Here is a 72089-nt window from a genome sequence, read left to right as displayed (position 1 = left end):
GAACACTTGACTGAGGACTTGAAATGTCTAAGTGATAAACTTGTAGAAGCAAACTTAACAAAAGTCAATCTTCAATTAAAACTTGATGAACTTCAAGCATCGGCAGTTGCTATGAAATATCAGGGGAACTGCCTTGAACCGGAAAAGGAATTGTTGGTCAATCAGAATTGGTTGAATGCAGAATTAAAAACCAAAACTAACGAACTGTCAGGATTTCGTCGTGAAAAGAATAATGAGATTCTTGAACTTTAAAGCCATCTGGGAAAGATGAAGGGGAAGATATGTGGTATGGAGTGTCAGAGTTCCAAAGTTGTTCCTGTGAATAAAAACACTGAATTGTGGCCCAGTTGAGCAGAGAACGGATCCAAGTAAAATTACTGATGTATCAACCTCAGTCATGGACAATGTGAAGATAGCTGAAGTGCTTGCAAAATTGGAAATCAAGAATTGCCAACAAAAAGAACAAAGTGCAAAATGGCCTGGCAAAGTCAATGACCAGAGACACTGATTTGAAAGTGCTTGCCAGTGCTAATATGCAAAATATAGCAGTTAGAATCCAGGCAAGTGGACAGTTTGCAAAAGACCGTTCTAAACCTGGAAAAGAGTGGAATGATATAGTTCATGGATTATGCAAAAGAATTGAAGTGTTGGAACAAACTATGAAACTCCACAGGGAGAATATAATTGGCTTTGTTCAAAAAGAAGTGGAAAATATATTTTGGACATGGGATTTGGAGAAACAGCAATATCACAAAGATTAAAGATCAAACCAAGCAGGATTATGAAATACTTTTGTGTGAACAAAAGAAGCATCTCAATAATATCCTTGAAACGGAAATAAGAGATTTTGGTCAGAGAAGAAATGAAATGTTAATGCACAAGTATTCAATTGTGACTTTGCTAAATCAAAATGAGAATTTACCACATTTGTGTTTGGAAAGTAAGCTTGAAGATGGAATTACACCTAGAGCGAACAAAAAGGACAATTGGGCTGTCGGCTTAAATGAAACATTTTTTGCTGAGTTCATGACGAGGGATAGAGGATAAAGAAACATACGAATTGAGTTATGATAATACAATGATGTGGAAACTCGACTAATATTACGTTGACTTTGTTTTGCTTAAATATTTGTAATTGTACGATAACATGTCTAACTGTGAAACGAAATGTGAAACTTCTTTTATATAGTATGTAATAAGCTATTGCTAGAGGTTTGCTATTGCTAGAGGCTTATGGTAAGTTTGTGTGAGGCAGACGTAAGGCCATTGTAAAGAAATCTTCACTGTTGTGAAGCTTTCTTCCCTCCAAAGGGGTGGGTTTCAGGAAATATAGTATTTGGAGGTGTTAGGAATGAGTGTTATCTTTAATGTTTTGTATTTTCATATCTGTGTGTTAAGAACGATCAAATGAAGTTTTAGTTTCACTTTAAAAAGGTGCTTGCATTTTGAATGAGAGTTTATGACTTAAGAAGTAAAGCAAACATAAGAGTAGAAGAATTGGGCTGTTGTCTAGCAACAGGAACGCAGAGAGGCAGATCCCTCCCACAGGCACACACAGAAAAGCAAGAAACAGCAGTTTGTTTTGGAAGCTGTTGGAGTTCAGCTGCTTTTGAAGATTGCTGCCAGGCAGGAGCAGCCTAGGAGGGGGCAGATAGCAAGTCCCAAGCTAAAGAAAAAACCCAAAAATCCAGGGGAGTGGAAAAGGGGAAAGTCCCAAGCAGACCTTCTCATCAAAGGAATGACAGGAATCTTAAGTGAAGAGTGTGGGCAGAGAGAAATGTTCCAAGCTTCAACGTGATAGTTTCAAGCTTAAAGAGGTAAAGGCTTCAGAAAAGGCAAGAAGGTCAAAAGAAACAATTGAAGGTCTGTAAATCTTTGCTATGGGCATGAAAAGCAGCGGCATGCTGTTGTCAGCTTAGTCGGTGAGATGGGTGCATGGAAGACAGCTTGAATGCATGTGGTGACCCATGGAAGAGGAACATCAGAAGGATAGCTCGAAACCCTGTAGGTGAACCCTTGCAGAAGGCGTCTGAGAGAAAGTGTCAGTTTGGGAGAAGATTCCAAATCGAGTCCTTGGAGAGTGGGGATTACAAACCCACGTGTGAAAAAGAGAGTGCAGTGAGACTGGTTGGCTCACGGTGTGACAAATATTTTGGGGTGGGGGCAGCGCAGGGCAGTTGAGGATATATCCAAAGCATCTGGTTGAGGTGGCGTCTGCCACTTGGTTTCAGAGTCTGGTGTGTCTGACCACAGGGTGCCTATTGGTAAATGGACTGTGTACTTACTGAGGACATGTCAGGATAAAATTGCTTTTGTAACTTGTGTTATTCTTACAAATCTGTATAAACCTGTAAAGGTATGGCTGTGGATGAAGGAGTATTGGAATATATTTCATCTTTTCTTATTGGATATATGTTTTATTCTTGTTAACATTTCATCAGCTGACTCCTGAGACTCTGTTCAGTAGCTATTCTCCACATATCTAAACAAACAAATTAAAAGTTAGGATCTATCAAGCTGGGTTCCACTCTGGGGTCAGGCTTGTCCAGGAGTAACCTCAGCTGGGGATCATAACAGTGAAGAAGATTCTCTCAAGTTTCCAACTGCATTTCTTCCAGGATCATGGAGCCTGGTGACCTAGCTCTATGTCTGATGGCCTACAGAGAGTGAAGACGTCGGATGAGAGAGTGACTGAGGCTCCTGGATGCTCAGAAGCAGGAGGAGCAATCTCAGGAAGAAGAAGCAGCTGGGTCTCCCACACACACAGTCGAAGAGCCACAGCGAGCTGTCACTGGTTGACGCCTAATGACACCCAGGGCCTATAGACGCCGCCTGTCACTCCTGCAGCTGACCAACAACCAGTGTCACTGAAGACTGCGATTATCTAGAGAACTGGTCGGTCACATCTGCCAGCTACTGCAGGAATTAGCGCCATGGGGGCATGGAGGGCATCCAGTGCTAGTGGCTGTGAAATTGACCGCGGCGCCCATTTTCTTCACCAGTGTCTCCTTTCAGGGCTCCACATGTGGGATCTCACAAGCCTCCACCCACAAATGCATCCATGAGGTCACGGATGCCATCTTTGCGAGGGCACACAACTTTGTGCATTTCACCTAGGACCAGGACAGCCAGGATGCAAGAGTGACTGGATTCGCCTAGATCTCCGGTTTCCAACAGGTTCAGGGTGCAATCGACTGCACTCATTTGGAGCTCAGGCCTCTATTGAAACACACGGTGAACCATATTAACTTCAAGGGGTTCCATTCGCTGAATGTGCCGCTGGTGTGCGACCACCCGAAACACGTTTTCAAGGCAGTGCGCATGACTCCTACATGCTCAGTGGGTCACAGACCCCTGTAGTCTTCCAGGGTCCGCAGAAGTTGTAGGGATTGTTTCTCGGAGACAGAGCTACCGACAGAGCCTGTGGCTGATAACACACTTGAGGCAGCCTCAGACTACAGCAGTGTGACGGTGTAATGAAGTTCATGCTGCAGCTCACAAACATTCACTCCCTTCTCCATTTACAAGATGCACTGCAGGAACTCACCAAGGCTCCTTAGGCAGCACCTTCCAAACCTACAACCACTACCATCTAAAAGGACAAGAGCAGCAGGTACATGGGAACACCACCCCTGCAAGCCACTCACCATCCTGACTTTGAAAAATATCACTGTTCCTTCACTGTCGCTGAGTCAAAATTCATGAACTCCCTCCTTAACAGCACTCTGTGTACCTACACCAAATGGGCTGCAGCAGCTCGAGAAGGCAGCTCACCAGCACCTTCTCAAGGGCAATTAGGAATGGGTAACAAATGCTGGCCTGGTCAGCGAAGCCCACATCCTGTAAATGAATAAAAATTAATTACTGAATTGCTACAGGAAAAGGGAGCAAACACATCCCAGGGTTCAGGAAGCAGCATGAGAGAAAACTCATCCATTTGAAATTTAATGACTAAAGAAATAGCAGATTGAAAGACATCCCTGAAACAATATGAGGTTTACAGATGATGCTGGTAGTGTTCGTAGGAAAGGACGATCACCCTAAGGCTAAAGTGTTCAATCTCCTTTAGTTAATGAATTGAACAGAATTGTACAATCTTTGAGGTTTTCTAATTCAATCTCAGCACTATCACAACTGGGATTTAGCACAACTGTCGTAATCTGTTTTTTTTTCAAATTTAAAAAACAACTGTTTTGGGAGACGTTGCAACCTCAGTGTCCCTGTGGAGATCCCACAGGATATAAATTACAGGCTCTGAGAATGTACGGCCTCTATTTTAAATCACAGGGATAACCTGTAGCACAAAGGGACAGATTTCTTCACATAGAAAATGCATTTACCAATTGATGGTGTTGAAGAAATATACTACACAGTCCTTGCCTTTATTGGTGTTCCTGGTAAGTAACGATAACGATTGAAGTTTTATAAATCTGAGCTGGTTCCTGATTTTGCCTGTGCCCGATAATGTTACACTCTGGTCTAATGATGATCGTTATGCAGATATGTGATTGGTAATAATCAATTCAGTAAATACGATACCCAAAGATTCGCTGTCATACTTACAAACATATAAACATAAGAGTTAAGAGCAGGAGCAGGCCACTCGGCCCCTCGAGCTTTCCCTGCCATTCAACAAGATCATGGCTAATCTGATTGTAACCCCAACTCCACATTTCCACCTACCCTTGATAACCTTTCACCCCCTTGTTAATCAAGAATCTATCCAGCTCTGCCTTAAAAATATTCTAAGACTCTGCCTCCACTGCCTTTTGAGGAGGAGAGTTTCAAATGTTATGACCATAGCTGATATTATTCAGCAAGCAAAAACCCAGAGGGAAACTTGTCTGACTGATCAAAACCTTTTTCTTTATATTTTGAAAATGAAGGAAAGAACTACTGATCCCAGAAAAATCGAATCCCAGGAACACTTTTTAGGATTTTAAAATTAAAAGATTTATTAGCAAGAAGGAAAAAATCTTAAGCACACAAGATTAACGTCACACAGTTAAAACAATCTTACAAAACATCCCCCCAAAAAGCCCCACTTGGTCAGAACACACAAGTAAATGACTTGGCAACAGCCCCCTTCTCAATTTTACACATAGAAATCCAGAAATATTACCCCATCCAAACACTGCCGTCAATTTAGTGAAGGTATACCACACAACTTCTCACCATCGCTGAATCCCCCACCATGAAGATCCTGGAGGTTACCATTGACCAGAAACTGGACCAGCCATATAAATACTGTGGCCACTGGAGCAGGTCAGAGGCTGGAAATTCTGAGGTGAGCTTCCCCTCCTCATAAATGGGGAGAAGTGGGGATGTTTGCTGATAACTGCAGTGTTCAGAACCATTCGCAACACCTCAGATAATGAAACAGATCCTGCCTACATGCAGCAAGACATGGGCAACATTCAGGCTTAAGCTGATAAGTGGAAAGCAACATTCACACCACACAAGTATGAGGCAATGAGCATATTTCCTTGACATTTAAAGGCATTGTCATCACTGAATCCCCACCATCCACATGCTGGATCCTGCCATTGACCAGAAACTGGACCAGCCATAAATACTGTGGCTACAAGAGCAGGTCAAAGGCTGGGAATTCTGAGGTGAGCTTCTCTCCATTCAAGCCCATCTAATCTTAACAGCATAACCTTCCATACCTTTCTCTCTCATGTACATATCCTTCTTCCCCTTAAATCCAGCTTTGTTTATCGCCTCGACTACTCCATGTTTTGACAAGTTCCACAATTTAACACGTTTTTGAGAAACAAAATCTCTCCAACATCCCTTATTGGATTTATTAGTGACCTTGATGAACATCCAGGTTTCTTTCATTTGTTCATGGGATGTGGGCATCACTGGCTAGGCCAGCAGTTATTGCCCATCCCTAATTGCCTTGAGAAGGTGGTGGTGAGCTGCCTTCTTCAAATGCTGCAGTCCAATTTGTACCCACTCAACTGGAAATACCTTCTTTATCTCAATCTCACAACAGACCTGGATCTTTTCGGAGATCTTAACTAGCTCACCCCTCAGCCTCCTCATACCTATAGAATAGAGCCCACCTTGTTCAGTTATTCCTGTGAGTTATAATCTCTCAATCTGGTGTCATCTTTGTAAAAATAACCTCTCTGTCTTGATACATGGAAATATGGAAACCAAAACTGTTCACACTGCACCCAGTGTCTGATAACCGAGGTTCCATTCGAGTCCAATGTCACATTTTAGCTTTTCATTTCCTTGCTCTAGAATGAACTCCAGTGTTTTATTGTTTATGGCCTTGTTAACATGTGCTGTTACTTTAGATTCATTCTGATCTTGCACATGTGAAAATCTTTGCCCATCTCTCCTATTCAAATTTTTCAGAGAATTTTTGGGAATTTCATTCTTCCTATCGAACACCTCACATTTGTATTGAAATAATTTTTTGCGTAAAACAACCAATCTGCAAGTTTATTAATAGCTGCAGGATTATTTTTTTCACACATTACTCTCTCTATTAACTGCATTTCCAATTACTATTTTGTCTACAGATTCTGCATTTCTGCTTCTGCTTCCTGACTCCTTTTCATTTAGCCCAATGGTTAACAGCCCTGGTCCTTGTGGAAATCACTTCTCATCTTCCACCAGTCTAAATTTGTTTTATTCATTCACGGGATTTAGGCTTCGCTGATTAGCCAGCATTTATTGCCATCCCTAGTTGCCCTTGAGAAGGTGGTGATGGGTTGCCTTTTTGAACTGCTGCACTCCCTGTGGTGAAGCTATGCCCACAGTGCTGTTAGAGAGGGAATTCCAGGATTTTGACCCTGCAACAGTGAAGGAACGGCGATATATTTCCAAGTCAGGCTAATGAGTGACTTGGAGGAAAACTTCCAGGTGGTGGTGTTCACATCTATATGCTGCCCTTGTCCTTCTAGATGGTAGTGGTCGTGGGGTTGGAAGGTACTGTCGAAGGAGCCTTGGTGAATTCCTGCAGTGCATCTTGTAGATGGTACACACTGCTGCCACTGTGCATTGGTGGTGGAGGGAGTGAGCGTTTGTGGATGTGGTGTCAATCAAGTGGGCTTCTTTGTCCTGGATGTTATCAAGCATCTTAAGTGTTGTGGAAGCTGCACTCATCCAGGCAATTGGGGAGTACTCCATCACATTCTTGGCTTGTGCCTTGTTGATGGTGGACAGACTTTGGAGAGTCAGGAGGTGGGTTGCTCGCACAATTCCTGGCCTCTGACCTGCCCTTGTAGCCACAGTATTTATATGGCTAGTCTACTTCAGTTTCAGGTCAATGGTAACCCCCCAGGATGTTGATAGTGGGGGATTCAATGATGGTAATACCATTGAATGTCAAGGGGTGATGGTTAGATTCTCTCTAAATAAAGACCTTTAACCCCTAGTCCTGCTTTTGTTGTAGCAATACATTTTAAAAATCATACAATCAAGTAGAGTCAACATGGTTTTAATGTCCTTTGATACAAGTACCAACGAATATAAAAGCGGGTATGTTTTCAGACAACTATACAGGGAGTTGCTGAGACCACGCTGAGAGTACTGCCTACAATTTTGGTCTAAAATTAAAGCAAAATACTGCAGATGCTGGAATTCTGAATTAAACCAGAAAATCCTGGAAGGACTCAGCAGGTCTGGCAGAATCTGTGGAGAGAGAAACAGAGTTAACGTTTCGAGTGTGTATTCAGAGCTCTGAAGAAGTGCCACACAACTCGTAACATTAACTCTGTTTCTCCCTCCACAGATGCTGACAGACCTGCTGAGTTTTTCCAGTATTTTCTATTTTGAGTTCAATACAACATTGGTTGTCTTATTTAAGTGGGGTTATTGCGTGGAGGCATTTCAGAGAAGGTTCAGTAGGATGATTCCTGGGATGAAGGAGTTGTAATTATGTGGAAAGGTTGAACACATTGAGGTTATACACATTGGAGTTTAGAGGAAAGAGAAATGACCTTATTGAAGCAGAGAAGATTCTGAAGGGCTTATCAGAGTAGATGCTGAGAGGATGTGGGGGAATATAAAACTAGGGGGACAGTTTCAGAATAAGGCGTCTTGCCTGATACCATAATGTTGTTGCCTGACTAGTTCACCCTCCCCCCATTCTGCCCACCCTCATGCTGTCCTGCTGGGGTATTCCTCATGTCCCATCTGGAATTGATCTGTTTTGTTCCATTCATGTGTCATTCCCACTGGAATTCCTCTCACATTCTGGGGTGGGAAATAAAACATTGACTCTGGTTTCTCGATCCTCTGCCTTCTAGAATGTTCTACTTTGAAGCTGAATAAGGAAGATCATCGTATTTTTCCATTTGACGTGTCATTGTCTGTCAGACTGAGTACTGGGATTAAAACCATCAGATCATAATCACCTCTCCAATGACACATGCTGGGAAATTAGGGTGGTTATTTCAGAGTTACTGGAAGTGGAGGAAGTTTGTGCTGGTGATCTGGGTGGGGCTTCAATAGTGGTCAGTGGGCTGGTGCACATCACTTTTTATTATTCTTTCACAGGGTGTGGGGCATCACTGGTTTGGCCAGGACTTATTGCCCATCCCTAATTGCCTTTGAGAAGGTAGCATTAAGTGGCCTTCTTAAACCACTGCAGGCCATGTTGTGTAGGTACAGCCACAGTTGTTATGGTATGATTCTGTGAGTATGACTATGTCAGGTTGTAGGTTGACTAGTCTGTGGGACAGATCTACCAATTTTTACACAATCCCCCAGATGTTAGTAAGGAGAACCTTACAGGGTGGACAGGGCTAGGTGAACCCTGGTCATTTACAGTGCCGGATGGTCCGTCCAGTTGCAAATTGATACAACTCAATGGCTTGCAAGGCCATTTCAGAGCCAACCACATTGCTGTTTGTCTGGGTTCACTTGTAGGTGAGACCAGGTAAGGATGGCAGATTTCCCTCAATGGCATTAATGATTGTTTTTGAAATCCCGATTTATTAATTGAATTGAAATTCCACCAGATGCCATTGGTGGGATTTGAATCCTTGCCCCCAGAGCATTAGTCTGTGCCTCTAAATTATTCACCCACTGACATTACCACAGCACCACTGCCTCCCCCACCTTTATTCCTGTGACATGGGAGCCTCTCCTCCCAGACATGTTTTCTTTGCTTCCTTTCCCTTTGGTTATTTTGCTACAGCCATGGACACTTCCTCTGGATCCATCTTTACTTTCTTCAATAACCCCATTCACCTTGTACCACCTTCCTGTTGGTCATTGAATCCCTCCCTCCTGCCCTTCAGCCAATCAGAGACTTTCCTCTCTGTGCTTTCCTCCTCCAACTCCACCATTATTTGCCACATTCATTCATTTTAAAAGTTAATCGCAAAGATCTTCCAGTTCTGCTGAAAGGCCATGGACATGAAACATTGACTCTGTTTCCCTCCCCACAGATGCTGCTGAGTGTTTTCTTTATTTTCTGTGTTTTATTTCATTTGGAGCATTTTCACTACTTTGGCTTTGCTGAAATACTTTGACCTGGATATTATTAGGATCAGGTAATGTAGGTGGGGAAGAGCTTCAGATAGTCCCATCTCTGCACATTGATCCCGAGAGGATCAGAATTTTGTCCTGGTTGGTTTCCAATTCCTCACCAACCCCCCAACCCCACAATTAGAGTCTTGGGAAACCAGACCATGACAGTGAAACCTGTGAAACAGGTCAAATCAGCTGCTGCCAGCCTCATTACAATATTTACATTATTAATGTGCCTCTTGGGAGGGGTTGGCTACCTGCCCCCTGTTGTACATCCATAAACCACATTAGGAAGCAGATTAGAGGCAGTCAGGGAGGAGATTTTCAAATTTTCACCTCTGACAACAGAATGGTTTGCTCCAGTTTTTGCATGCTAAAATCCAAGGTGAGGTGAGAGTGACTGCCCTTGACATCAAGGCAGCATTTGACCGAGTGTGGCATCATGGAGCCTGAGCAAAACTGGAGTCAATGGGGATCAGGGGGAAATCTCTCCGCTGGCTGGAGTCATACCGAGCACAAAGGAAGATGATTATGGTTGTTGGAAGTCAGTCATCTCAGCTCCAGGACATCACTTCAGGATTTCCTCAGGGTAGTGTCCCCGGCCGAACCATCTTCAGCTCCTTCATCAATGTCCTTCCCTCCATCATAAGGTCAGAAGTGGGGGTGCTCACTGACGATTGCACAATGTTCAACACCATTCATGACTCCCCAGATACTGAAGCAGTCCATGTCCAAGTGCAGCAAGACCTGGACAATATCCAAGCTTGGGTTGATAAGTGGCAAGTAACATTCACGCCACTCAAGTGTCAGTCAATGACTGTCTCCAACAAGAGAGAATCCAACCATCGCCCCTTGATGGTCAATGGCATTACCGTCACTGAATCCCCCACTACCAATATCCTGGGGGTTACCATTGACCTGAAACTGAACTGGACTAGCCAAATAAATACTATGAGTACAAGAGCAGGTCAGAGGCTCGGAATCGTGCAACGAGTAACTCACCTCCTGACTCCCAAAACCCTGTCCCACTATCTACAAGGCACAGGTCAGGAATGTGATGGAATACTCCCCACTTGCCTGGATGAGAGCAACTCCCACAACACTCAAGGAGCTTGACACCATCCAGGACAAAGCAGCCTGCTTGATTGGCACCACATCCACAAACGATGCACAGCAGCAGCAGTGTGTACCATCTACAGGATGCACTGTAGGAATTTATGAAGGCACCTTTGACAGCACCTTCCAAACCCGCTACCATCTAGAAGGACAAGGGCAACGGATAGATGGGAACACCACCACCTGAAAGTTCCCTCCAAGTCACTCATCACCCTGACTTGGAAATATATCACCGTTTCTTCACTGTCACTGGGTCAAAATCCTAGAACTACCTTCCTAACAGCACTGTGGGTGTACTTAAACCACATGGACTACAGCGGTTCAAGAAGGCAGCTTACCACCACCTTCTCAAGGGTAACTAGGGATGGACAAAAAATGCTGGCCTGGCCAGCGAAACCTACATCCCGTGAATACATTTTTAAAAATCTACTGTCTGAGCTCAGGCATGGAAAAAATTTGATTAATAATTTACTATCTCTTTCTGACATTTCTATTGTGATGGGGCCACTAGTTTGTTATATTCTGTCTGAGCTCATCCATCAGGAGTCAGTTAAACTATGTAGTGAGTTTCATGTTGGATTTATTAGTATCTTCGAAACATTTCTTGTATTTACGGCCCCTATGATTGAATTCTCCCACAAGTGGAAACATTCTCTCCACATCTACCCTTTACAACCCGTTCAGTTTTATACATCTCCCTCAGATCTCCTCTGAGTCTCCTGTTTCCTAAAGAAAAAACACCTGAGCTGTTTGATCTTTCCCAAGAGCTGCAATATCCCAGTTCTGGAAATTTTTTTTACACTTTTCCCAGTCATTCTATGGTTCCTTTTTCAGTCTGGAGACCAGAACTGTGCACAGCACTAAGTGCAACCTGAATAAAGTCCTGTCCAAGTTTAACATAACTTCACTACTTTTGAATTCTATAGCCCTAGAAATAATTCCAAGTTCCAAGTTAGCTTTTTTAACTTTTTTGCTGATCTGCAATTGTTTTTAAGAATTTGTGTAACGAAACACTGAGACACCTTTGTTATTTTACCCCTTGTTACGGTCACCATGGAGACCAATAATGTAAAGAAACCAGACTCCCAAAACAACCTCAAGAAGAAACCGATGGGCAAGATTTCACTTTTTAAAACTTTCACTGCAGCAACCAAACCAAAATCAATTTAAATTAAACATAAATTAACAGGCACATTGTGCTCAGTAGCGACCATGCACTTTAAACAGCTGATTTAAGAAAGGTAGATCTCACAGATTCACTGGTAGTTCTCCAGCACATATGGCACTATGTGCAGTCCCTCGAAACATTGTTCTTACCAGGTAGAGTTTCAGCTTCTTTATTCATGCAGGAATTAGACCCATCTGACAGCAGCTTTACTTCACCCGACTTCCACAGCTAGGCGTGGGTGGAGGTGGGTGACGCTTTCAGTGCCCATGATGATGTGCAGTGCACTGGCACCCAGTGCAGAAAAAGATTCAATGATTTGCTGCGCTCTGGACGGGTGAGTACCATGTCAGTCTTGGCCATTTGACCCAGAAGGTGGCCTTAGCCTTTGAACCCCCCCTCCCCATGTCTTGCTGTCGTTACTGCACAGGGCATCTGGTGCATGCTGGGTGGCCAAACGGGTACTAACCATGCTTACACCAGCCTTAGTGGTTGAGGAGAAGGAGAGTTTTCCCTGCAGCATATGTTGGTGTGTGTGGCATTTGAGTAGTCTGGGAGCAACCTGCAGGGGAGGCAGCTAGACACATACTCAGAACTCCAACACATGTCATATTGATGGTGGAAGAGATGGTGGAAGGGGAGCCTCAAGGTGTTTTGGCCAAGTGACATCTGCTGGCATCGGCGCCACACTTAGTTGCGCCTCCTTGCCATGGGCGCTAAGACCCATGTGTTATCAAAGTGATGGACGCCGAATGTGTCCAAGGTGGCCTTTGGGTGTGGGGGTTGGGACCAGCCGTACTCTCTTCTGGGGACTGATCACAAGTAGTGTGGACAGGAGCCGCTGGAGGCCTCAGATGGGCCACTGTGGTTGGGGTGCGGCGTGCGCGTGCAGAGTACATGAGTTATCAGCCCCAATAAATCCTCTTCTCTGTTTTGCCACTATGCCCGGGAGCGCCAGAGGACTGGAGGTGGGCACGCCCTCCTCCAGCACCTCACAACCTTTGAAGAGCAGGCCATGGAGCTGGGCAGGAGGCCAGGGCGGCTGGGGGCGGTGAGGCTGGGGTCCAGCTACCAGGTATTTGAGGTCCACAGTTCCATCCACTCTGTCTGCCCACCATCCAAACCACTGATGGTTGCTTCAATCGTTAATGCTGAAACAATGCTCATTCATAGAGTGAGACACTCTGATGTGTGGGTCATACAGAAGGGATGCTCATCCCCTTGAAGATTCGTGTCTCCACCACCTTCCAAAGTCACCCTATCCCATTTGTGACCATTATCACCATGGTCTAACATGCCATTGGATCGCTGCTGCACAGCCAAAGAGTTATTGCATCTTAGGGGGTTTGGGACCTCCACCACCCTTTCAGCCAGTGCGCCCCACATTACTCTGTCCAAAAGGTCCTCAGCACCTCAGCTGTGAACCTCATGGCACTCAACCTAAATAAATGCCACCATGTTACTCAGCAAATGCCGCAAGTGTTTGCGATGTTTCCTCAGCCCTGCAACTCTCCAGGCCAGAATGCATCCAGCTCAGGTACCTCTGCACTTTCCCCACTCCAATGGTACATAACATGCCATGAGGCATTCCTGAGGCCATCTGACCAGCCTGTCTGCATGTGCCTTTAATGGTTGGGGCTTTTCTTGACTCTTTTCCACCTCACCAATGTTCGTCTCCTGAGGGTCTTGAGGGGTGAGCGACATATGAGGCTGGGGGGGAAAGGGATGAAAGGTTGAACTGACTGTCCGCTAACTGAGGAACTGTCCTTGTTGTTAATTTCAGCATCACCACCACAGCGACCCACACCCCGACCCCGCAGCTCCCCCTCCACACCTGAGGGCCAACATGTGCAACTTGCAGCACATCTTTTCAGCCAGCCAGGCACCAGGGCAGTCACATACACCTCGGTGGGGTCTTTACCGTCGGCAAGTGTCCTGGGTTCCAGTGGAGAGGGCACACCACAATCGCTGGAGGAGATGGTAGGGGCAGAGAGTGCCGATGGCGCCAGCAGCTGGAGAGCTGCAGGGAATGAGGCACATGCTGAGTCTGGCACTGATGACATGCCTCTGGAGTTGTCCCCAATGCAGCAGTTGTAGGACAGGCGGCAGGAAGTGCGTTTGCATCTGGCAGGGTTGCATGAGGGAATGCTTCAGTTGGTCTCTGCGACGGAGGAGTCCAGGCAGAGTGCACGTGAAGGTTTGACCCTCAGGGCAGAGCTTCAGGCTTCCTCCAATGAGAGATCGGCGACTCTCATAGAGAGCGGGTTCGATCGAATGGAACATTTTATGATTGGGATACCCTCTGACCTGCAAGCCCTCACAGCGGTACTGGCCACGGGTGGTCATTCCCAATGTGGGAAATGTTGTGGGCACCAAGCGTCGGCACTCGGTGCCCATGCATCTGCGGTGAGCAGGGAGGTAGATTTGGACCTCATGTTGGCGCAGCAGTTGCCTGTCGTCGCTGCGAGCTCCTCTCAGGGCGCTCCGGATGAGGGCAGCAGCTCCTCCGCCTCTCTGCCAGTCAACGTTTCTTCCGTTGAGGCTGCAACAACTGGGGAGGTGCCAGTTCTGGAACTGGCCACTTCCTCCCAGGCGGAGCCGTCACAGGCTTCACGGGCCAGAGGACGCCCGCCAAGGTCATCGAGGCCACCAGGACAGCAGAGTCAGCAGGCAGTCTCTCAAGCCGCTCCGAGCGATGGGGCGGCACCTAGACGTAGCACCCGAAAACGTAAGCATAAGGCACCTTAGGCACTCCACGGATATGTCACTGGTGATTTTGTTTTGGCCTGAGAATAGGGACCCAAATTTTTCTCATTGCAATGGAGAATTGTTTGGTTTTCTTTTGAACAGAATAAAGTCTACTTTTGTTACCATGGCTGAGGGTGTTTTGTTTGTGGTGCATTTTTCTTTTTCACATATTTATCATGAGTGTTTGAGTGGACATTGATGTTTCTGTCCTAAGCCCTTAGTTGCAGCTGAACAGGTGGAAGATGTGGCACCTAAGTGCCACGTGTGGAAGTGCCAGGCAATGCTGTTCCTGCTGATCCATGTGTGTGGAGCTAGCTGAAGGTTCTTTGGGTTAAAGTGTCCTGGGTGTCCCTGCCTCCTTGGTGTAAACGCGGGTCGTCGTTGTGGCCCTCATCATCACCCTGTGCTTCCTCATCCTCTGAGCCACTGCTGGATTCATCATTTGCAGCCTCATCCACTGCGTCAAGGTCTTCATCGTCAACTGCATCCCCCCTTTGCAGCGCAAGATTGTGCAGAGCGCAGCATGCTACCACTATCAGAGAGACGGGTTCTGGGGGCTACTGGAGTGCGACCCCTGAGCGGTCCAGGCAACGGATGCGCATCTTGAGAAGACCGATGGTTCTCTCCACCACAGCCCTTGTGGTGCGCTGGCTCCTATTGTACCGCTGCTCAGCTTCTGTTCTTGGATGGCGAAGAGGCGTCATGAGCCACCTTCTGAGGGGACAGCCCTTGTCACCCAGCAGCCAACCATCCAGCCGAGCCGGAGCACTGAAGAGCCCCGGCACCTGGGAGTGTCTGAGGATGTAGGCATCGTGGAAGCTGCCTGGGTACCTTGCACAGGCTTGTAGAATCAGTGTCCTGTGGTCACGCACTATCTGCACGTTCATGGAGTGGAAGCCCTTTCTATTGATGAAAGCACCGGGTTCACCTGCTGGCACCTTGATGGCCACATGTGTACAGTCTATAGCACCCTGGATGCGGGGGAAGCCAGCAATGGCCGCGAAGCCTCTGGCTCACTGTGCCTGACTTGCCTGGTCGCAGTGGAAGTGGATGAAGGTGGATACCCGTCTGAACAGAGTGTCTGTAACCTGCTGACACAAGTGGGGACAGCTGATTGGGAGGCACCGCAAAGATCACCCACTGAGCCCTGGAAGGAACCAGTGGCATAGAAGTGGAGGGCAACTGTGACCTTCAGAGCCGCTGGCATGAGATGTCCACCCACACAGTTAGGGGAGATCTCAGGGCCAATCATCTGACAGATATAGTTGACTGCCTCCCTTGAGATTTGGAGCCTCCTTCGGCACTGCACCTCATATTGAGGTAGCTGCTTCACCGCCTGTATACCCTGGCAGCAGGATAGTGGCGTCTTCTCATGCCCCTTCCACCTTGGACAAGCTTTTGTCCCTGTGTCCCTTGTGCCTGCGCCTGTACTCCCAAAGGTGGCTCCCCTGGAGGCTGATTGTCCAGTCCTGGCCTCCTCCTTATTCTATCCCTCCCTTCCTCCTCAGGGGAGCTGCCTCAGTGGACAGGTCAGAACCCATACCCCCAGGTTAAATGGAGGCTTCCAGAAAGCTGCAGGCCCGAGGAAGATTACTGTCTGAGGACTGGTTTCAAAGTGCACAAAAAGCTCTTGGAAATCGATGAGAACTGCTAACAAGCACACAGGCAACTTTTAAACACTATCAGCAATTAAAACTTCATGTAACACATGAACAACCCCTCTGAGTCCACATATCCCGACATGCATGAGTTTTATTATAAAATGTCCTACCCGCCTTCCCATTGGGCTCGTGCGCCGACCTGAAGTTCGCACGGGCCCCTCAAAATCCAGCACAATTGGCAAGTTAAGGTCTTTAACGAGGCCTTCACTTAATGGCGGCCGAACGCCCCGCTGCTGAGCGCACCCGCCGACTGAAATATCACGATGCCTCGCGCTGAAGTCAGAAAATTCTGGCCCTTGTGTCTACTCTGACCAATGGCTGAAATTCCACCTCTCCGGTTTGTTTTCTTTACTTTCGAATCCGTTTCCATTTCACTGGCAATCTAAGCCACAGGCTGGGTTCTCAGAAGTCTGATGTTACAGACTGGAATTCTAATTTATACCGAACCCTCCCAGAAATCTGGGGATATGGGGTTGTACACAATGTCGGTTTATCATTAGAGGCTGGCAGCTATTATTTGCTCAGCAATGCCACCAGGAGACAGTGGCTGTTACTGGTACTACAACCACTTGGGCTCAGGATTGCTGAAGGACCTGGGCACAGGTGAGTGATGGCAGCGGAAGTGGGGTGGGAGATGTTTGCACGGTGGGGGTCAGAGTGAGACTCTCTGTACCTCCCTCCCACTGATACTGAGTCCCTCAATTGGGCACCAAGTAGCTTTGAAGGAGGGAAACTTCCTGGGAGCCTGCGAGCAACCTCAACAACAGCAGGATGAGGCCCTGTACTGGGCATTTATTGCCCACTTCAGGGCCTCAATTGGCATTGGGCGGGAAAGCCGTTCCTGGTTCCTTCTGTCCCGGACTAAATCAAGGCAGAGGCAGGAAGATGGCGGCATCCCCACCTGTTACCCTCCCATCCAATTAAATGCCCGTGCCACCAAACTCGCCAAGGGGCAGGTAATCAAATTCCACCCTTGGTTTCTGTTTCGGTTCGGGACTGTCTTAATAAAACATAGGCTTTGAAAGCACAGTCAGTGCAGACAACAACTTCCAAACTAGAGATTCCATCACACCATGAGTTTCTTTATTTTCAAATATATACTTTATATTTCTGTTTTTCTGACCAAACTGCCTCACCTTGAATTTATATCTATTAAAGTTTACTTGTGGGTAACTGTGCAGTCTGCAAGTTTTCAAACATCTAATGTGTGATGTTGTTTATTCAATTATTGAAATAAAGCATAATTTTGAAAATAAACAAATAACTATTTACAATGACAGCCATCTACAATTGTATGATATTGTGGGGGGTGTGGATTTTATTGGAAAATTTGATGCTAATTACACAATAAAACTCCTCACATTCACATCATACTACTGCCTTTCGAAGATGTCAAAGTTATTATTCATCTGAATGGAAGCATATGTTCTGGGAACTTAGGAAACAAATGTAATGAACAGAGAGTTTGAGAACCAAATTGAAATGCTGAGATGACATTTCACAAGATGAAAGAAAGGACAATTAAAATGGAAACTGTCATTAAAGCTTGTGGGAAATTCTGCCAACTTCCATCCAGTTAAAGTGAGACATGGGAATTACTGATTGAACAGAAATTGTAAAGGACGCTGGGGTTGCAATTTGTATAAAGTACTTGTGAAAGCGTGTTAAACAATGTTTAATAAGTGATTTCATACTTTGCTTAATAGTCTGCTTTTACAAAGTGTCTGTTATTGTCAGCACCACCCACTGTTCTCTGCATCGATCTTCTGGCATCATGTGAGACAATGGTCTGTGCCGTGGTGGTCATGTGATGCATGTTGTCCTCCAGGGTCCACTGGCTGGAGGGCTCCAGCACCTTCTCCTCCTCGGATGTCTGTGATCTAAGCAAGGCTCTAACACTAAGCCCTGACCCCTGCATGTCACACTCGTCCAGATGTGCTCTGGGCCGGTGTGTTTTCCCGCTGGTGTAACGGTAAATTGGGCCCCACTCTGACATGGCAGTCTCTGCTGCATTCCCTGCAGATGCACCATTCTCTGGCCTCTGTGTTCTCTGGGCCCTCTTCTCAGCCAGCTGAGCTTTCCCTTTCTGCTCACCTCTTCCAATGCCCTTCCAAACAGTCAGCCTCCAGAGCTCACAACCATTGGCAGCTGTCTCCCAGTTGTCAGTGTCAATGTCCATCATCTTCATATCTCACTTGCAGGTGATCTTGTGGCAGAGGTATGGACTTCACCTGCTGGAAGGTGACTCAGTGGCCAGTTCACTGTACGAGATCTTTGGGTTATGGTCATTGTCCATCTGATGAATATGGTTGAGCCAGCAAAGGCGTCATTGACTTAGTAATGAGTGTATCTTTATAGAGATAATAGAATTTTAAACATTTTATTCAATGGGAAGGATCGCCTGGTCCTGCTTGTGGTGGGTATCATGGCGGGTGTGGGGTGTGGGGAGAGGGGTGGGGACAAGTCAGTGTGAGGAGCAGAAATCAGTTTCATGTTGGTGTGAAATCAGAGTGGGATCATCCGATGGTGTCCGCCACGGCAGAATGTCCATCCCGCTGGAGGCCGGCGTGAACCCGGTTTGCATCCCAGTCATGAGATGCAAAGTGAGGCCCGACTGGAATTGTCTCCCCGCCCCGTGCCCGATTTACCGTTACGCCAGTGGGAAAACACACCGGCTCAGAACACATCTGGATCAGTGTGACGAGCAGGAGTCAGGGCTTAGTGTTAGAGCCTTGCTTAGATCACGGACATCCGAGGAGGAGAAGATGCTGGAACCCTACAGCCACCGGACCCTGGAGGAACACATGCATCACATGCTGGGTGGATCCACATAGACATGGCTCAGCCACGAAGCAGCTCTTGGAAGGTGGGAGGTCTCAGTTGATGCTTCAGGTCTGCTTCAGAACATCACAGACTTGGCCTTGGGCTGTTAAAGAAAATCAGCGAAGGGGGTGGGGTGGGGAGGAGAGAGGAAGGTCTAGGTGTGAGTGGGAGTGGGGGTGGCAGGGCGGTGGTGAGTTGGGAGGTGGGGGACGAAGATGTCGGGGGAGTGAGGTTGGGAGGGGGAAGAGGGAGTATTGGGGGGTGGGAGGGTGTAACGGGGCAGAATGCTGCAAGTGGGAAGGTAGGTATTGGGGGGACGGTGTAAGGGAGGGAGTTTGGAGGGAGAAAGATGTCCAGGGGAGGAGGGAGTTCGGAGGGGTGAAGGTGTCTGAGGGGAGGAGGGAGTTTGGAGAGGGGAAGTTGTGTGAGGGAGGAGGGAGTTTGGAGGAGGGAAGGTGTCCAGCGGGGAGGAGGGAGAAAGCACGGAGGAGGAATTAAGGGTCGAGGAGGGAATAAGGGGGTGAGGATGCCCAGGTGACTGTGCAAGGGAAGGGTCCATGGAGTCAGTGACTGCTTCCTGGGGAATGAACTGAGTGTGGGCATGATAGGAGGGAATGGTGAGTGAGAGAGGGGGCAGAGGGAGCCGGTAGGGTGGGAGGGTGGGGGTGCATTGGTAACAGAGAAGGGACAGCGGGGTGGTTGTTGGGGACTGGGAGGCAGACACGGACCCTGGGGGTGGGAAGGAGGAGGACACTGAGACCCTGTGGATCTGAGACCAGGGATCCGTCATTGGCCAGCAGCCCCAGGAGCTGCTTACGGACCCCCTGCCTGTTTTCCAGTGAGTAGAAGAAGGGGGAGCCACAGTCCAGGTCCTGAAGGAGCCGGATCTGTGACCTGACGAACACACCTCAGGTCCGGATAAGCTGCAGGTCCCTCAGCGCATCCTTCTTCATCTCATACACCTTCCACAGGGCCGGGTCCTCATCGGCCTGACCGAGATGGGACTCCAGGTCGAGCACCTCCTGTTCCAACCCCTCGAGCTGGCCTTCCACCTCCTCTGTGCTCCTGACAGAAGACATGAGCCCTCTGTGAGGCGGACCTGTCGAGCAGTGTCAGCTCCGACCAGCGGTCGAGGGCCAGTTGGACTTTGTTACGTTGACCCAAGCTGTCGGCTAGGAATTCCCAGAGTTCCCCGAGGGGGATGAGGGGAGACGTGGTGGTGACATGAGGGTGTCCACCAACTCACTCGTGATGGACTAAATCACGCCCACTGTCCACCAGCAGCTCCCTCATCCCCCCCACCCTCCTCCTCCCCCCATCCCCCTGCCCTCCTCCTTCCCCCCAATCCCCCTGCCCTCCTCCTCCCCTCCAATCCCCCTGTCCTCCTCCTCCCCCCCACAATCCCCCTGCCCTCCTCCCCCCCCCACAATCCCCCTGCCCTCCTCCCCCCCCCATCCCCCCGCCCTCCTCCCCCCCCCCAATCCCCCTGCCCTCCTCCCCCCCCATCCCCCCGCCCTCCTCCCCCCCATGCCCCTGCCCTCCTCCTCCCCCCCACAATCCCCCTGCCCTCCTCCCCCCCCCACAATCCCCCTGCCCTCCTCCCCCCCCCATCCCCCCGCCCTCCTCCCCCCCATGCCCCTGCCCTCCTCCTCCCCCCCAATCCCCCTGCCCTCCTCCTCCCCTCCAATCCCCTGGCCTCCTCCTCCCCCCCCATCCCCCTGCCCTCCTCCTCCCCTCCAATCCCCCTGCCCTCCTCCTCCCCTCCAATCCCCCTGCCCTCCTCCTCCCCCCCCATCCCCCTGCCCTCCTCCTCCCCTCCAATCCCCCTGCCCTCCTCCTCCCCTCCAATCCCCCTGCCCTCCTCCTACCCCGCATCCCCCTGCCCTCCTCCTCCCCCCCCACCCCGCTTTCCTCCTCCTCCCCGAATCCCCCTGCCCTCCTCCTCCCCCTCATCCCCCTGCCCTCCTCCACCCCCCCATCCCCCTGCCCTCCTCCTCCCCCCCACCCCGCTTTCCTCCTCCTCCCCCCATCCCCCTGCCCTCCTCCTCCCCCCCACCCCGCTTTCCTCCTCCTCCCCCTCATCCCCTGCCCTCCTCCTCCTCCTCCCCCCCCATTCCCCCCGCACTCCTCCTCCCCTCCATCCTCCTGCCCTCCTCCTCCCCCCATTCCCCTGCCCTCCTGCTCCGGGTTGTCACTGTCAGTGACCGAACCCCCTCCCCCCACCACACAGAGGGCAGCGGGTGGCCCAGCCACACTAGTCGGCCCTTCCTCTGTCACCATCCCACCCCCAGGATCGACGGCAAAGGGCTCCTCCCTGGGCTGCTCTGGAGGTTCTGGGTTGGAGGGTGACAGTGGTTCAGGGCCCCGCTCTGCCTCAGGCACCGGGTCACACGATGACTCAGGGAAAAGCTCCATCCCAGAACCAGTGACCCCGAAGCCAAAATCAGAGACAGAGAATGGGGAACTTCCCCTCCCCCACCACCGCCCAGTGACCCAGTGTGTGGGGCCTTCCCCTCCCCCACACAGTGACCCAGTGTGTGGGGCCTTCTCCTCCCTCACCACTGCCCAGTGACCCAGTGTGTGGGGCCTTCCCCTCCCCCACCATCGCCCAGTGCCTGTGTGGGGCCTTCCCCTCCCCCACACAGTGACCCAGTGTGTGGGAACTTCCCCTCCCCACCACCGCCCAGTGACCCAGTGTGTGGGGCCATCCCCTCCCCCACAGAGTGACCCAGTGTGTGGGGCCTTCCCCTCCCCCACCACCGCCCAGTGCCTGTGTGGGGCCTTCCCCACCCCCACACAGTGACCCAGTGTGTGGGACCTTCCCCTCCCCCACCACTGCCCAGTGTGTGGGGCCTTCTCCTCCTCTTCTCCCCCCAATGCCCAGTGACCCAGTGTGTGGGGCCTACTCCTCCCCCCAATACCCAGTGACCCCGTGTGTGGGGCCTTCTCCCCCCCAGTGCCCAGTGACCCAGTGTGTGGGGCCTTCTCCTCCCCCCAATGCCCAGTGACCCAGTGTGTGGGGCCTTCTCCTCCCCCACCACCGCCCAGTGACCCAGTGTGTGGGGCCTTTTTAATTGAATCCTCGACCAGGTCCTGGGGATATCAGCCCGTGGTTCCTGAGGAATCGACGACCCCCGCTGACAGTGTGTGATAATGGGAGGGGGGCAGGATCCGTGAAGGACACCAGCCCCTCATCGACAGAGGAACAAAACCCCCCTTCCCCACCCACAGTCTTTATTTGGATGAAGGGATAAAACCCTCATCCTCCTGGATTGTTACTGTCCGGGGACAGATTTTCAGTGGGTCTGTGTTTTTACCCCCATCAGTGCTACCTGGACTGAAGTAAGGATAGAGTTTCTCAGTGAATGTAGCAGTGAAAGTGTAGATATGGGACTTGTTATCTGAGTTATAAAAGGACACCTTCCCTCCCTCATAATCCAGACAGACTCGAATCTTTCTCGGTTTCACACTCAGCTCTAAGAGTTTCGATGGACCCTCACACACCCAGTATTCATTTCCCTCTCTCAGCGCCATTCCCCAGTATCCGTTACCTGGACTCAGGTAGATTTCCCCCTTCCTATTGCTGGATTCCTTGGCCACACCCACATCCCACTCAGTCTTGTTCCCCACCTCCACCTCCCAGGAATGTTTCCCTGATGTGAATCCCTCTGATCCCAGGACATCGACACAGGAATCAAATCTCTCCGGATTGTTGGGAAGGTGCTGCCGTTTCCCGGTGTTTCTCACGTTCCTCAGGTCCTCAGACAGGAGAAGGTTAGGATGGGCTGTATTAGGGTCGAAGGTCACTGGAGCTGGGAACAGATGGACACAAATAAAATGTTAGTCACACTCACTGTAACTTTCACAGCCGGTTAGTGATTGGGAAAATCAGCAATGAACCAGAATGAGAAATTCACCCCCCACCCGGGGAAGAGTTTAAACAGAGCACAGGGGAAACGGGAAGACACTGCCCGGGGGTTTTACCTGGTGCCCACACCCTGCAGTGAGGCTGAGGAAACCCCGTTACAGAGAGGGGGAGGGGGAGGGTGACAAGGCCCCAGGACTGCACTGAATCAGGGATCTGCAGTTTCTGGAATAGAGAGAGAGAGAGAGACAGAGAGAGAGAGAGACTGGAGGAGAGAGAGAGAGAGATGGACAGAGAGGTGGAGAGGGAGAGAGAGAGACACAGGGAGAGCGATGGAGAGAGAGAGAGAGAGACGCTTGCAGAAAGAGAGGGAGACTGGCAGAGAGAGAGAAAGAGACAGGCAGAGAGAAGGGGGCTGGTAAAGAGAGAGACAGACAGACAGGCAGAGAGAGAGAGAGAGGGGCTGGCAGAGATAGAGAGAGTGGCAGGCAGAGAGAGAGAGAGACAGGAAGAGAAAAAGAGAAGAGTGAGGGAGAGCGAGAGACAAGGAGAGACAAGATGAGAGCATGAGACAGGCAGAGAAAGAAAGGCACAGAGAAAGAGGGAGGGAGAGGGGCAGAGAGAAAGGGAGAGAGGGTGAGGGTGAGCAAGAGGGAGTGCGAGAGAGCAGGGTGAGCAAGAGAAGGTGAGCGAGAGAGAAAGGGTGAGTGAGAGAAAGTGAGCGAGAGAGAGGGTGAACGAGAGAAGTTGAGTGAGAGAGAGAGGGAGAGCGAGAGAGAAGGTGAGCGGGAGAGAGTGAGCGAGAGAGAGGATGAGTGAGAGAGATGGAGAGCAAGAGAGAGAGAGGGAGGGTGAGAGAGAGGGGGGTGAGAAAGTGAGAGAGGGAGGGTCAGGGAGATGTAGAGAGGTTGAGCAAAAGGGAGGGTCAGCGAGAGAGAGGGTGAGCGAGATGGAGGGTGAGTGAGAGGGAGTGTGAGAAAGAAGGTGAGGGAGAGTGAGATAGAGAGGGAGGGAGGGGAAGAGAGGGAGGGCAAGAGAGGGAGAACGAGTGAGAGGGTGAGTGAGAAAGAGGGTGAGCGAGAGAGAGGGAGTGTGAGAGAGGTGAGAGAGAAGGTGAATGAGAGAGTGGGTGAGCGAGAAAGAGAGGGTGAGCAAGAGAGAGAATGGTAGAGAGGGGCTGTGGTAGAGAGAAAGAGGCAGAGAGATTACGGAGGCAGACAAGAGAGAAAGAGAGACAAGCAGAGAGCGAGGAAGAGATAGTATCTGACAGTGAGAGAATGTGACAGGCAGGGAGAGAAAGAGAGTGAGGGAGAGGGTATAACAAGGCCACGACAGCCAGAGTGAGAGTGCATCAGACAGAGAAAGAGTGAGAGGCAGTGACAGGCAGAGAGGACAAGAGTGCGACAGGCAGAATGATCTCACAACAGGTGGTGAGCAAGAGAGGGCGTGATAGAGAGAGAGGGAGAGCGCAACAGGCACAGAGGGAGAGTGCAACATTCAGAATGAGGTTATGACAGGCAGAGAGGAAGAGATAACCTGATAGGCAGTCAGAGAGGTGACAGACAATGAGAGAGAGCGTGTGACAGGCAAAGAGAAAGATGGTGTGACAGGCAGAGACAGAGAGAGAGAGAGAGGGGTGGGACAGGCAATGAGAAAAGGAAAGAGAGGGCTTGATAGGCAGTGAGATAGTGAGGGTGACAGGCAGAGAAAGAGGGGTATGACAGGAAGAGAGAGATTGAGCGCAACAGGCAGAGAGCGAGGGGGTGCGATGGGCTGAGAGAAGATGCAACAGAGATAGAGGGCACAGGCTGAGAGTGAGGGGGTATGACAGGCAGAGAGTGAGAGCGTGCATGACAGATGGAGTGAGGTCATGCCAGGTAGGGAGGGAATGGATGTGACAGAGAGAGAGAGAAAGGCAGAGAGAGGAGGGGAGAGAGGGAGAGGAGGGGAGAGAGAGAGAGAGAAAGGGGGAAGAGGCAAATAGAGAGACAGACAGTTATATGTTGTTTTATCTGTAAATACCTCTAAATAGCTTCAGGGAACTACTTATCTCAAACTAATGTGTTATGTGCAAGTGGTCCAGGAGGCCAAATTTCACAGCTGCACCAGAGACTGAAGCGATGTGTATGTAACCAGTTCAATCTGCTTCTTTTTTTGAATCAGACAGGGTGGCAAAATTAAACACAGTTATTTATCTTTACATATATAAAGTGTGATTATTAACAACATCTAGAAACCAAAAGACAACAAGAACACATGGAAAAGAGGGAGAGAGAGAGACAGGCAGAGAGAGAGAGGGAAAGACGGGCAGAGAAAGTGGGGAGAGACAGGCAGAGAGAAAGAGGCAGAGAAAGAGGGAGAGAGACAGAGCGAGACGTGGAGAGAGAAAGACAGCCAGGCAGGGAGAGAGAGAGGGGAAGAGAGACAGGCAGAGAGAGAGAGAGAAAGACAGACAGGCAGGGAGAGAGAGAGGGGAAGAGAGACAGGCAGAGAGAGAGAAAGACAAGCAGGCAGAAAGACAGAAGGGGACAGAGGAAGAAATGGGGAGACAGATTGAGGGAGGCAGAGTGAGAGAAAGGCAGGCAGAAAGAGAGAAAAAGGTAGGAAGAGAGATAGAATGAGAGGAACAAAGAGCAGAGAGAGAGACGGAGAGAGGGTGAGAGGGGAAGAGAGTGGGAGAGAGAGAAAAACAGGCAGCGAGGGAGGAAGAGAGAGAGGCAGAAAGAGATGGGGAGAGACAGGTGGAGAGAGGGGGAGAAAGTGTGAAAGACAGAGGGAGACAAGCAGGGAGAGTGAGACTGGGAGAAAGGAGGGAAGAGAGGGACAGGCAGAGGGGGAGAGAAAGAGAGACACACAGGCAGATAGAAGGAGAGAGGAAGAGAGAAGGGGAAAGGGAGAAGCAAGAGAGAGCGAGGCAAAGGAGGGAGAGAGAAGGGTAGAGAAAGAGAGAGAGAAGTGTGGGAGAAGGGAAGTGAGACAGAAAGAGATAGGACCGGAAAGAGACAGAGACAGGCAGAGATGGAGGGCGCAACTGAGAGAGAGAGACCAAGAGGGCATGACTGATGGTGTGTGTGTGAGAGAGAGAGAGAGCAACAGATGGAACAAGGATATGCCAGTCAGAGAAAGAGAGAGAAGGGGCATGACAGGCAGAGACAGTGCAACAGACGGAACAAGGTCATGACAGGCAGAGAGCAAGAGGGAACGCAGCAGAGAGAGGGAGAAAGGAAGGGGGAGTGACAGGCAGAAAGCTAGAGAGTGTACAACAGGCAGAATTAGGTCATAACAGGCAGAGAGGGCAAGGGGCATGACCGAGATGGTGGCGTAGTGGTAATGTCACTGGAGCAGTAATCTAGTGGCCCAGGCTCATGCTCTGGGGACATGGGTTCAAATCCCATCATAGCAGCTGGTAGAGTTTAAATTCAATTAATAAAATCTAAAACTAAAAGCTGTTCTCAGTAATAATGACTTTGAAACCATTGTTGTAAAAACCCACCTGGTTCACTAATGTTGTTTAGGGGAAAGAAATCTGCCATCCTTACCTGGTCTGGCCTACCTGTGACTCCAGACCCACAGCAATGTGGTTGACTCTTAACTGCCCTCTGAAATGGCTGAGCAAGTCACTCAAATCAAGAGAAATTAGGGATGGGTAATAGATGCTGGCCTTACCAGTGATGCCCACATCCCATGAAAGAATAAATAAAATGAAAGTGAGAGGTTAACAGAGGGGGAGAGTGTGATAGGCAGAACGAGATTGTGATAGAGTGAGAGGGACAGGTGAGGAGGGAGAGAGAGCATGTGAGAGGGAGATGAGAGAGCATGAATGACACAGAGAGAGCACTGATTATAATATGCCTTTAAGTGATATCACTAGAAGGTAAGTATGCCACGTGATCCAGTCTTGGTTCATTTTGCTTTGAGCAGAGCACACACACACAGCTCTGATGCCTTCAAGCTTTATACCTATGTAGAACCATGTGCCTAGTCTTAATGATTGACCCACAACGTGTTTACCCAATCACCGATAAGAAATTGGTGCCTTGTCTCTTGTAGAGTAAATAAGCCCAAGGTATTATATCATTCTAATAACACGACATGGTGATCAGCAGTGGTAAGACAGGTGGCAGCAAGATTAAGGGAAGGTGACATACAAACAGAGAGCAGAGACTGTGACTTAAAGTGAGTGAGAGAGATAATGTGACAGGCAGAGAGAGGGAGAGACAACGTGACAGGTAGAGAGAGGGAGAGTGTTACAGGCAGAGATTGAGAGAGCATGTGGTGGGCAGAGAGAGAGAGAGAGGTGAGATCATGACTGACAAGAGATGGAGTGTGTATGACATGCACAGAGAGAGAGAGGGAGAGGGTTATAGAGTGACTGGCAGAGAGATTAAGGGTGGGAAGGGCAGAATTAGTTCATGAAGGCAGAGAGAGAGAGAGAGAGAGAGAGAGAGAGAGCGTAATAGGCAGTGAGAGGGAGAGGGAGAGGGTGAGAAAAATAAAGGAGAGAAATGTGCCAGACAGAGAGAGGGTATGACTGACAGTGAGAGAGAGAGACAAACAAAGAGAGACGGAGATAGAGAGAATGACAGGCGGAACGAGGTCGCGACAGGCAGAGCGAGAGAAGGGGCACAACTGAGAGAGTGAGAGCATGACAGACATAAGAACATAAGAAATAGGAACAGGAGTAGACCATTCGGCCCCTCCAGCCTGCTCCGCCATTCAATAAGATCATGGCTGATCTGCTTGTGTTTCGAATTCCACATTCCCATCTACCCCTGGTAACCTCTGATTCCCTTGCCTAACAAGGATCCATCTACCTCTGCCTTATAAATATTCAATGACCCTGCATCCACTGCCTTCTGAGGCAGAGAGTTACAAAGTCGCACAATCCTCTGACAGGAAAAAATTCTCCTCATCTCTGTCCTAAAATGGCGATCGCCAATTTTAAAACAGTGATCCCTAGTTTTGGACTCACCCACAAGGGAAATATCCTTTTCACGTCCACCTTGCCAAGACTGGTCAGGAACTTGTATACTTCAATCAAATCACCCTTCACCCTTCTAAACTCCAGTGGAAACAAGCCCAGCCTGTCCAAACTTTCCCCCTAAGACAACCCGCTCATTCCAGGTAAAAACCTAGTAAATCTCATTTGAACCATCTCCAAGGCTGAGAGAGAGAGAGAGCGAGTGTGTGCAACAGGCAGCGGGAGATCGTACGATAGGCAGAGAAAGAGAACGTATGACTGACAGAACAAAATCACAACAGGCAGAGAGACCGTAAGACCATAAGACATAGGAGCAGAAATTAGGCCATTCGGCCCATCGAGGCTGCTCCGCCATTCAATCATGGCTGATAAGTTTCTCAACCCCATTCTCCTGCCTTCTCCCCGTAACCTTTGATCCCCTTACCAATCAAGAACCTATCTATCTCGGTCTTAAATACACTCAATGACCTGGCCTCCACAGCCTTCTGTGGCAATGATTTCCATAGATTCACCACTCTCTGGCTAAAGAAGTTTCTCCTCATCTCTGTTCTAAAAGGTCTTCCCTTTACTCTGAGGCTGTGCCCTCGGGTCCTAGTCTCTCCTACTAATGGAAACATCTTCCCCACGTCCACTCTATCCAGGCCTTTCAGTATTCTGTAAGTTTCAATCAGATCCCCCCTCAACTTTCTAAACTCCATCGAGTATAGACCCAGAGTCCTCAAACGTTCCTTGTATGTTAAGCCTTTCATTCCTGGGATCGTTCTCATGAACCTCCTCTGGACCCTCTCCAAGGCCAGAACATCCTTCCTGAGATATGGGGCCCAAAATTGCTCACAATATTCTAAATGTGGTCTGACCAGTGCCTTATAAAGCCTCAGCAGCACATCCCTGCTTTTATATTCTAGTCCTCTCGAAATAAATGCCAACATTGCATTTGTTTTCCTAACTACCGACTCAACCTGCAAGTTAACCTTAAGAGAATCCTGGACTAGGACTCCCAAGTGCCTTTGCACTCCAGATTTCTGAATTCTCTCCCCATTTAGAAAATTGTCTATGCCTCTATTCTTCCTACCAAAGTGCATGACCTCACACTTCCCCACGTTGTATTCCATCTGCCACTTCTTTGCCCATTCTCCTAACCTGTCCAAATCCTTCTGCAGCCTCGCCGCCTCCTCAATACTACCTGTCCCTCCACCTATCTTTGTATCATCTGCAAACTTAGCCAGGATGCCCTCAGTTCCTTTCATCTAGATCATTAATGTATAAAGTGAAAAGTTGTGGTCCCAACACTGACCCCTGCGGAACACCACTAGTCACCAGCCGCCATCCTGAGAAGGACCCCCTTAAACCCACTCTCTGCCTCCTGCCAGACAGCCAATCTTCTATCCATGTTAGTACCTTGCCTCTAACACCATGGGCTCTTATCTTACTGAGCAGCCTCCTGTGCAGCACCTTGTCAAAGGCCTTCTGGAAGTCCAAGTAGATAACATCCATTGGCTCTCCTTTGTCTAACCTACTCGTTATCTCCTCAAAGAATTCTAACAGATTTGTCAGGCATGACCTCCCCTTGATGAAACCATGCTGACTTTGCCCGATTTTACCATGCACTTCCAAGTATTCTGAAATCTCATCCTTAATAATGGACTCTAAAATCTTATCAACGACCGAGGTCAGGTTAATTGGCCTGTAATTTCCCATCTTTTGCCTCACTCCCTTCTTAAACAGGGGGGTTACATTAGTGATTTTCCAGTCCTCTGGGACCCTCTCTGACTCCAGTGATTCCTGAAAGATCACCACTAACGCCTCCACTATCTCTTCAGCTATCTCCTTCAGAACTCTGGGGTGTAATCCATCTGGTCCAGGTGATTTATCCACCTTCAGACCTTTCAGTTTTCCTAGCACCTTCTCCTTGGTAATGGCCACCATACTCACCTCTGCCCCCCGACTCTCTTAAACATTGGGGATGTCACTCGTGTCTTCCACTGTGAAGACTGACGCAAAGTACTTATTCAGTTCCTCCGCCATTTCTTTGTTCCCCACTACTACTTCTCCAGTGTCATTTTCCAGTGGCCCAATGTCCCCTTTTGCCTCCATCTTACCCTTTATATATCTATAAAACCTATTGCAATCTTCTTTTATATTACTGTCTAGTTTACCCTCATATTTAATCTTCTCCCTCCTTATTTCTTGAGAGAGAGAAGGGGAAGAACAGAGAGAACGAGAGAGTGAATGCAACTTGCAAAACAAATCCGCGATAGGCAGAGAGAGAGAGAGAGAGAGAGAGGGAGGGAGTTCGACTGACAGAATGAGGTCGAGTGAGAAGGGGCAGCGAGAGCGTGACATCAGGGTGGTACAGGAACAAGCAGCCACACGAGATGGACACTTGGACCATGGGCCTGAATTTTTCATCCGTTGGGCACGCGCCAGAGTCAGGGGACTCGGAGTCAAGAGAGACTCGACCCACACACCCCTAGTTTACAGAAATTCCAACCATCAATGAAATGGTGTCAGCACGAAAACACTCCCCAGGGTCAGGTCCATGTCGCCCAGGGAGAGGGTGTCCCGGGAAATTCAGCAGGAAGGGGCTGCACCCAGCCTGATTATCCTTGTCCACTCAGGTATGATGAGTATGATAGACAACGTGTAGATATTACAGTGGAGGGAAAGAAAGGTTGTAGACACTGGAGTGTCCAGCACCGTGGTAGATTCACCCTCTCCTATGATCTACAGGAGAATCCATTGTATTGGGAAGATTTACAGGTGACACAGTGGCTGGAGCGATATCCAAATCCTTAAATGTTAAGGGTGGGACCCCAACAAAGTGGACGTGTGTTTTATTGAGATGGGACCAGCCTGGGATGGGAGTTTTAGGTTCAGATTGGAAGTTGCCTCTCGTGGTAAATAACTGTTTGTGGGGTGGAATGGATAGCGGACGAGGTGTTGGTTATTCCTCCACATCACGGTGAGACATGGGAAATGACATCAATAGGATCCTATTATTTAAAAACTCTGAGAACTCAGACACGGGAAATGTATAGGACTGTAGTAGAAGAAAATAGGGAAGTCTCCACTGTTCACAAACATGATTGTGGATGAGTGACTGGGGGAGAAGTCAGGATAGAGGGAGACCCCATGTCCCAACCATAGAAACAATACACTTTCTCTAAGGAAGTGGGGAAAGACCTGGAAAAGGCTGTAGCCTCCCTAGTGGAATAGGGAGCATTGGGACTGGGATGACAAATGTGAAAAGGCTTTCATTAAACTGAAAATGGGCTTGCAGACTGGCCCAGCTCTGGGAGCTGTGGACCCCGACAAGGACTTTTATCTGGAGGCTGCAGCCACCGACGTCAGTTTCAGTGAAGTCCTTCTGCAGGAAACAAACGGTCACTTGTGACCAGTAGCCGATGTGTCCAGAGTCCTAGCAGACGCGGAAAAGGGGTTTTCCCTCTGTGAGGGACATCTGTTAGTGACCTGTTGGGCAGTGAAACATTTTACCATTTTCACCGGCATCCATTACTGACCCAGCACAACCCAATCCGACTGTTGTTGGACAGAAAAATGAAGGAAGGAACAGGATCTAGTGCCAGAATAAACAGATGGACTTTCTTGCGAAGTGGGAAAAACATTAAGGTAAACAGAATGGATGACCCTAAACTCATAGCTAATCTCAACTATCTGGGAGAACCCCATACTTGTACCATACAGGGGGTTTGGGAAACTGAGGGAGGATTCAAGGCAGGAATCCACCCTGAGGGATGAGATATTTATGTTGATGGCTCTAGTTTCTGTTTGTGGAATGACACATTATTACTTTGGTACATTAACTGCCACGCAATTGTCAGTGATGTGGCATTCTTGATATAAGTGCATACCTACATGTCAAATATAACCCCTAAATAATTTTGGAATAATATTTATATAACAATGACCTTGTAGTCTTTGACATGAAAAAAGGGGGAAAAAAATGAAAAGAAAAACAGAATGCTGGATTAATGATCCACAAAGGGAGGTTGAATGAGCAATATCCCTGCCCAATACTGAGTGCCCAGCAGGTGGACCTAGTCACTGTGACTCTTGGTCACACATCCGAGTGAAGGAGAGTCAGATAGAGGGTCAGAAAGGGGTCTGCCCGGCAATAACTGAACCCCACCTGAAACCCCCACCTGAGAAAAAATAGGTTTAAAAGTCCCACAACAGAGGTTAAAACTGCTCAGACAAATGAATAGGAAACATTTTCTGTTTTGAATGGAAAGAAATGGGACCAGAAAACACTGCAGAAATTTTATTAGAGGAACTTTTCTTTAAAAGGAAACTACTATTGCTTTTGGTAGACATCCAATTAAAGACATGTCTTACTGATTATTTTTCCAAATGAGGCTAAGTGGCAAACATCAGAAATTGAACATTGGTTTAAGGGAGAGAGGATAAATAAAGGAGATATTGGAAATTCTTCCCCCTTATTCCATGTTATAGACTACAAGGTCGTTATATATATTTCAAAATGATTTAGGAACTATATTTTGACATGTAGGTATACACATATATCCAGAATGCCACATCACTGACTATTGCATGATGGTTAGTTTACCAAAGTAATAATGTATCATTCCACAGCACATGGAGAGATCTGGAGAAATGCACTGCATCTCAGCTCCGATATTTGTATCTAAAATTCTAATTATTTTTGACTTCTGGGAAACATAAGACGTAACATGGTGGCAGCAGGTGTTTGTGAGTAAACCCCAAACCATATAAATGAAATAAATGCTGAATTAGTTTGAGAAAAATCAACTCAAATTAGTATAGAAAGAGAAAAAAAACTGAGTGAACTGCACGAAAACGAAATGATTGCTGCCACAACCATGAATACACAGCTCTAACTCAGGATGAAATGGGAGGCCGATGATGTTGTGCAGGCATTTGATAAGTTTAAACAAGAGTGTAAATTGACATGAACTAAACATAAATCTGAAGCTGAAGCTTGATACTGAAGCACAGAGTAACATCATCCTGCTCAGACTATATCAGAAGATCTTTCCTGAAAATTTGAAAGAAAATGGTTACCTAAAGAAAGATGCTCTGAAATTCAGCAATGTCAAACTGACAACATCTGGTGGACTGAGATTCGACAGCTCGGAATGTCCCAAATCAGAGGGACACACAAAGGGAAAGCCGTTAACTGCGTGTTCTGCGTTGCTGAAACAGGTGGTCCTGCTTTCCTGGATTGAACAGATGTGAAGAGTTGCAGCTTACTTAGTAAACCATGAGATGATGGAGGCGACACTGAGGGTTGAAGGTAGTACATCCACTGGAAAATGTCCTCCTTCAGCCAGGACCACCACCATCAACATCCCTTCAGCCAGGACCACCACCATCAACATCCCTTCAGCCTTTTGTTTATGACATCTTTTGCAATCTCTCCTTTGCCTCCACCTATCACTGGCCTTCTATCCAGCTTAACCCCCTTAAACAGTATATATTTCACCACATTTCTACTTCTCTTTCGTTCAGAAGAAGAATCATGCGGACTCGAAACGTTAACTCTGTCTTTCTCTCCACAGATGCTGTCAGACCAGCTGAGTTTTTCCAGCAATTTTTGTTTTTGTTTCAGATTTCCAGCTTCTGCAGTATTTTGCTTTTATCTTAAAGTCAAACCGTATCCTGAGAAAGTCACAGCCATCTCTGAGATGGAAGTTCGAAGAGACAACAAAGAGTTGAGACGTTTCCTTGGCTTGATTCAGGACATGAGCTCTTTCATCCCTCACATGTCAAAACACACAGCAAACCTACGGGAGCTGATTAGAGAAGATGCTGAGCACCCGTGGCCAGAGTCACATGAGAGGAGCTTCAACAAGCTCAAAGAAGTAATGTGATTCAAGGAGACAATTCTATCATACGACAACCTGTCACTCTGCAAGTAGGTGCATAAGGACTGGGAGCTTCCTGGGTACAAGAGGGAAAAGTGATAGCATTTGCATTAAAAGTTCTAACACGGCTGGGACCAGATATGCTTTTGGCAGTCATGTATGGATTGAGAAGTTCAATCCACAGCTTTCTGGGAGAAAGTTCATTGTGGAGAATGATCATTGTTCACTCGAGCAGATCTACAAGAAAAATCTGTGCACAGCAGCGGCAAGGCTGCAGAGGTTACTCTTGAGGATTCAGAGTAATGATTTCACTCTGATATACAAGCCAGCAAGTGAAATGGTGCTCGGAGATGCATTATCTCATTTGTCACCACATGCGAAACATGAGATAAAATTTTGAGGTGTAAAGACCCATCACTTAGAGATGAGGCTAGCAAAGATGAATTGTTACGTATGCTCTCTCAGCTAGCAATCCAGTGGATGGCCTAATGGGTTCGGCAATCTCAGTCAGCAATACAGCAGTATTGGACTATTGGTGATGACATCTCACGAGAAGATAGTGTTCTGCAGGCCAGATCTAGAATCATCGCATCCAAAACAGTGCAGAAAGATAGAGGAAGGCCACACGGGAATGGTGAAGTGTAAGCTCAGAGGCAGTTCAGCTGTGTACTAGATATAAATCTACAAAGACATCGAAAGAATGGTTCTACATGCAGTGAATGCCAGAGGTTTAGAAATGCACAGCAGAATGACTGAAATATCACTCAGACTATGGTAAATGGGAGGAGCTGATTTATTCACACACAATCAAGAATGAATTCTCTATCCCAGAGGGCTGTGGAGGCTCAATCATTCTGTTCAAAGCAGAGGTTGATAGATTTCTAGAAACCAATGACATTAGGGGATACGGGGATAGTGCGGGGAGATGGCCTTGAGGCAAAAGATCAGCCATGATCGAGTTAAATGGCAGAGCAGGCTTGAGGGGCCGAATGGCCTACTCCTGCTCCTATGTTCCTAATGGTGTCTCATGGTACCAGGCTATTATTCAAAGTTGCTTTTCTCTGAAAGGGGAAAGATTTGAGAGCTACAACAACCACCGCAGCAGTATAGCTTCTGTTTACTGAGAAAGGGATTCCTGAAAGAGTAATCTGTGATAAGTGAACCCAATTCACTTCATCTCCACATTACCTAAGGGGAACATGGGTTTATAGAAGGACACATCCAGGCAGTCAAGAGAACCCTCATGAAATGCCAAGAGACAGAGGAGAACCCAAACCTTACCTTATTGTCACTCCGAGCTACACTGCTCGAGGCTGACATTAAATCACCCGCAGAGCTATTCAATGGCAGAAAATACAAGGGAACTTTACCAAGCAAATGGCCAGGAGGAAGTAGACAACAACTCACTGATGAAGAGGTAGGAGGTCAACACTTCCGACAGGATGCTAAATCCTTGTCTGAGTTACTGATAGGATAATCTGTACATGTACAGGATACAATCCTGAAAACCTGTAACCAGCAAAAGTTGTTGGTGAAGCTGAGACTCCAAAGTCTTACATCACCGAGACTGAAACCAGTAACCAAATGAACAGGGAAAGGTTCCATAATCAACCTATACCTAGGCTGGAAAAGCAGAAAAGGTCATCAATAACAGCAACGTCACTAAGCAGTGAGACAACATCACCAACAAGCAGTGCAACATCAACAACATCACCAGCAAGTGACACAACAGCAGCCACATTAAGCACAACTCCGACAACACCAGGAGCAGCACACACATCACCAACTCATCACTGAGAACGATAACTCCCTAAGTCACGAGATGGAGGCACAACATCCCACCACCTTAGTGATACCGTCAATGATGTTTCTGAGAAAAGAAAATAAGCTATAAAAGACTCTTAAGGTGTCAGTTTAATTACAAAATTCGATAGTTAATTGTCCTTAGTTTAGACATAATATAAAAAATTTAATGTTTGGAACAGTTATATTGATAAGTTGAGGCATTATATTTTAAAGAAAGAGGGTTGTTATATTTTTATATTATTCAAAAAGGGTTGGACCTATATTGTGATGTGCATGTATACATGTATATCTAGAATGCCCCATTACTCACTGTTACACTCTGGTCAATGTACTGAAAAGCACAATGTATTATTCCACAGCACGTGGAAATCTGGAAAAATAAACTTGATGAAAAGCTCTTGTATCTGTGTCTACAAGTCTGATTGTTTCAAAATTCTGGGCATCACAATAATAACATTAAACTTTCCCAGTTCTAATAAAAGGTGATTGACCTGAAATGTTGGCATGGATTTTCACACAATCATAACAACTCCATTTAAAAATGGCAGGTGGGATCTGATTCAGGGATTCTGCCCCGGATTCATGTCATCCTCCACCCCCACCAACCCCCCACCGCAACCCCCCCACCCCCACCAACCCCCCATCGCAACACACCACTCCCCCACCAACACCCCCACCGCACCTCCCCACCCCCACCGCAACCCCCATCGCAACCACCACCCCCACCGCATCCCCCATCGCAACCCCCCCACCCCCACCAACCCACCATCGCAACACACCACACCCCCACACCAACCCCCCACCGTACCCCACCCCACCTCCACCGCAACCCCCCGCACACCAATTTTTGCTGACACAGGATAAGGTTGTGAGGAGCAAGCCCACACTCTGCACTCTCGACCTTGCCAGCTCCATTGTGGGGTCAGGTGAATCATAGCCCTCCCGAATTTTTGTTGAGTCAGGCCAGCTTCTCCATGACTCATGGTTCATGGCCTCACAGAGGAGTTGTGACACATAGTCCAGATTTAGGAACCTTTTGAAAGCTAAGGTCAAAAGGTCTTACCTATGCACCCCCCATGCCCTTTTCATGCACCTACCATTCCCCCCTCCATTCCAACCCAGTGCCAACCCATTCCCTCCATCCATCCCATCACCCCTTATAGCCTCCATGTGAACTCATGGCCCTTCCATGCCCATTAACCCAGTGTACACAATGTATAGAACCAATGAGCCAGAAAGTAACAATGGCACTCGGGGAACTGCTCAGAAATAAAAAGCTATTCACAAATTGTCTTTTGAAAACGTATTACTGTTTTTACAGCCGAAGTGGCTGAGAGTCCAGACTCATTAAAGGATTATCTCAGTGAGGTTCTGTTTTGACACCTGGAGAGAAGGCTTGCCTTTGCTTGATTGACACCTTTCAGTAGTTATAATACATTTTCTGTCTGTGATCAGCTTTGTTGATGTCTCAGTGTTTATTTTCACAACATTAAGAGGTGTTGAAGCTGCTGTGTTTGATACTTTAATGGTCTGTCTGATTGACACTTTTACAGGGTTGTAGGAACAACAGTGTTTTTTTCAAAAGACGATTTGTGAATGGGTGTTTTTATAGCACTTCCACACAGGTCATTGTTACTATATGGCTCATTAATTCTGTACATAGTGTACACTAGGTATAAGGGAATAGAAGGGCCATAATTTGGATTGAGTTGACATAGGAACACAGGATCAAGGAGCAGGAGTAGGCCAGGCAGATCCCCGAGCCTGCTCTCCCATTTGATAACATCATAGCTGAACCGATTGTGGCCTCAATTCTATTTTCCTGTCTGCAGCCCCATAACCCTAGACTCACTTGTGTGTCAAAAATCCATCAAACTCAGCATTGAATAAGTTCAATGACCCAGCCTCCACTGCTCTCTAGTGAAGAGAATACAGACTAATGACCATCTCAGAGAGAAATAAAATCCCCTTGTCTCCGTTTTCAATGGGAGACCTCTTATTTTTAAACCTTGTCCCCTAATTCCAGTCTCCCCCACAAGAGGAAATACCCTCCTGGTATCCACCCTATCAAGTACCCTAAGAAACTTATATGTTTCAATAAGATCCTCAGGATTATATAATTTTCAATAAGATACTATCAACATATTTAAAAGCCTCTGTTCACAAACATTGCAGAAATCCACCAAAATTGGTTTTCCTTTATGTAGTGCCCATTCCCTTGTTTTTCATGTAATACGTCACATCTCTTGGGAGTACTGACAAGTGATGACTTGGGAGATTTGTCTGCGCTTGTTCACTGAATAGAAATTCTGTATTGGTTCTGCAGTATGATGAAGTGTGCATGGTTGGAATAGGTATACATGATTTCACGATGTTCAGCACCATTCGCAACTCCTCAGATACTGAAGTAGTTCATGTTCAAATGCAGTAAGACCTGGACAACATCCAGGCTTGGGCTGACAATTGGCAAGTAACATTCACGCCACACAAGTGCCAGGCAATGACCATCTCCAACAGGAGAGAATCAAACCATCGCCCCTTGACATTCAATGGTATTACCAGCACTGAATCCCCCACTTCTAACATCCTGGGGGTTACCACTGACCAGAAACTGAACTGGACTTGCCATATAAATACAGTGGCTACAAGAGCAGGTCAGAGGCTAGGAATCCTGTAGCGAATAACTGTTAAGAAGATGTAATAATTCTTATAATGTTATTGGAATTTATTGTAAAATAGACTAATAGTGGGATGTTTTTGTGTGTCTATATGTGTCTGTGTGTGTATGAGACTTAATTGAATTAGTCTGGGTGCTTTGATCCAAGAAGGGAGGTCAGCTTTGAAATGTTAGTTGGATAACCATGGGGAAGTTTAGAAAGATAGGTATCAGGGGAACCTTTGCATTTTGAAATAAACCAGACTAGATTGTTTTCAAAGGAGGGGTGAAATGTGTCACCTCGTCAGGTGAAGTTTAGAAACAGTGTGTTTATTTTTCCTGAAGATTACTGGAAAAACTTAGTGCTATGAGAGGGTTTTATTATTAGGGAAATAAAGTCCAAAGACAGAGTGAAACAATGGGTATTTGCATTCAAAGAGGATGATATGTATAAAGAAGAGAAGACTGTTTTGTAAGGGAAGGCATTTTTAAAATTTTATAAGTATGTGAAAAAGCCTTCAGCATCTATGCCTCAAGCTGCTGTCTTCAGGGACTAAAGTGAAGAGAATGTGCTCCGAATGCGACTTGTTCAGGGTATCATGATTCTTTGCCTGGGTCTTTTAAAATCTATGTGTCTTTCTGTTGCCTTGACGAAAGTGTAACTGGGAGTTAGATTGAGTAGGGGATTTGAAATTATCATAGTAGTAATTTGTAGATCTATGTATGGATTAAAAATCATTTCTCTATTAATAAATGTTCACTCTAGTTTTGTAAAAAACCTATTAGATTTGGTGGTCTTATTACTACTGAATTCAAGGCAGGCATCTCAAAATTTATACAAATTGAAAATTAATTGTGACAGTTGTTTCAAGTTTCCCTCTGGGATTTGAACAGCTCAGCATTTACCGTCGGCTGTGTCATAACATTCTTGGGGGCTCTTTGTGGGACATATTTGAAATTCCTTGATTTGATTGGAGTTTGTAAATCTTAAGGCTATGAGTAGGAGAAGCACTTTGAATTGAGAAGTTGGGGTGAGGCTTTATGTAGTGGTGAGGCTGCAATATGGCTTTGGCGTTGCTCGGACTAGTTTGGGAGTTGAAATTATAACTTTGGCCTGTTTACAAAAGGTAACTAAAGTTAAGTTACTGGAATTGGTGGATACATTACAATTGGGGTTACCTGCAGGGGTTAATAAAGCAGATATAATTGAAGGTATAACACAACATTTGAAGTTGGAAGTGATACCTGGCACTAGTGAGTCACAGCTGGAGGTAGTGAGACTTCAGTTAGAAATGAAGAAGTTTGAACTTGAACAAACAAAGGAACTAGAAAAATTGAGCGAGAGGTAGCAGAAAAGGAAAGGGCATTTCAAAGTGAGAATGCAGAAAGATAAGAGAAAGAAAGGAAGCTAGAACTGGAATTCCAGGCAAGACAGAAGGATAAAGAAAGAGAGGCAAGGGAAAGCGAGAAGGAAAGAGAAAGGGCATACCAACTTCCAAGGCTGGAAGTTAAAAAAGAGACCTCATATTCTGAGGAAAGTTCTGCTGATGTAAAAACCTTTAATTTAAAACCCAGTGGGGAGATGTTTAAATTTGTACAAGTTCTTCCAAAGTTTGAGGAAAGAGATGTTGAAGCATTCTTTATTTCATTTGAGAAGATAGCGAAAGAGATGAAATGGCCACAGGAAAACTGGACATTGTTGTTACAATCCAGGTAGGTGGGTAGAGAACATGAGGCTTTGCTGTCAGAAGAAATGTCAATGAACTATGATGTGGTGAAAAAAGGCTATTTTGAGTGCAGATGAGTTGGTTCCTGAGGCAGATAGGCAGAAATTTAGGAATATGAGAAAACAGCCGGGGCAAACTTATATTGAGCTTGAAAAAGTAAAACAAAGTAATTTTGTTTGGTAGATACGGGCATTAAAGATAGAGACAACATATGCAGCTCTTAGAGAGGTAATTATTTTGGAAGAATTTAAAGATTCAATTCCTTCGGTAGTGAGAACTCATGTGGTGGAACAGAGGGTTGAATCTGTCAGGCAAGCAGCAGAGATAGCTGATGATTGTGAGTTAGTTCAGAAAGCTAAACCTTTTTTTCGTCACCCTTTCAAATTGGAAAAGGATAGAAAGTGGGAAGGTGAAAAGAAGGTTTGTAGTCAGGGGTGAGAAAGAGGAGGTGGAAATTGCCAGTATGTTTTTTCTAAGAATACTAAGGAAGGTGCTGAGGGCAGAAGTGACATTCGAAAATTGAGATGTTTTCATTGTAATAAAGTTAGACACATGAACTCAGTCCGCTGGAAATTGCTAGGAAAATCTGTTGGAATTATAGGGTGCAGAAAAGTTCTGGAATTAAAAATACTGTGGGTTCTGAGTTTCAGGCACAGGAAAATCCAGTGGTTTGTGTACAGATAAAACAGGAGGAACCAGTGATAGGTAAAGAAGTGCAAATATGTTCATAATTTTCCAAAAATCCTAGGACTCCCTCCTTAACAGCACCGTGGGTGTACCTACATGGACTGCAGCAGTTCAAAGAGGCAGATCACCACCACCTTCTGAAGCGCAACTGGGGATGGACAATAAATGCTGGCCTAGCCAGTGCCTCCCACATCCCATGAATGAATAATAAAAAATTAAATTCAGCTCAAATTGTGCCGCTCAGCCTGCTGGCCGATGATGTACATTGCAGAGTTTGGTGATATTCTCCCAATGTAAGCACCGGGTTTTCAATGGTTCTCCTAGGGCTCTGTCTTCCTCATCTTTGTCTTGATGTTACTATGGATGGTGACCAAGGACAGATCCTTGCCCGCAGGTCGGCCTGCAATCACTGGACCCGTGGTGTCCACAATGTAAAATATCTGGGGTAATCAGAGTGAGTTGTTGAAGTGACATTTGAGTGTAATAGATCCCAGGGATGGAATCTCCCGGTCATTGTACGCAGTGAGTTTGGCGTTGGTTGGTTGAATCATCACTTGCCATTTCTGTGGGTACATACATTTCAGTGTGTGAAATGGAATGATGTTTACACTTGTACTGGTATCCAGTTTTGCACGTGGGTTATGCTGCCCCTTCAGCTATGGGCATATTAATCTGGATGTTGGCAAAGGCTTCTGTCGGTATCACTGAGCCAATATATTCTTTGGTGTTCACCAGGCTGATTGTCTGCTCATTTTCACTGTTGGTGGTATGGTCATTCTCACCTGACCGTGTAGCTTGGCCAGACATGTCGTGGATCTTCTCTTGATGCTGTTTGGTGCACACCCTTGGTTTGTTGGAATGCTGTATCTGTCCGGCCTCTGCTTGTGCTTTATCATGACAGTGAACCACTTCTTTTGGACTTTGCTTTCAGTACTCGCACTTCCAATGTCTTCTGGTGCCACATACCTTGAGTACAGCATTAAAAGCTGGGCAATTTCTGGGTGGATGTATGAGATTGTATCTCCTGCATTGCTTACTCGTCTAGCCTGTATTGGCAATGATGCCAATGGTGGATAAATTCGGCATCGCCTGTAGACTTTTTCTACCCAATAGTCTGGTTTCATACTTGTATCTGCTTTCTAGTCACTTCTATAGTGTAGACTTTGGGCTGGTCCAAGAGGTCTTTTTGGAACACTTCTATTGGAGTAGATGCTATAACAAGCTCGATTATTCTGTCGGCTAGCTCTGCTGCCGTGAAGTCACAATCACACCCCTTGTATCGACAGCTACTGATCAATGGTCTCTGTCAGTTGTTCACTAAAGGACATGAATTCCAGAAGGTGTATTCTGAAGTTGAGCTTCAGTCGTAATTGATCTTCGAGTGTTAGACCATATTTTATTCCGATTTTTAAGGTGGCCATCTGACGGACTTGACATGTTCAGTCTGTGGAGGCCTTCATTCCCGACAGCAATTTTCATTTCAATGTTGTTTATCACAGTCAGAAGTATTGAGGTCCAGAAAACACAGCTTGATGCGTTATCAGAAGAAAGTCAACTCAGATAGGAGATCACTTGCCTTCCAGTTGAGTGTTAGAAATTTTGTGGTCATCTTTTTGCTTTTTTCAGGATTTTTAATGCTATCTGAAAGTTGTATCAGCTATTCAGATTTTCTTTCACAGCTTTTGAACTTAGTTTATCTCCAGGTTGCAGCACTTTAAGTGGCAACTGCCTTAGATGATCATTGGTTGCTGCTTGACTGCAATGGCATTGCTGTTCAGCTTTGTTTCTTCTCTCCTGGTTTAACTCTATGCTTCACCCACAAAATAGTGATTTAGGACAGAAAATGGTTACAGGGCTTCAAAATGAAAGCAAACTGTGAAAACAGTTTTTTTTACAGCTCCACTAAAACCTCACAGCTCTTATATCCTATACCCCAGCCAATGAAAGCAAGGATCCCATATACCTTCTTGACCATCTTATATCCCTGTCACATATGGGACCACACTACACTCCAAACCCAGACATGTACATTCACAGATAATCCACTGCTTCAGGCTTCAGACTCAACAAAGCAACATATTTCACCAGGCCACACTTCTGGCTGCATCCCCAGTCGAGCCTCTCAGGTTCATTCTGCCCATGTGCTCATCTCAATTCGATTCTGTGCACGTGGAAAATCTCACACTCGGAATTTGCTAATAAAGATTTACCGATACTAATAAACCTTTCTAGTATTAATAAGCTTTACTAATATCAATAAACCCTACTAATACTTAATATGCCTTACTAGTGGGAATAAACCTTCCTTAAAAATAGAAGATAAAACTCGCCAGCTACTAATTTGTTATTAATAGGTAATATTTTTAACATTTTTTAAACTCAGTCCCTGAGCAGCAATACTCACCAGCCAATCATCTTATGACTTTCACCGTGAGGTTATACTGGAACTGTATAAAACACTAGTTAGGTCACATCTGGAGTACTGCCTGCAGTTCTGCTCACTGCACTCTCGGAAAGATGTGATTGTACTATGGAGGATACAGAGGAAATTTTAGTTATGAGGAAAGATTGAATAAGCTGGAGTTGTTTTCTTTGGAACAGAAGAGGCTGAGGGGAGACCTATTTGAAGTGTATAAAATTAGGAGAGGTCTAGCTAGACTGGATAAGTAGATCCATTTCATCCGGATGTCAGGTTCCTGCTTCCAATTTGAAAATCCAGCCTGTCCATTTGGATTATATTGAATTGTCTAATTTAATTAGTTCACGTTGTAAGGTATTGCTCATGGATTGAAAGAGCAGGACTATGAAAGCAAACAGGTATGAAAAGCTGAATAATCTGCTCTGAGATCAGAAGCATTCCCAGCTTCACGGAGAGTATTATGGGACATGATGATGTCGGACGCATTTATGACATCATCACGCCAGTTGCTGATAATACAGTACGCGGGCGGGTCAAAAAGTCAGGAACCTGCCCGCGATATTTAAATATCAATTTAAAAGGCAATAGAGCTATTTAACTATCCATCTCACTGCAATAATACGGTAAAAAGATAATAATACCCCTTCAGGTTGAGAATCACGACCGGTGGGGAATTTGTTTTTTTCAGAGGCGAGCTTGTTAGGTCGAGTTTTAAAACTGCAGCTAACACCAGAGTCTCAGCTTTGCAATTAACACTTCATTGACAGCAGAGACTGCTCGTGTGACTGAGCAGAGGAACCTTTTGGATACTGTTTCATCAGGAGGACTCTCCTCTGGTTCAGAGGGTTCTTTCGATTGATTATTTTCCTGTTTGTTACCCAGGGGTGAAAAGTCTCGGAGACAGATGGCATTGTGGTCTCAGTTGGAGACACATCCTCCAGTGAGGAGGAGAGAAGGATTAAGAGGAGAAGCAGGATGAGAAAGGTGAGAGGAAGAAGGGAGCACAGGGGCGCTCAGGATGCTGTGGTTCCTCAGGAAGGAGGCAGGGTAATGCCAGACCCCAATGGGCAGGAGGAACCCAGAAACCCTCAGCGGAGGCACAAATGAACTTATTCTGTCCCAAGAATATACAGGCAGAGATTCAGCTACCTGCAACTGAGTGAGACTCCGTGACTTTCAGGAGTCACTGTGACATCACTATGTGAGATGCTGACTGGGGAGATCTCACCCAATCACCTGGTGCCTGTCACATTGAAGGTAACAGTGGAGCTTTACTTCTTCACAACAGACACATTCCAGGCAGCCTGTGGAGATCTCAGTGGGATAACACAGCCTGCTGCACACCACTGCATCAAGGTGTTCACAGATACAATATTCCAAAGGGCTGGGAATTACATCCCCTTCACACAGGATGACCAAGGCCAAATGGATAAGGCTGAGGATTTGCAGCGATTGCAGTTTTCCCCCGGGTGCAGGGAGCCACTGACTGCATGCACGTAGCCACTAAGTCTCCTGCTGGACAGCCATGCACCTTCAGAAACAGAAAGGGCTTCCACTCGATCAATGTCCAGCTGGTGTGTGACCATATTCAGCAGGTCATGCAGGTGTGTGCCAGGTACCTGGGCAGCAGACACGACTCATACATCCTCAGGAACTCTCAGATTCCAGACCTCTTCACCAGCCCGGATGCATAAGAGGGACGGATTCTAGACATTAAGAGCTATTCACTGAAAAGATCTCTAATGATGCCTGTGAGGGTGTCCAGAACTGACACAGAAAGGAGATACAATGTGAGTCACAGCAGCACCAGGGCCATAGTGGATGTCATGAGGTGTCATAATTTTCACAATATTTTTCCGGTTTATTGTAAAGTAGGTTTATGGGGGTAAATAGTTACGTCTGTCTGTGTGTGGCATTTAATTTCATTTTGTAACTCTTTCGAGTCAAAACCAAATAAACTAAATTAACAAACCAAGGGACAAATGAAAAAGCAGCCCCTTAAACGGGAAACTGCAAAAACAAAAGACAAAATTTGAAGCAAACTTACAAACATTAATCCAAAATGTGATCAAACTGGTCAATAAAACACCCCAGTGCCCACGGTGCCCACCGAGAACGGAAGGCCTCAACGGTGCCAGCGGGGACTGCGTGCTCCGTCTCCAGGGACTCCCGGCCGCAAACATAGGCACAGAAGACGGGGAGACATTCGGGCCTGATGACCCCCTGGATCATCCACTGCCTGGGCCTGATAAAGGCCAACTTGGCCGGGCCCAGGAGCAGGTTCACGAGGAGATGCTCCTCCCTCCCCGTCTCCCTCCTCATTGGGTGCCCGCAGATCAGGAGCGTGGGACTGAAGTTCAAGCAAAACAGAAGCAAAAGGTTCTTCAAGTAACTAAAAAGGGGGTGCAGCTTATAACAACCTATATAAGTGTGGTCCACGGACTCCACAAGGCCGCAAAAGACGCAGACATCTTGGGAGTCCGTGAACCGACACATGCTACGGTGGTATGGGACTGATGCCTGCAACACCCTCCACCCCAGGTCCCTGATGGAAAGGAGGAGGACTTCCATGTAGAGAGCCCCCCCACTGGGGACCTCTGCCACTGAAGGGCAACAAGGTATGTCAGGGCGTGTCCGGGTGGTGGCTGAGGGAAAGGGAGTGAAGAGTATGCAGCAGCAGCCCATACAGGAACCCCCTTCGCACCATGCTAAAGGACACAGAGGGCATTTCCGCGAGGCGACTCAGGTTGCAGGGCTCCAGCTCCAGAGGGAGGGTTTGAGATTTGGGGCGAATGTGGAATTCTGTCCAAACAGGGGTACGCTCTGAAGGAAGGCCACCGCACACCTGCACCATCTCGAGACCCAGAATGACATCAGGGCTGGGCATGACCATCCTAAGGTCTTGAATGACATTGGCTGTGAGCCAGATACATACCGATGCACCTGGTGCCAAATCCTGCAGAAGCATCCAGCCCACTCCTCCGCCATCCGACACATCCCCTGTCCTGGTCACCCCGGCAGCCACAGCCCTCCTCTCCGCCAGCCACCGAAAATGGTGGAAGTGCGGATTCCTGAGCAGCGGCTCTCTGACGATATTGATACTCTTCAACAACTTCATTACTCACACATGGGCATAGATCAGACGAGAAGACTCGTAAGAGGGTCAGTCTATTGGCCGGGTATGAACAATGACATTGAAGTCATCATCAAGAAATACAAGGCATGTCAAGAGCACATGTCAATCAACACAAAGCACCATTGATTCCACATAAAGTTCTTACGCATCCTTGGCCCAACGTCAGATTCTACCTCTTTCATGTCCATGGCACATTCTTCATCATCATGGTCGACTACAAATACCCAATTATTCGACAATTGCACAATATGTTAAGCATAACTGCCACATGCAATCTTAAGGGCTGTTTTCAGTTTATTTGGTGTGCCTAGACAGATCATTATGGATAACAGTCTGCAAGTTATTGGTAAACCATTTTGGGATATGTATGAGAAATGGAATATCAATCACACTACTTCTTCTCCTCATTACTCTAGATCGAACAGCCTAGCTGAACGAATGATTCATGCAGTGAAATCCCTAATTCTCAAATGTAGACAGACCAAGCAAGATCTACACATTGCAATGTTACATCTCAAACAACACCTTAAATGCAACTATTCCATCACCAGCAGGGCACATGCTTGGCAGACCAGTGCTTATCAACTCTTACCCACTCGAATTCCTCAGAAACTAAAGAGCAAATTTTAAAACTACAAAATAAGGTGACTAATGTGTACAATAAAAATTCAGGTACAGAATTGTGAAATTTACAGTTGGGGTAATGAGTTTACATCCAGGATCCCACAAGCAACCAGCTGAGGTGACAAGGATTTGTTCAGAATCAAGGTCCTATGAAGTCATTACACACAAAGGTGCAACAGTGAAGCATAACCGGAGACAAATCAGATCCATTCCAGCTCCTCGACCACCGTACAGTCCTACTGCATCCAGGACAAGATCCCAAATACAACCAGGAACAACATCCAAGAATGACAATCCCACAGATCACTGTGAGCAATTAAAGAAACCTCCAGACGAGGTTACCATTGCATCTGGGAGTACCAGCTGATTATCTTTACGCTTTAGAGACTCACAGATTCATCAGTTCTATGCACTTGTGTAACGGGGACTAAACATGAGCATGTATTGTAAATAGTTAAACTTCTTTGAAAGAGGGGAAGGTGACATTCAAAGACAGAGCAGTGCGCATAACTTACAGTGAGTGAGAGAGAGAGGAAAATTGACAGGCGGAGAGAGGTGAGATCGTGACTGACAGAGAGAGAGTGTGTGTGACATGCACAGAGAGGGGGAGAGAGAGAAAGAGGGGGCATAATCGGCAGTGAGAGGGAGAGGGTGACAAAAACAGAGAGAAAGAGGGAGAGAATGTGCCAGGCAGAGAAAGCACATGACTGGCAGTGAGAGACAGAGAGAGACAGAGAGTGACGAGCAGAGCGAGAGGGAGTTAGAGAGAGTGACAGGTGGCCACGACAAGCAGAGGCACAACATAGGGAGTGGGAGCATGACAGACATAACAGCATAAGAAATGGGAACGGGAGTAGACCATTCAGCCCCTCGAGGCTACTCCGCCATTCAATACGATTATGGCTGATCTGCTTGTGCTTCAAATTCCACATTCCCGTCTACCCCCGAGAACCTCTGGTCCCCGTGCCTAACAAGAATCTCTCTACCTCTGCCTTCAAAATATTCAGTGACCCTGCCTCCACCACATTCTGAGGCAGAGTTCCAAATTCCTACAACCTTCAGAGAGAAAAAATTTCTCCTCATCTCTGTCCCAAAAGAGCGACACCTAATTTTAAAACAGTGCCCCCTAGTTCTGGACTCATTCTTAAGAGGAGCCATCCTTTCGAAGTCCACCTTGTCAAGGCTCCGCTCTACGGGCCACATCGTCCGCATGCCTGACACGAGACTCCCGAAACAAGCACTTGACTCGGAGCTTTGATAGGGCAAGTGAGGCCCAGGAGGGCAGAGGAAACGCTTCAAGGAAACCTCCAAAGGCTCCTTGAAAAAGTGCAACACCCCACCAACATCTGTGAGTCCCCAGATCAAGACTGCCTGAGGTGGAGGGAAAGCATCTGGGAAGGTGCTGAACACGGTGAACCTCATCGCCAAGGGCTATCTGAAGCCAAACATTGACAGCGAAAGGAGCGCATGGCAACCCAGGCACCCCACCCACTGTACCCCAACCACCCCACCCACCCTACCCCCTGCCACCCTCTGCCCCACCTGTGACAGAGACTGTAGGTCACACATTGGACTCTTCAGTCACCTGAGAACTCATTTTTAGTGAGGAAACAATTCATTCTCGACCCCGGGGACTGCCTAAGAAGATGAACATTGTGCAATGATCAGTGAACATCTCCACATCTGATGTTATGACAGACGGAAGGTCATTAATGAAGCAGTGGAAGATGGTTTGACCTAGGACACTGCTCTGAGGAACTCCTGCAGTGATGTCCTGGAGCTGAAATGACTGACCTCCAACAACCACGACCATCTTCCTTTGTGCTAGGTATGACTCAAACCAGTGGAGACTTTTCCCCCTGATTCCCATTGACTCCAATTTTGCCAGGGCTCCTTGATGCCACACTCGGTGAAATGCTGCCTTGGTGTCAAGGGCAGTCACTCTCACCTCACCTCGGGAGTTCAGCTCTTTTGTCCATGTTTGAACCAAGGCTGAAATGAGGTCAAGAGCTGAGTGAACATGGCGGAACCCAAGCTGAGCATCAGTGAGCAGGTTATTGCTAAGCAAATCCTGCGTGATAGCACTGTTGACGACCCCTTCCATTACTTTACTGATGATCAAGTGTAGACTAATGGGGTGGTAATTGGGCAGATTGGATTTGTCCTGCTTTTTACGTGCAGGACATACCTGGGCAATTTTCCATATTGCTGGGCAGATGCCAGTGTCTTAGCTGTACGTGAACAGCTTGGCTAGGCAGGCAGCAAGTTCTGAAGCACCAGTCAGTATTATTGCCGGAATATTGTCAGGGCCCATAGCCTTTGCACTGTTCAGTGCCTTCAGCCATTTCTTTATATCATGTGGAGTGAACCAAATTGGCTGAAGACTGGCATCTCTGATGCTGGGTTCCTCCAGAGAAGGCTTAGATGGATCATCCACTCGGCACTTCTGGCTGAAGATTGTTGCAAATGCTACAGCCTTATCTTTTTCACTGATGTGCTGGGGTCCCCCATCATTGAGGATGCAAATTTTGTGGAGCTTCCTCCTCCAGTGGGTTGTTAATTGTCCACTATCATTTACAACTGGATGTTGCAGGACTGCAGAACTTAGATCTGATCCATTGGTGGTGGAATCACTTAAATCTGTCTATCACTTGCTGCTTATGCTGTTTGGCATGCAAGTAGTCCTGTGTTGTAGCTTCAGCAGGTTGGCGCCTCATTTTTAGGTATGCCTGGTGCTGCTCCTGGCATGCCCTCCTGCACTCTTCATTAAACTAGGGTTGATCCCAAGGCTTGGTGGTAATTGGAGAGGGGGGGATACGCTGGACCATGAGGTTACAAATTGTGGTTGAGTACAATTCTGCTGCTGATCATGCGCCTCATGGTTTCCCAGTCTTGAGTTGCTAGATCTGTTTGAAACACCACACACCATAATGGAGGGGATCCTCAAAGTGAAGGCAGGCCTTTGCCTCCACAATGTTGAGGACTCCCAGGGCAACTCCCTCCTGAGTGTATACCACTGTGACACCACCTCTGCTGCTGGTGGGAGGGGACATATCCAGGGATGGTGATGGTGCTGTCTGGGACATTGCCTGTAGGCTATGATTCCGTGAGTATGACTATGTCAGGCTGTTGCTTGACTAGTCTGTGAGACAGCTCTCCAAAAGTTGGCAATTTTTAGAAAGGAGGACTTTGCAGGGTTGACAGGGCTGAGTTTAGCATTGTCGTTTCCGGTGCCTAGGTCATTGCCAGGTAGTCCATCCAGTTTCATTCCTTATTCACTTGTTTTTAACAGTTTGATACAACCGAGAAGCTTGCTAGACTATTTCAGAGGACACTGTAAGAGGCAGCCAGATTGCTGTGGGTCTGGAGTCACATGTAGGGCAGGCCAGGTGAGGACGACAGATTTCTTTCCGTAATGGACATTCATAAACCAGATGGGTTTTTACAACAATCGACAATGGTTTCATGGTCAACATTAGACTTATAATTCCAGATTTTAATTGAATTCAAATTTCACCATCTGCTGTGGTGGGATTCGGACCCAGGCCCCTGGAGCATTACCCTGGGCCTCTGGAATACTAGTCCAATGACAATGCCACTCCCTCCCTGTTGCCTGGAAGGATCCAGGTGCAGAGAAATTCAGGACAGCAGTAACGTGACTGCCACGAACAGTAATAGGGCTGGATTTTATGCTGAGGGTGGGATCCACACACCCTCATGTAAATTTCAGGGGCAATCACACTGCTGCTGAGTCAACTAGCCTCAATTCGGCCAAAGTCAGGTGACCACCTGACACCTCCCCTGCTAGCCTTAAAATTATGAGGTGGGGTGAGACTAGGTATTGTGTAATGAGAAAGGAATAATTGGCAATCTAGTTGTGCAAGGCCCTTTGGGGTTGAGCGACCATAATATGACAGAATTCTTCATCAAGATGGAGAGTGACGTAGTTGATTCTGAGACTTGGGTCCTGAATCTTAATAAAGGAAACTACAATGGTTTGAGGCGCGAGTTGGCCATGATGGATTGGGAAAGGTTACTTAAAGTGATGACGGTTGATAGGCAATGGCAAACATTCAAAGAGCGCATGGGTGAACTGCAACAATTGTTTCTTCCTGTCTGGCGCAAAAGTAAAACAGGAAAGGTGGCCAAACCATGGCTTACAAGGGAAATTAGAGACAATATTAGATGCAAGGAAGAGGCATTCAAATTGACCAGAAAAAACAACAGACCTGAGGATTGGGAGCACTTTAGAATTCAGCAAAGGAGGACCAAGGGATTGATTAAGAAGGGGAAAATAGAGTACAAGAGTAAGCTTGCAGGGAACATAAAAACTGACTGTAAATGTTTCTATAGGTATGTGAAGAGAAAAGGATTGGTGAAGACAAATGTAGGTCCCTTGCAGTCAGAAACAGGGGAATTTACAATGGGAACAAAGAAATGGCTGACCAACTAAATACATACTTTGGTTCTGTCTTCACAAAGGAGGACACAAATAACATACCAGAAATGTTGGGGAACACAGGGTTTAGTGAGAGGGCGGAACTGAAAGAAATCAGTATTAGTAGGGAAATGATGTTGGGGAAATTGATGGGATTGAAGGCCGATAAATCGCCAGGGCCTGATAATCAACATCCCAGAGTACTTAAGGAAGTGGCCCTAGAAATAGTGGATGCATTGGTGGTCATCTTCCGAGATTCAAAGACTCTGGAACAGTTCCTACAGATTGGAGGGTAGCTAATGTAACCCCACTATTTAAAAAGGGAAGCAGAGAGAAAACAGGGAATTATAGACCAATCAGCCTGATGTCGGTAGCGGCGAAAATTCTAGAGTCCATTATAAAAGATTTAATAGCTGGAATGTGGAAAACAGTGGCAGAATCGGACAGAGTCAGCTTGGATTTATGAAAGGGAACTCATGCTTGACAAATGTACTGGAATTTTTCGAGGATGTAACTAGTAGAGTTGATGAGGGGGAGCCAGTGGATGTGGTTTATTTGGACTTTCAGAAGGCTTACGACAAAGTTCCACATAAGAGATTGGCGTGTAAAATTAAAGCGCATAGGATTGGGGTAGTGTATTGAGATGGATAGAAAACTGGTTGGCAGAGAGGAAACAAAGAGTAGGAATAAACGGGTCTTTCTCCGAATGGCAGGCAGTGACTAGTGGGGTACCGCAGGGATCAGTGCTGGGACTCCAGTTATTCACAATATATATTAATGACTTAGATGAGGGAATTAAATGTAATATCTCCAAATTTGCAGATGACACAAAGCTGGGTGGGAGGGTGAGCTGTGAGAAGGATGCAGAGGATTAAATTGGGGGTCGAATAGTGGTATTGTCACTGGGCTGGAAATCCAGAGCCCCAATGTAATGTTCTGGTGACCTGGGTTCCAAACCCACCACAACAGATGGTGGAATTTGAGTTCAATAAAAAAATGTAGAATTAAAAAAAGTCTAATGATGTTGTTGATTGTTGTGAAAGCCCATCTGGTTCACTAATGTCCTTCAGGGAAGGACATTTTAGCTGGTCTGGCCTATATGTGACTCCAGACTCACAGCAATGTGGTTAACTCTTAAAATACTCTCTGAACAAGGGCAACAAACGCTGGCCTAGCCAGCAATGCCCACGTCCCATGAACGAATAATTATTAAAAAAATTGTGTGGGTGGGCTGGCCACCCACACTGTGGTGGAGTGGACTCTGTGTGGACATTAGGGAAAAGACATTTTGTTGAGGTGAATTATAAACCGGCAGAGTTAAGGCAGTCACAGTTCCTGCCTATTTAACTCCATTTAGCACCCACAGTGAGAGAGAAATCATAGGACAATCCAGACAAACAAATTCCACTGGCCCACTCACTCCCCCTATCATTTAGTATGTTTATTTTATGTTCAGTGTTACTGAAGACATGAGGAATATTGAACATTTGAAAGGTTTGATTCCCAAATGTAATCGAACACTGATTGATCGTGGGCTTTCAGAAAACCAGCCTCCAGTAAAAGCAGCAGCATTTTTCAGTTTTCAAATGTAGCTCCCGCCTGTCCCTTACATTTCTGACCAGTCTACTGATCGAGTGGGAAACAGAATTGGCACCGACAGACAATATGGAAATCCTCAAGACTCCAGGATTTGGTACAGCGGCAGGAACGGGACAGATGGAATTTCAGCAGATCCCAGATCTGTCCTGAAAATACATCCATTGGGAATTCTGGGCCAGGCTAAGTGTTCAGCAAAAAAATATCAAATGGAAACAGATCAGACAATTATATATTTTAACAGAAAACTAACTGAAGTAAAATCTAGTCAGTTACAGTACAATTAGATATTCATTATAAAGAGACAGATCCCTTCAACTAATAACAGAGAGAGCTGTTTAATAGCTGGTGTCAGGAAGCTCACACCCACCTGTATTAATCACCGTCAGCATCTTTTTCCACACTCTGTACTGCAGTAACCCAATGTACTTCCCCACATTTATTAAAGGGTAAACCTTCTGTGGCTCTGGGAGAGTTCGCTTCACTCTGAAACAGGAGATAAAGGTCAGTGTTGGATCATTCCAGGGTGAGGGAGAAATATGTTAGAAATAAAAATCAAATCAAGGGTGTAAATTTTACCTTTTCTGTAGATCTTGAATTTTCTGTGGAACAAGAACAATTATTAATGTTTGTGTTTGGAGAGCATTTTATCACAAAAAGTAAAGAAACAAACTGGATTCCACAGAAAAGTACATTATAAATATAGCAAGTTATTGGACTGCCTCTTCCTGTCCTCACTGGACTGTGAGTTACTCCACAATATTACAAATGACTCGATCTTACTGCACAACACAACTCAGAGGTACAATCCAATTGTAAAATCCTGATGGATGTCCAATTATTGAAATTAATTTAACAGCACTGTGGGTATACATACACCACAGGGACTGCAGCTGTTCAAGAAGGCAGCTCACCACCACCTTTTCAAGGGCAATTAGGGATGGGCAACAAATGCTGGCCTAGCCAGCAATGCCCACTTCCCATGAAGGAATAAACAAAACAGTTGCTTGGTAGAACAGAACTTGAATATTGATGAAAAGAGACGTTACTTGTGAAAAAATTTCAGATGAAAAGATTATTTTCTCTTTTCAGCAATAATTAATTAATTGTTTAAAGAGAATTACTTTAATGATTTCATTTAATAATTTGTATGTGTCCTGGAGACAAATGTTTCTGTGACTCTGTACCAGTGTTGTCCAATAGAAATCACGGACTATCCTAGAAAGACGGGGAAATCTGCAATGTTAGTTTTACATTCAGCCTTGGGGCTAATCAAACTTGTCTTTGAATCTTTGTCTGTAGTTATACTACAGATAGCGTCTCAGGCCACTCTGTGTAACCTGAAAACCTGAACCATACAGAATATGATAATGTCGGGTACACTTGCTGTGAGTCCCACTGAGCTCAGTGACCAACCAGCTGAGTGGGACCTCCATTGTCAGAGGTACCAGGTTTCAGCTGAGATGTTAAACCGAGGCTTCTTCTGTCTGTTCAGGTGAAGGGAAAAGATCCCAAGACACTACTCCAAGAAGAGCACTGGAGTTCTCTCAATGTCCTGTTTAACATTTATCCCCCAGCCAGCACTGTTAAAATAGATTAATCAGCACTTAAATATACAGCAGAGAATTAACAAAAGTAAGGACACAGGGTGTTCATTGAACTTGCTGGGAAATTCTTCAATTCAAATTGATCTTAATTTAAATGTTTGCAGAGTGGAGATTCCCCCTCCCACTCTCTGGACATTTAACCATTTAACTGCTGGGAGAAAGTTTTACCTATATGTGTATCTGATCCTGTGGAGAGCTCTCTCCTGGACAGAATCATTACAGATCTAGCCAGTGAGGAGCAAAGCATTGTAAACATGGTAATGCCTGGATGGATCCTGGACTGCAGTTCCCAGTCACAGCTGAACTGGAAAAGTACACCCAGGGTAGAATGGTCTGACCCTTCTGAGGGTTTCTCACTCTGTATGAAGCTGCTTTTCCTCATTGTTCAATTTAATGGAATTGACCTCCTAGAATATCACGGTAAACAAGCTCCAGATGTAGTAATTTCCAAGTTAAAGGCAGCCGTTAATGACCTTGGGTGTAAGACAGAGGAAACCAAATGTCACAGGTGATTGGTATTATTTTGCTCAGTGAATTTTATATTCTAGATATCGATGACACAACCTGTTCATTCTTCACGACAGTCTCAAAGAAAAGAGGTGAAGGAGAGAGAAATAAATAACAGGCACCGTTAAAAACTTGATGTTGTCCTGTTCACTCAGCTCTTGTTCAATATCCCGAACAGTGACTAAAAGCGATGACATTTCCTCCGTTATCTTCTCAATCCTCTCCTTCATCTCCTGACTCTTTTTCTCTTTCTCCAGGTTCAGATCCTCCAACACGATTCTCTCTTCCTCACGGAGAAACTGGTGCAGTTTTTCAAATTCGGCTGTAATCTGTTTCTCTGCCTTTACACTTTGGTCCTTTGGAAATTATCAGTGAGGTTGATAAATCAAATGAGGATTTTAAAAAGGTTATTCAGCCTGAGCAGTTCTGTTCATATCAGAATATTATACAGAAAAAATATTCCCAATCTAGTTAATCCACATCCAGATAATTTATTGAGATGTATGTATGATTTATTTTAAACAGAGAAAGTTATTCTCTAATGTTCTGAAATCTAGTTACTTCATTATACATTAGATATAATAGATGATAGATGATCAGATGATAATTTATTCAGAAGAGGGAGCTCTAACTGAGGATCAAGTTGCTAATTTCTTAATTGGCTTATTGGTGAATATCTTGTACTTAAAACCCCAAGTTTTGGACTCCCTGTCAAACAGAAACATCTTCTTAACATCTACACTATCAAAAACTTTCATAATTTTAAAGGACTCTCTCAGGTCACCTCACAGATTCTCTTTTCCAGCTGGTTGAATCTTTCCCTAAAGGTATAACCTCTCAGTTCTGGTATCATCTTTGTAATTATATTTTTGCGCCTTCTCCACTGCCTCTTTATCCTTTTTGTAATATGGAGACCAGAATTCTGCACAGTACAATTCTGGATGTCTATAATTCTGTACAGAATGTCAAACAAAATAAGATTTGAAGTACCTGAATGTGGGTTAATGTTTTCTCATAATCACTTTTTACAGCATCACATTCCTTCTTCTTGTCCAGGATCAGCTTCTGTAAATTTTGCAGTTCCTCCTGATGAAAGAAGGACAATTGATTTGTACATTTTTCAGAAATAAACACCCCAAAATTAAACATCATACAGTTAAAATTAAAAATCTGAAGGCTCTTATTGTGGGGTACCTATTGCTTCACATTCAGCAGTTTGGTTGAAAAATGCTATCAAAAGTTTTCATCTTGCCCTCATCAGGACAATTCACAAGAAATTGGCAACATTAAGGGGACAACAATTTACACTGCTGGGAAGAGTGCTGATTGGTTGGCAAGTGGACTCTGATTGGTGGAGGCGTTGCCATGGAGAATGCAGCATGGTTAACTGTCCAGATACGAATTTGATTGTTTAGTGTGATAATTTGATGTGTAATATACCTTTAAGAAGAATGGTATACAGGATGATTAAATGATCGTGTCATCCAATAGCTGTGTAGCTCAGGCTACCTCTGTAGTTAGTCGTCTTGAGTTAGGTTTTGTGTTAGAAGCACACAAGTGTAACAGCTGTGTCCCTTGTGTAAATAAACAGTATGTGCTTCATCTAATATTGGTCTGCTGATCTGTTCTTTCTTCTGTACCAACTCGGCCATCCTGAATCTGCGTGCAACTCGTATTCTTTAGTCCCAGCAAATGGGTATTGAGAACACAACATTTAGCAAGTGTTGTCTAATCCTGATTGTGCTAAGAATTACACTGAAAATCAATTTAAGATTATCAGTCGGTCTTTCAGTGTGGCTCACTTATGCATGCTAGAAGCCACAAATATTCACACACAGGGCCCTGTGCTTAGCAGGCAGAAGGAGCCCACGTGCTGCACCTTTTACAACTAAACAAAAGCTTGGGGGACAGCCATTCCCTGGTTCACTCCCCAGGGCAAAGCCTTGACCAATCACAGTTGACCTGGTTTGAATTTTGAACAAAAGCTCATTCATGCCTTTGTTACCTCCAGAATGTTCCAACGCACTCCTGGCTGCTCTCCCACATTCTACCCTCCATAAACTTGAGGCCATCCAAAACCCTGCTGCCCATCTTCTTACACCATGCCCCATTCACCTATCATCACGGTGCTTGCTGACCTACATTTGCTCCCGCAAAAAACACCTCGATTTTAAAGTTTGCATCTGTAATAAAACATTGTGTAATAACTTTATAAAATCCTAAAACAGCGACGTCCGTTACCTCTGTTGTTTTTCCCTTTCAAGAATCTATTTATTTACCTCATTTCTGTTCCCTCTTACCTTGTACATTCCGACAGCTTCTTTAATCGGCATGAAGCGGTGCTCTCTGTGTTCCCGCGAATCTCTACAAATCAGACAGATCAATTTCTTGTCAGTTTCACAAAACAGCTTCAGTTCTTCCTCATGTTCCTCACAGTGAAGTTTACTTTCCTTCTCTCTCAGGTTCACCTTCATTTTTCCAGCTTTCTCAGCCAAATTCGCTAAGGCCCGATTTATTCTGAGGTTTCTTTCCGGAAACTCTTCTCTACATTCCGGGCAGGAATTTATCTCCTTCTCTTCCCAACACTGGGTGATACAGGAGCGGCAGAAGTTGTGTCCACATTCCAGTGAAACTGGTTCGGTGAAGAAATCAAGACAAATGGAACAAATTGCCTCCTCAGTCCAACTCTCCTCCTGCTGTCTGGAAGCCATGTTCACACTCAGCACTTCCTGATTCGAACCACTTTCAGTTTCAATGTTCCTGCGCTGCTCCTGAACACATTCAGTTCGGTAATTCCCTCAGGACTTTCACTGCAAACACAAGAATTATTAAGATGAAAGCAAAACACTGCGGATGCTGGAAACCTGAAACAAATACAAAAATAGCTGGGTTTTTCCAGGTATTTTTGTATTTGTTTCAGATTTCCAGCTTCCGCAGTATTTTGCTTTTATCTTAGTGATTAATTGATTGCCATTCCTCTTCAAGGAATCCCTACCTTGAAGAAGTATTGTTCTTCTCTCCGACAGGATTTCCACCTGTCTCTTTTGCCCTGATCACCTTCATTGTTTTCCATTTCTCTCCTGATGTTTGCACCACCGTTAACACCCCTTTGTCCTTTTGTCTATGACATCTTTGGCAATCTCTCCTTTGCTTCTACCTATCATTGGTCATCTACCCAGCTCTACCTGTCCCACCCCTCCTCAACCAGTTTATATTTAACCTCATTTCTTGTATTTCCTCACTTCTGATGAAGAGTCATACAGACTCGAAATGTTAACTGTATTCCTCTCTGCAGATGCTGTCAGACTTGTGGAGTTTTTCCAGGTTTTTGTTACAAACTGAAACATATTGTCCAGCTCCTCCTGACCTTCCCCTTTTAATCCACGATGATCCTCTCAATCGTCACTTTGCTGGTCACTCCATTTAACTGAAGTCCCTCATCCCTGGTCCCATTCTGGTAAATCTCCCCTTGCACCATCCCTTCGGCCTTGATATTCTTCCCAAAGTGCGGTGCCCAGAATTGGCTGTAACTTCGGTGGATGAGCAGTGGAAACTGCTCCAGGATGGTATGTTGCCTCCCTGGTGCAAGGGTCAAGGATGTCTCAGAGCGGCTAAAGGACATTCTGAAGGGGGAGGGTGAACAGCCAGTGGTCGTGGTATACATTGGTACAAACGACATAGGTTAAAAAATGTTATGAGGTCCTAAAAGCAGAATATAGGGAGTTAGGAAGTAAACTGAAAAGTAGGACCTCAAAGGTAGTGATCTCAGAATTACTGCCAGTGCCACGTACTAGTCAGAGTAGTAATAGCAGGATATATCAGATGAATACTTGGCTGAAGAGATGGTGTGAGGGGGAGGGTTTCAGATCCCTGGGACATTGGCATTGGTTCTGGGGGAGGTGGGCCCAGTACAAACTGGACAGGTTACACCTGGGCAGGACTGGGACTGATGTCCTCAGGGGAATATTTGCTAGAGCGGTCGGGGAGGGTTTAAACTAAAATGGCAGGGGCATGGGAACCTACGCAAGGAGTCAGAGGAGGAGGAATAAAGGGCAAGAACAAAAGACAGAAAGGGGAATAAGAAAAGTGATAGACAGAGAAATCAAGGGCAAGAATCAAACAGGGCCTCAGTGAAAAATAGTGGAATGGGACAAGTAATGTTAAAAAGGAAAGCCTTAAGGCTTAATGTCTTAATGCGAGGAGCATTCGCAATAAAAGTGGATGAATTAACTGCGCAAATAAATGTAAACAGGTGTGATATAGTCGGGATTATGGAGACATGGCTGCAGGGTGACCAGGGATGGGAGCTGAACATCCAGGGGTATTCAGTATTTAGGAAGGACAGACAAAAAGGAAAAGCCAGTGTAGCTGCATTGCTGTCTGAAGAGGAAATTAACACAACAGTGAGGAAAGATATTAACTCCGATGATGTGGAATCTGTATGGGTAGAGCTGAGAAACATTAAGGGGAAAAAATGTTAGTGGGGGTTGCATATAGACCCCCAAACTGTAGAGGTGATGTTGGGAATGGCAGTAAAAAGGAAACTAGGGATGCATGCAATAAAGCAACATCTGTAATTAAAGGTGACTTTGATCTGCATATAAATTGGGCAAATTAGTAACACATCCGTAGACGGGGAATTCCTGAAGTGTATGTGGGATATTTTTTCAGGACCAATACGTTGAGGAACCAACTAGAGAAAAGGCCATCCTAGACTGGGTATTGTGTAATGAGAAAGGAATAATTGGCAAACTAGTTCTGCGAGGCCCCTTGCAGATGAGTGACCATAATATGATAGAATTCTTCATCAAGATGGAGAGTGACATAGTTGATTCTGAGACTAGGGTCCTGAATCTCAATAAACAAAACTATGATGGTATGAGGTGCAACTTGGCTATGATGGATTGGGAAACGTTACTTAAAGGGATGACGGTGGATAGGCAATGGTAAACATTCAACGAGCGCATGGGTGAACTGCAACAATTGTTCATTCCTGTCTGGCGCGAAAGTAAAAGAAGAAAGGTGGCCAAACCATGCATTGCACGGAAAATTAGAGATGGTATTAGATCCAAGGAAGGGGCATACAAATTGACTAAAAAACAACAGGCCTGAGGATTGGGAGCAGTTTAGAATTCAGCAAAGGAGGACCAAGGGATTGATTAAGAAGGGGAGAATAGAGTGTGAGAGTAAACTTGCGAGGAACATAAAATCTGACTGTAAAAGTTTCTATGTATGTATGTGAAGAGAAAAAGATTGGTGAAGACAAATGTAGGTCCCTTACAGTCAGAAACAGGGGAATTTATAATGGAGAACAAAAAAATGGCTGACCAACTAAATGCATACTTTGGTTCTGTCTTCACAAAGGAGGACATAAATAACATGCCAGAAATGTGGGAGAACACAGGGTTTAGTGAGAGGGAGGAACTGAAAGAAATCAATATTAGCACGGAAATGGTGTTGGGGAAATTTATGGGATTTAAGGCCGATAAATCTCCAGGGCCTGGATAATCTACATCCCAGAGTATTTAAGGAAGTGGCCAAAGAAATAGTGGATGCATTGGTGGTCATCTTCTGAGATTCTATAGACTCTGGAACAGTTCCTACAGATTGGAGTGTAGCTAGTGTAACCCCACTATTTAAAAAGGGAGGTAGAGAGAAAACAGGGAATTATAGACCAGTCGGCCTGACGTTGGTCGTGGGGAAAATTCTAGAGTACATTATAAAAGAGTTAATAGCTGAGCACTTGGAAAACAGTGGCAGAATCGGACAGAGTCAGCATGGATTTACAAAAGGGAAACCATGTTTGACAAATCTACTGGAATTTTTCGAGGATGTAACTAGTAGTGTTGATGAGGGGGAACCAGTGGATGTGGTTTATTTAGACTTTCAGAAGGCTTTCAACAAAGTTCCACATAAGAGTTTAACGTGTAAAATTAAAGTGCATCTTTCCGGGTAGTGTATTGAGATGGATAGAAAACTAGTTGGCAGACAGGAAACAAAGAGTAGGAATCAATGGGCCTTTTTCTGAATGGCAGGCAGTGACTAGTGGCACTGCAGGGATCGGTGCTGGGGCCCCAGCCATTCACACAATATATTAATGATTTAGATGAGGGAACTAAATGTAATATCTCCAAATCTGCAGATGATACAAAGCTGGGTGGGAGGGTGAGCTGTGAGGAGGATGCAGAGCTGCTTCAGTGTGATTTGGACAAGCTGAGTGAGTGTGCAAATGCATGGCAGATGCAGTATAATGTGGATAAATGTGAGGTTATCCACTTTGATAGCAAAAACAGGAAGACGGATTATTATCTGCATGGCTATAAATTGAGAGAGGGGAATATTCATCGAGACCTGGGTGTCCTCATACACCAGTCACTGAAGGTCAGCATGCAGGTGTAGCAGGTGGTAAAGAAAGCAAATGGTATGTTGGCCTTCATAGCGAGAGGATTCAAATACAGGAGCAGGGATGTCTTGCTGCATTATACAGGGCCTTGTTGAGACCACACCTCGAATATTGTGTGCAGTTTTGGTCTCCTTATCAGAGGAAGGATGTTCTTGCTATAGAGGGGCTGTAGTGAAGGTCTACCAGGCTGATTCCTGGGATGGCGGGACTGACATATGAGGAGAGATTGAGTCAGTTAGGATTATATTGGCTGGAGTTCAGAAGAATGAGGGGGGATCTCATAGAAACCTATAAAATTCTAACAGGACTAGATAGGGTAGATGCAGGAAGGATGTTCCCAATAGTGGATGAGTCCAGAAATAGGGGTCACAGTCTGAGGATACAGGGTAGACCATTTAGGACTGAGATGAGGAGAAATTTCTTCACCCAGAGTGTGGTGAGCCTGTGGAATTCTTTACCACAGAAATTAGTTGAGGCCAAAACATTGTATGTTTTCAAGAAGGAGTTAGATATAGTTCTTGAGGCGAAAGGGATCGAAGGATATGGGGAGAAACTGGGAGCAGGCTATTGAGTTGGATGATCAGCCATGACCAGAATGAATGGCGGAGCAGGCTCGAAGGGCCGAATGGCCTACTCCTGCTCCTATTTTCTATGTTTCTATGGAATCCTGTGGTGCCGTTTACACTATTTCTCCGGGGGCGCTGCAGGTTCCCAGTAAATACAGTGGACAGTCCAGAGAATCTACCCATGGAAATTGAACCTCAAGGGCTTAATCAAACTCTACAGACTATAACAATTCTCCCTCAGATTGTATCTTTCTTCCCCGGGGAGGGGTAGGGGTTAAGGTGATATGAGGTGTCCATGAGACCCAGTGTCCTTCACTTCAATGTGCAACACATTTTCACTTCGCCGTGTAATTAAATTCACAAACTGAAAGCGGATCCAGTGTCAGCATCAAGAAATTCTAGATCAGTGATCAGACAGGGTCTCCACAATGTACCATAGATCCAGCATCAGTGCACGACACCATGACTGCCCAGTGTGAATTCCTCCATTCATCACACCAGCCTTTCCCAGTAATGTATCAAGTTACCAGAAGGTTGGTGCTGTGGATCCTGTTGACTCTACTCCCACTCCACAGACCCATGTGAAAGTTTAGAACAATCGAGGAGTCCATTATGTGAGCTGGCTGTACAGCAACCAAAACTAATCTACTCATCGGATTCTTATCGCCTTATAACCAGAAATTATGTTTCTGCTATTAGCCTGGACTGAAATTAGCCAATTCTCAGAGGTGCGAGGAGAATTCCAAATCCCACCTAATCCGCTCCTGAAAATAATATTCCTGCAATCTGCACATTAGTTTGGCAGAATATCATCAACTAACCTTGTGCATCTCTTCAGAAACAGCTCACCATTCTCACAGTAAACCGTCCAGACATGACACAAGCTTTTTCCGATATAGAGACGGAGAGAGGAATAGAGAAGCAGATTTCTACCGTGTTCCGTCCCGAGGACATTTCCGACCCTCCTGTCCATTCCTCTGGGCTCCATCCTGCTCCCGGAAACCTTCTTCCGACCGCCCCTTATCACACATGAGATTTCCCACCAATCACCTCCTCTCTCTCTCTCGACAAATAAACAACGCTGGATCCTCGACCATCTGCTGAGACACTGGGACTCCCAATAGATATGGAAATGGGTCAATAATAGAGTTTCCCATACTTACTCTCACACTCAGTTGTTTAGCTTTTGTTTGCTGTTGTTGACATAACCTCGTGTCCAGTGTGTGCCCACAAAACCATGTTTCCAATTTAAATGTCAAATGGATATCCTTGTTCACCCAGATAAAAACGGCTTATCCTGCTGGGGCAGTAATCTGGAGTCTGTGAGAAATCAGTTTAAAAACACGCTCTGTTGCATTTACTCATTTTATTCAAACCCAGTTTGACTCCAACTCATCTTCTCATAGATAACCGAGATCCCGCTGTCAATCTGAAAAATATTCACCAAAAAAATCCCCCACTTTAAAGGAGCAATGCGCTGTGTTCAACATTCAGTTCAGTGATTCCCCGACTAAATTTACTGCCCTTCTCAGGGAATTGCTGTTATTCGCTGTTCTCGGTAGCGTCTGATTTTACACATAGGGAGAGGCGGACTGACTGTCCAGCAATGTCCCCGTGTCTCCCTCAATATCTCCACTGATGAATTTGGACACTGGAACTTTCTAATTCCGGTCTTTCCCGGGGCTCTGGGCTGTTTCCCGGTCTCCCCATCCCACCTCAGCCGCTCTTCAGCCGCCTTCACTCACTCCGCAGCGGGGCCGAGTTCCTCTGCTCAACAGTTCCACACCGTTTAAACTGAGACACATCTGACAGGGTGAGGGTTAGAAACCCTTATTGACAACATCATTGTCACTGGACGCGTCCGTTCCTATTTAAGTTCCTTCATCTCACTCAGGCTGATCACAGAACAGACTCAGGAATTGTACATTCAAGGAAATTTCTTCTGGTTCCACCTCAGAGTGAGTGAAGCTGGCGGCCCCTTGGGGAACTGAGGCCAATGGGCAGGGTGGGAAAGCAGCTCGAGTGAAGGGGAAAGTCGGTTTATGAGGGGAAATACCTTGGGGGATCAGATGGCGGTGAAACTGGGTGTTGGACACCCACAGGTCTCAGAGTGAGTGAAGGTCACGGTCCCTCCACACCTGGGAGGAAGAAACTACAAGCTGGACCCCATCTGAAATCCGGCGCTGTAGCTTCACCTTCCGCCTGTAGAAGAGGTGTCAGCTGTGGCTCAGTTCATAGCACCCTCTCCTTTGAATCAGAGGGTTGTGGGTTCATGTCCCACTCCTGGAAAAACCAAGAACTGTGATTGTACTCGAAAGAAGTTGCAATCTGTGACTGTTGGTAACTCGAAAGAGTTTCCTGTGGAACAACATTACAGGCAGCAGCTCCCTGCCCGGCCGCCCGGGTTCCTGCCGTTCACAGCTCACTCTACCCGCTAACTCTCTCTCCACAATTCACCATCTATTTATTTCTTCACTCCCTCTCTTTTTCCCTCAGCCCTACACAGATCCTTGCTAATCTTTCAGCTCCCAGTTCAGATCCAGGGCTGATACCCGGAATGTTAACCTGGCTTCTTTCCATTTGTTTTGTGTAGATTTCCCATGTATTTTTTTTATCCATGATCAGGTGCATCTGTGCTGGATATGATGGATTCCACCAGCAGTGTGAAGATCCAGGGTTGAATTGATGAGTCTGTGTGTAACTGGCGGAGCCTCACATGGTGTAGGCAGTTTATTGAAACATTGCACTCTCATTGCCCATGATGTTTTTATTAAGTGATGTGAGTGGGAGGATAATCGAGCACAGTTCTCCAACAATGTCGTGTGCTGCATGTGAGATCCCACTGGTGAGAGGGTCCACCTGGATTTTCACCACAAACTGCTGTTGTTCCCGTACATCCTTCCAAGTCCCTGATCCAACTGAATTTCCCATTACTGCCCAAAACCAATTTCACCCACAGAATGTGTTCATTGATAGTGCATGTTCATAATGAATTTACATCCAAACCAGGGTCACTGTGGTTTTAGAGCTGTCTTATTAACTGATTATTTTCATTAATCTAACAATAGAAAGAAAGCAAATAAAACTGAAAAATCTATTCTTGTCAGACTACAGCTTCCCAAGCCCTGTTTACTAGTCTGTTCATATCTTCATCACTGTTCTCTATTCTTCAGGTCTTGTCTCTCTCTTCTTTAAACCTGTCATCATCAGCCCTCTCCTCAAAAACACCAACACTTGACCTTACAGTCCTTGCAAATTACTTCCCATCTCCCATCTCCCTTTTATTTCCAAAGTCCTTGAACATGTTGTCACCTCCCAAATCCATTCCTAACCATTCCCATATTCCCTGCAGCTCCATGTTTGAAACTTTCTATCAGGTTTCTGCCTCTGCCACAGTTGAGAAACAGCTCATATCAAAGTCAAAATGACATCCTGTGTGACTGTGACAAAGACAAACTTTCCCTCCTTGTCCTTCTGGACCTGTCTGCAGCCTTTGACATGGTTGACCACACCATCCTCCTCCAACGCCTCTCCACTGTCTTCCAGCTGGTGGGACTGCTCTCACTTCCTTCCATTTGTACTTTTCTGGCAACATTCTCAGATTAAGTCAGTTTGTTGGAAACCTTTTGTCACATATGATCTTGAGATGAGTTACTGACCTCATATTCATCCCATCACTAAGATTGCCTATTTCCATCTGTATAATATCACAGACTCCACCCTGTCTCGCCTCATCTACTGCTGAAATCCACATTCATGCCTTCATTACTTCAATGATTCCAACACATTCCTGACTGACCTCCCGCATTCTACCCTCCATAAACTTGAGGTCATCCAAAACTCTGCTGCCCATGTCTTAACTCACACCAAGTCCCATTCACCCATCACCTCTGTGCTCACTGACCTACATTGGATCCTTGTCAAGCAACATCTTGATTTTAAAATTTTAGCCTGACATCAGTTGTAGGGAAAATGATAGAGTCTACTTTAAAGGCTGTGATAACAGGACACTTAGAAAATATCAATTGGATTAGACAAAGTCAACATGAATTTATGAAAGAGAAGTCATATTTGTCAAACCTACTGGAGTTTTTTGAGGATGTAACAAGCAGAATAGATAAGGGAGAATCAGTGGATGTGGTGTATTGGATTTTCAGAGACCTTTTGGGAAAGTCCCACATAAGAGGTAAGTGTGCAAAATTAAAGCACGTGATTGGGGTAATATATTGGTATAGATTGAAAATTGATTAGCAGATAGGAAACAGGGAGTAGGAATAAATGGGTCTTTCTTGGAGTGGCAGGTGTGACTAGTTGAGTACAACAGAGATCAATGCTTGGGCCCCAGCTATACCCAATATATATCAATGATTTGGATGAGGGAGATAATAGTTCCAAGTTTGCCGATGACATGAAACTTGGTGGGAATGCAAGCGGTGAGGAGGGAGTTAAGAAGGTTCAAGGCAATTTAGGCAGACATAAAATTCTGACAGGGCTTGACAGACTGGATGAAAGGATGATGTTTCCTTTGTTTGATGGGTCCAGAGCATGGGGTCACAGTCTCAGGATATGGGCTAGGCCACTTAGGACTGCAATGATGAGAAATCCTTTAACTCAGAGGATGGTGAACCTCTGGAATTCTCTACCAGAGAGAGCTGTGGAGGCTAAGTTGCTGAATATATTTAAGAACAAAATAAATAGATTTCTAGACATTAAAGGTGTTAAGGTGTATGAGGAGAGAGCAGGATCATAGCATTGAGATAGACGGTCAACCATGATCATATAGAATGGTGGAGCAAGCTCACGGGGCTGAATGGCCTGCTCCTGCTCCTATTTACTAACATTATCGTTCTTGTTTTCAAATCCCTCCATGGCCTCATCTCTCTCCCTTTCTCTGTAATCTCCAGTCCCACAACCCTCTGAGATATCTGCACTCACCTAATTCTGGCCTTTTGTATATCCCCAAAATTATAATCATTGCACTATTGGTGGCCATGTCTTCAGTTGCCTCGGCCCCAAGCTCTGGACTTCCCTCCCTTCACCTCCCCACCTCTCTACTTCATTTACCTCCTTTAAGACACTCCTGAAAATGTAACTTTTTCACCAGCTTTTGGTCATCTCATTTAATATCTCCTTACATGTCTCAGGATCGTACTTAATTTTATAATGATCCTGTGACATGCTGTGGGATGTTTCATTACATCAAAGGTGCTATGTAAATGGAAGTTTTTGTTCAATATCACAGTGAATAGCTAGAAGCATAAGCCCAATGAATAGGGTTCTTCTGATCAAGTTACAGAACTGATCGGTCCTGAATGGTTCTTTCTGTTTTCTATCAAGTGATCAGATTCACAAGCCTTCCAAAGAAGGAGTGGTCAGAGACACTAAACACAACATAGAAATTTCAGGGATGTTTGAGCAGTCTGAACCTGTCCCCTCCCTGCCAACATCCTGGAGATAGAATAGACATTACAATATTCTGGATGTTAAACCATTACAGCACACAGGAGTTTGCAATGCCCCAAATGTTATTTCACCCGTGGTGTTCAGGAAGTTTCAATAAAGCCCCACTGCTGGCCCTTGTTGAGAAATATAGACATTTTTTTAATAGTTGGGGTTTAAAATTTTATTTCCTAAGCTCTTACAAAGTGCAGATTAATGACAACATATATCATGGCCATGAAATTTATTAATATATCTGAGTTGGCCAAATAAAAGGAAAATAAACTTTTCTCTACATTATTCAATGATATAAAATCTATGCAAAGAGCATATATTGCATCCTGTTCTGATAAGCTGCATTCTAATGTAATAATCACAGAGCCTCATTCACAGTCTGGCTCTTCTGTGCTGAATAAAGTATCAAGTTAGTAGTTGCAAGATCAATCATTAAAGTGAGTTCAAAAACACCGTCTCTCCAATATTCTCATTGAGACAGTGACAGAAATTAAATACATCTGTCAAGTCAATATCTGTGTATATATGGACATATACATGAAGTTAGTCCTACTGTAAGAAATGGTACTTTTCAGAATGAGAATAGAATTCGTATGGAATTGGTCAGTAGAGCATAAGGTCACGTTCATAGAGAAACTTCTTTTTCACACTGAAAAACACATAAACAGTCCCTAGAAATATCGAGGTCTCTTGATTCAGGATTCATGTTGACATTCCTAAGTCAATTGGACCTGTCTTGTACCCTCTTACCTCTAAAAGTGTCTGGTAAGCACTAATAAATGACCTTCAGGAAGAGTTAAAATAAAAGATAACCTCGAGCTAAAGTGATGGACAGGGGGGTGGTGGAGTTGGGTCAGTAACCACCCTGACATTTTGGGTGCCTGTCCTATATTCATTGGTTAGGAGGTTACAAACAAGTGTTTTACATAGGGCAAACTACCAGCCCCTGGTAATAAAATATATTCACTACTGCTTGGGGGCAGGGCGCAGTCCTCGTCAGGCAGTGACCTTCTTCAGATTGAAGATGGACCAGGAAAGATGGAGGAAGACAGGAGAAGAATTCCCAAACACTTCAGTGAGAGAGCAGAATGCTGCTGCCATAAGCTATTGGGATCAACACCCTCTGTTCCATCCGTTTGATCATCCTCTGGGATCAGTGATCGGTAAACAGCTCTCACCTGTAACGGTCACGTGGTTTTCCTATTTAGCTGGTGCATCTTCTCTAAACTGTTTTTAAATAAATAAACTACCTTAAATTCAGTTCTAAACCAGGAGGCGCGGGGGCAGGGGAGCGGGGCGGGCCGCGGCGGGCGGGGTTCGTTGGGGAGGTTCTGACAAGATAGGGATCAAGAGGATTTAGCCACACAATCCAGTATCCCGCCTCAGATCTTGGCTCAATTCTGTCTCCCCTCGCCAGACTCTCGGGTTACTCCCAGAGCCCAACCACTCCTGCCCCCCACCTCCAGCTCCCAGTAATGTCTCCCTGATGTGAATCCCTCTGATTCCAGGACACAGGGGGCTGTGCAATTCCTACATTGCAGTGGGAGATGCAAACTGGTCAGGTCCTCAGACAGGATGAGCCGCGGATTCTGTGTGTTCAGATGCAGAGTCAGAGAGGCTGGAGCTGGGAGAAAGTTAAAATCACACAGTTTCTCACTGTGTTTTATTCAAACCCTTTTCTTTAAGAAAATCCCACTCGGAGGAATTCCCAGGAATTCCGGTGTACTTAAATGACTCAAGGTTGGGTTACTGGAAGCTGCTCCCACCTGGGGGTTTACCTTCCTGGGATCACTCTGACTGTCCAACCTGGTGAGAGGTGAGTGGGGCCCGGGTCCACATTCCGCTTGATTTTCCCTTTCCCCGCCCCCTGGCCTCCTGCTTCAATCCTCACCTGATACAAGGAATCCTGTGGCCCTCAGCCCCCTGCGGGTCTCAGTGTTGGTAGAGTGAGACCCAGACCTTTAGAAATACACCAGAAAATGGTGTCAAGAGGCTGTGACATGGCAAAGAGACACAATGTCAACCCTGGAGGTATCAGCCCTGATAACCCACATCACCAATCAGTGTGACCGATAAGGGGAGGGGGAAAGATACAGAAGCCAGAGGGAGGGAGAGAAGGGAAAGAGTAGAGTTTAAAAAATACAAGAAGTGATTAGGGAAACTATTACAGGAAGGAAAAGAGAACCACAAGAGAAGGAAGAGAATCTAAATTTTAAGAAACTCAGTCGAGTGAATGGAAACATGAACAGGTCTGCGGAGGAATAACAGCAGCAGCTACTCAATGTGATGGCCCATTGTCAAACCACTACCCTGGATGGAGAAAAGACATTGGTCTAGGGTGAGTGGAGAATGCTGCACTGTGGAAAAGGAAAGATTCCACTGGGAAGGAAAGGTAATGTGTTGGGATGGGGGAGGAGAAGGAGATGGATTAATCTCTGGTTGAATTCCGCAAAGTGTTGCAGAAATAAATAAATAAAATAAACAAACCACAAATCTGTTGACAGAGACTGACTGTCTACATCCAGAAAGCAGAAATTACACTCACGTTGTTATAAACTGCTGATAATTGCCAATTCTCATTGCTGTGTACACACACATATAAAAAGATGGTTTCATAAAAAGGAGAGGAGAACTGGTGAAATGCAAAACAAAACAATAATTACCAGAACGAACAGGTTACAGCTCCCAGGAGAATGAATAGACTGGCTGAGATGCGACCTGGGAAAGGTGTGAAAGGAAAAGCTCAGCAGGTCTGACAGCATCTGTGGAGAGAGAAAAACAAAGTAAATGTTTCGAGTCCATATGACCTTTCTGCAGGCGGGTAGAGGGGTCTCAGAAGGAGGGTCGTACGGACTTGAAATGTTAACATTGTTTTTCACTCTCCACAGATGCTGTCAGACCTGCTGAGGTTTTCCAGCATTTTCTGTTTTTTTTTTCAGATTTCCAGCATCCACAGTATTTTGCTTTTATAAAGGAATGAAAGGATTCAATAGGATAGAAGCACGTGGGGGGAGCATCAACATTTGCCTCTTAATCATAAGATGGTCACTAAGGAATTCAGTAGGAAATTTAGAATAACATCTTTACCAAGAGAAAGGTTAGAATGTGGAACTCACTGTCACAGGGAGTGGTTGAAGTGAATAGTATTGATACATTGAAGGGGAATCAGGATAAATCCATGAGGAAGAAAGGAATAGAGTGGATGAGGTGATGTAGAGTGGGAGGAGGCTCGTGTGGAACATAAGCTCCTGGCCTGTTTCATTGCTGTAAAATTCCATGCGGGAGAGATTTGAAAATCAGACAGCAGAAATTACCCCATAGTTCTTAAATATATCTGATAGAAACAGGAGGTAGAAGGAAAATCTGATTGTTTTGTCTGATAATGGAAATCAACCTCAATCCCAATGAGAGACACAATGGGCTGGAGTTTTACTCAGAGTGAAGGGAGGGAGAAGGGATGGGAATGGGGATGGTTGGATAATGGTCAGGAAACCCAGAAAGACAGGTAGGGGTCAATTTGAGTTGGGTCAGAGGCCAGGGGGTTTGGTATCCCATTGCGCTAGGCTCCAGACTGAACTTGCTAATGTGTTCAAACCCCCTGGTGAAACACTGTGTAAGATAATGTAAATTGTGTTAATGATCACCATGAATGAAATTGTTCTGATGCAGGAATCCTGTAAACAATATGATGATGTGGATCGTGCCATTTCTGTCATCATATCCAAAATTGGACAGATTTTAGTCTTTCCCATCCAGCATTAGGAAATATCCAGGATAAAGAGTAAAATCTACTGCATTGTGTTCAGCAACAAACGTTCACCAATTGTTGATACAGATGGAGAGGAATGGAAAGATTTGGAAAGATGTGGGACAAACAATAGGTTGGTGCTGTGTGCTTGGGCAGGTATAGAACGTGTGGTCATTACACACCTGAAGTGTGCCGCCTGTCATATTGGTGAATATAGTAAAAGAGGTGTCCTGGATCCATCACTAAAACAGATGTTAGAGTCTTTACAGTGTGTAAATGTGGGAGACCTGATACTTGACTGAGGCCGCTTTGTAAAATGGGGCTGTCCAGAACACAGCCAGTGTTGAATTAAGCAAAACCGGCTCTATAAGCTGCTGACCCAGTGATGTTCAATAGAAATATCTCAATGTGCAGTTGAGAAGTGCAGCAATGTTTCATCAACTCCAGGGCACAGAGTGGAACAACTTCACTTATCATCAACCTGAATGGCACAATCTTACTATCACTGACAGCCCCGACCCCATTACTGGTCCCTCCATCTCCATCACTGCCCCTCCCCCTCCCCATCACTGACCCTCCCTCTCCCCATCACTGACCCTCCCTCTCCTCATCACTGACCCTCCCCATCACTGTCCCCTCCCTCTCCCCATCACTGACCCTCCCTCTCCTCATCACTGACCCTCCCCCTTCCCATCACTGCCTCCTCCCTCTCCCTATCACCACCCCTTCCCCCTCGCCATCACTGCCCCTCCCCCTCTCCATCTACTCCTTCCCCTCCCCATCACTGCCTCTCCATCGGCTTTAGGGATTGACCAAATGTGCTGCTGTGCTCAAGGCTGGAGGTGGACAACATAAAGAAGGTATTGCTGGCCCGTCCTGAGGCACCACGCTTAAATTATTAGCCCAATTCTGCAATTAAACATTTTTCCCGTTTTGTTCTGTAAAACTAATCGAGGTGACTTCCCCGATTGCCTTAAAGATAGTCGGTTCC

General features: G+C 45.9%; 1 protein-coding gene across 1 annotated transcript; it reads right to left on the bottom strand.

Moving 5' to 3' along the window:
- Positions 1-22245: 22245 nt before the first annotated feature.
- On the bottom strand, positions 22246-57730 carry LOC144695610 (zinc-binding protein A33-like). The gene is made up of 7 exons (XM_078566508.1): positions 57228-57730; positions 55918-56013; positions 55050-55283; positions 53393-53415; positions 53184-53299; positions 35526-35594; positions 22246-22823 (listed from the first exon to the last, which is right to left on the bottom strand). Exons 1-7 carry the CDS (start codon positions 57636-57638, stop codon positions 22246-22248), a joined length of 1527 nt encoding a protein of 508 aa, XP_078422634.1. The 5' UTR covers positions 57639-57730.
- Positions 57731-72089: the final 14359 nt, after the last annotated feature.

Source organism: Cetorhinus maximus, chromosome 21 (genome assembly GCF_964194155.1).
Source record: "Cetorhinus maximus chromosome 21, sCetMax3.hap1.1, whole genome shotgun sequence".
Lineage (NCBI taxonomy): Eukaryota > Metazoa > Chordata > Chondrichthyes > Lamniformes > Cetorhinidae > Cetorhinus > Cetorhinus maximus.
The sequence above is the reverse complement of the archived record's forward strand: the minus strand, read 5'-3'. Positions and strand labels throughout refer to the sequence as shown.

Bases quoted from the DNA above. Each gene is read 5' to 3' on its own strand.
- LOC144695610 (XM_078566508.1), bottom strand. From the start codon at position 57,638: ATGGCTTCCAGACAGCAGGAGGAGAGTTGGACTGAGGAGGCAATTTGT. The intron at 56,014-57,227 runs GTAAGAGGGAAC...TTCTTTCATCAG, and splicing joins AAGCTGTCGGAATGTACAAG to GAGGAACTGCAAAATTTACA. The intron at 53,416-55,049 runs GTGCCTGTTATT...CTTGTTCCACAG, and splicing joins ACAACATCAAGTTTTTAACG to AAAATTCAAGATCTACAGAA.